At 30.6% G+C, this 69,620-nt stretch overlaps 2 protein-coding genes across 3 annotated transcripts; one reads left to right on the top strand and one right to left on the bottom strand.

The window, feature by feature from the left end:
- The first annotated feature begins 13,767 nt into the window (after positions 1–13,767).
- Positions 13,768–15,331, top strand: LOC115704097 (protein FANTASTIC FOUR 1). Its single transcript, XM_030631318.2, has one exon. It carries the CDS (start codon positions 14,142–14,144, stop codon positions 15,114–15,116), a length of 975 nt encoding a protein of 324 aa, XP_030487178.2. The 5' UTR covers positions 13,768–14,141; the 3' UTR covers positions 15,117–15,331.
- A 34,475-nt stretch (positions 15,332–49,806) lies between these two features.
- Positions 49,807–57,062, bottom strand: LOC115703596 (mitochondrial Rho GTPase 2). 2 transcript variants are annotated; one of them, XM_030630831.2, is made up of 14 exons: positions 56,717–57,062; positions 56,222–56,360; positions 55,970–56,119; positions 55,144–55,320; positions 54,805–55,056; positions 53,565–53,633; positions 53,395–53,450; positions 53,187–53,268; positions 52,004–52,215; positions 51,702–51,774; positions 51,343–51,455; positions 50,754–50,904; positions 50,394–50,580; positions 49,807–50,281 (listed from the first exon to the last, which is right to left on the bottom strand). In XM_030630831.2, exons 1-14 carry the CDS (start codon positions 56,926–56,928, stop codon positions 50,208–50,210), a joined length of 1,947 nt encoding a protein of 648 aa, XP_030486691.2. In that variant the 5' UTR covers positions 56,929–57,062; the 3' UTR covers positions 49,807–50,207. The 2 variants fall into 2 exon arrangements, with proteins under 2 accessions (XP_030486691.2, XP_030486697.2); XM_030630837.2 differs by having other exon boundaries at positions 51,343–51,452; positions 56,717–57,056.
- Between the last annotated feature and the right edge of the window lie 12,558 nt (positions 57,063–69,620).

Below are 69,620 nucleotides of genomic sequence, written 5' to 3' on the forward strand. Positions count from 1 at the left end.
GAGAATAAAATGATTTTTTTATTAAAATATGATAAAATATTTTATTTAAATTAACATAAACTTATAAAAAAATATTAAAGAAAAGTATTTAAATAAAGACAAAATAATTTATCTTTGTCGTGTCTTTATATATTTTTAGGTATATAATATATCTTTGTATACTAGCTACGTAAGAGAAACGTGCATTTGCATATTTGCTTAAATATTGCATTGTTATTATTACTACCTATAATAATTACTATAATCCAAGTAATAATAAAAAAATTATTATATATTCACGATAGAAAATTGCTATTTTTAGTGATAACTTTTTAGTCTTAACATAATTTTTTTGTGATTAATATGTGACTTTTAGTTACAACAAAATGTTACTTGTGATTAAAATATAGTATTTACAAGTTGTCACTAATTTAATTTTAGTCAAAATAAGTATTGTTACTAAAAATATATTTAGTCATAATAAATTATAATTTTTGTAATTAATACATTTAGTCACAACCTTTTAATTACAAATAATAATTTATAATTAATCACAAACCCACAAGTTTTGATGTGACTAAGTAAAATTTTTGTAGTGATCATTATATGTCATAAAGGTATGTTTAATATGTGTAAGTATAGTGTTTTCATAAATATAGTCTATTTCACACTTCCTCCCAAATGTACATATATATATTTATATAATAAAACTCCACTCACGTCTTCACAATATTCTCCTCGTTTCATCCACTAATTAAAGTATACATATATAGTTTTCGAATCAGCATGGAAAATTTACGTATATAATCAAATATATATGAATAATAACGACCATTAATATAGGTCCATGCAACTAGTAGTACGTACGCTCTTTAACGGGTCGGGTATTTATATTTATATCATGCAATTACTTAGTGGAGAAAAATTTGCAAGGAAAAAGAACAGGCAACAGAAAAATAAGAGATATATGGTTAGTCGTGGCTAATAATAATATAATTATAATAATAACAAAAAATATTTATAAAACAAGGATTGGTCTATATAGGTGTGTTAATTATTTCTTCACCGGCCTTAACAGTGATAATACTATATATCTCTATATATACAATGTGACATTGTAGCTTCACCAGCTATCATGTCCTGAGTGATTGGTATCTCACTATCTCCAATGAATGAATTAATATAAGAACATATATCGTATAGCCTGGAAAGAAGAAAAGAGCATATAATATTAGAGTACTCAAAAAGTAATATTCATTTCTCAAAATCTATATATTCCTCTTGGCGTTTTCTAATGCCTAACATGTCTAGTGCTCTATTTCCCACCACACCCTCATCACTATCCCCTAGCTAGTTTTGAACAAACCACATTATCTTTTACGTTTACTGGTCGAAACGTGTCACTACTTTGTTTTTGGGTTATTATTGTGAGAATATTATATGTATATATATATATATATGTCATTCTACAAAAGAAAAAGAAAAATCTATGCGAGTGCGCCTGGTACGTACGTACTACTGCTACATGTTGATTTTAATGAGAGCTTGTTGGTCATGATCCTACTAGAGATATGATCATGTATTTATATATAATATATTATAAGACTACTACTGATCATTGAGTGAACAATTAACACATATATATGAGGATCACGTTCTCTAGTAGACGTGTGGTACCACAACAGAACACTATTTTTTGTACTGAAAGCTTTTGAAAACGCGGAAACCAGTTTATTTATTTTACAAATGTACATGCATGATTAGTTTGTTCCATTTACATATATGGTAATCTCTAACGTCTTCGTCAATTCATAAACTATATATACCTTTGTGAATGAGCTAGTGGTTATTATTATCAATTCATGTTATCATAAGTAATTATAATATACACTATAATATTACACACATGTATATATATATATATCATATATATATGTACCGATCGAAATCCATGACAACTAGAAATTATTAGCTTTACCAAAATTATTATAGTCTCCAGCTTATCGTAACTTATAAGGTATCAAACAAAAAGATTTGTTTTTCAGTTTATATTTTATTCTACTGACTTATATAAATATATATATAATTGGACTTATTGTAATTATATGATATTAATTAGCTATGCATGAAAAGAAGAAACTTTGCTTCTAATAATTAAAGCCTTACACAACTTATAAAAGAGCAGGCAACATTAAAAGCGAGGGGCAGTTGCGCCCTCCTAAAAAAATTAAAAAAAAATATATACATTTTAAATTATTACAACATATATATTTGTAATAAAAGATATAATAAGTATAATATTAACTTTAGTGTAATTGTTAAACTACTTCACAAATTAGAGGATATATGTAAGAGTTCTAATCCCACCAATTTACTTTTGCCCCTCCTTACAAAAGAAAAAAAAATTACACTTTCCTCACTTTAAATCTTAAGTCCGCCACTTGCCTGAAAAAGGTGTTTCTTCATTACAGGGAGCCGCACGAAACAGGAAAGGAATTGGAGAGACAAAGACATGCATTCATAATTAATTTTTATATATAAATATTCACACGTCTTCTAATAAGTAATATCAAGTACATAGTGCTCTATTTTCCTATACCTGGTTAATAATAACTAGCTCTTAGATGTGTACAAATCATATATATAAATGAAAATTAATCAGAATTTCTTTTTTTTAAAAAAAAAAAAAATTGTGGGATCAATAATAGATGGAGACTTTAATTTTGGCACGACAATAAATTATAACATAATATTTAAAAATAAGTTGTTTTATAATAAAACTAAATTAATCACATTTTCTAAAAACTGTGGTACATTTATATATAAAAATAAAAAAAATTATAATTTATCCATAAATATATATATTGAAAAGACAAAGGAGGTTGTTAATTTAAAGCATGCATTACACACGAGAGTGAAATTAAACAAATTATTTGTACAGTTTGTGATTGGCACTGTGTAATTATTCAATATTTTTTTCTTTAAAAAAATTAATAAATAATTATAATATATGTTCACATTCTCATATAAAAAATTGAGTTATTATTTCTCTACATATATCATAATCTTTATATATCTAGCCTATAGTTTTAGATGTAGTTGATAATATATTTACACATGGTAATGTATATATATATTAGTCCACCATAAAAACGAGACCAATTTTGAAATAGAAGTAGTATACATCTGATATATACCTTGCAATAAATAAGTGCACATGTAATTTGTTGATTTGTTAAGACGTGACTGAGGAATTAGAGGGGTATATGGTTAGATCGATCCCACTCAGCTTTTTCACTTGACGTGGCACTGCACTGTTCACTTATGTAACGATTTTATCTTAAGCTTATATTAATAATATTTTAATTATTTTATTAAATTATGAGTTGACAATTAATTTTTTAGCTCATATAGTTAGTAGCCTTATATTTTTTAAAAGACTATTTTAATGGAACATTTATGTGATTAGTATAGCAATACCAATCTATGTTATTTTTCAATTATTTCTATATAGAGTGATCAAGTATATATATGTTTTCTATGCTATTTAATTACTCATAGGGTGGTTTCAAACATAGTATTAAATTATATTGTATTGTATTTTCTTATATTAAATTTAATTATATATTAAATTTTTATATAGTATTGTGTTAAATTTTAATTTATACTATATATTTAGCTGCCAATAAAAATTAATATCACATAAAATTTTACATAAAAATATTGCATAAAATACAATTTAATATAATATTATTTAATACAATACGGTGTAATACAACGTACCAAACGAACTCACAGTATTTTATATTGTATGTAATATGTATATATATAAATATATTCGAGCCTATTTGATACTTTATTAAGATATATATTTAACACCACCTCGATATAATATATAATGTTTTATAATTAGTTAGTAGTTTTTATATTAGTTATTAAATTAAAATATATAGGACCAAATATTAAAATGCAGCAATAATAATATAATATTTTAAGATGTGACTTAACATTTTTCTTATATATTTTTAACATTATGTGTATATAACAACCTAATAGCGCATAGATGTAATAATAGTTGTAATTTTTCATTTAAATGGCAACTATATATTAATTAAGATAGTGTGAATTTCAGATTCTCTCTCCACATTTTTTACGTTTCTTTGGGTATTTTTAAGAATCTTTAATGCATGAAAATGCAATGCAAGAAGTTCAATACGGCATGCATGCATCTGTTTTAGTATTATTTTGAAATCAAGGAACTAGAATTACATAAATATTGTTAGTGATATCAGTTTTCGTCTTTCATGCAGCATTAATTAATAATATAATAAAATTTTCAGCAAAAAAAATGTAATAATATAATAAATTGACCTATATACAAATAAAAAATATATAATAAATTGACGTCAACTACAACATTCGTGTATATATAAAAAGATATATATGTATTGGTTGATCTAAAGAAGAAAAAGAAAAAAGAAAAATAAAAAAAGCAAAGTAACATGGGCACTGCATTGGTGCCAAATTCCCATTACCTAATATTGCACTTTGTTTTTGGTTGTCAGCTAGCATCATGTGCATGATAAATACCTTATTATCAACCAAAACCCATTTGCTGACAAAAATAGGAATATAATAATTGTGGTTTCTGCACACTTACTAACCTGTGTTTCTCCTCTAAAAAATATCTTTCTTATTTTACTCATCTAATTTCAAGTATTTCTTTTCAAATTTGGATTTTAAATTAGTGATATTACGTAATTGGACCAATACTATTGTTACCCAATGAAGAAGAAATTAATCTATCTGGTCCTTTTATAAAAGGTACTTTTGGCTACCAATAAAATATCTTGAATATTTTAGGCAAACAAACATGTCCGTACAATTTAGATTTTTCTTGACCTTAAATAGGAAGAATATAACACTGCTAACGGGAGTTCATATGCTCTCAACAGGCCAGGGCTTGATACGTGACGCGACATTGTGTGATTTTAAATTAATATCAAATTTTATACTAAAGTTAAAATATTAAAACCCCTAAATGTAAGTGCTTAAATGATATATATTACACAAATAGTATAATTAGGGACCATGCATTATTACATAATAATTAATTTTTAATATTTAAAAGAATAAAGTTGTTCGTAAATTCACGAGTCATCCCTTGAGAAGGGCCATCATGATCTTAGTATTCTAGGCATAGAAACTAGAATTGAACATTTGGGTTGGATTATAGTTGCACTCACACAATCTGCCGGCACTACACTCACATCTCACTCAAAAAACAACTTAGACAACAAAAAATCTTACTTTTAGTCACAACAAAACTTGTGACTAAAAGTAAAAAAAATTATGACTAATTATAAATTATCATTCTTAAGTTGTGACTAAAAAGTCCGTGGCTAAAAGTATTAGTCAGAAAAATTACAATTTGTTGTGAATAAATGTATATTTTTAGTCACAATATACTTGTTGTATCTAAAACTATATCAGTGACAACTTGTAACTAAAGACTATCTTTTAGTTACAAATAATATTTTGTTGTGACTAAAAGTCACATTTAGTCACAAAAAAATATGTTGTGACTAAAAAGTTGTCACAAAAGTAGCAGTTTTTTTATAGTGTTAAGTGGCAGATTGGGTTACACCCACACTTTTCACGAGCCACGTTCAAGTTCTTTAAATTTAGAAACCTCCCTAAAAAGTTATAATCAACATAGTCTATGGCTCCAGTAAATAAAAGCCCCATTAGGCCTGATTGTGGGTCATTTTTGAAAGGTATTGAGGTCGGAGGGATCAGTGGATGCCAAAAGAAACATTTATAGTAAAACCACACAAAGAGAATTTCGAACACCCCCTGATGCATGTGTTCTACAGTGGCTTATCCCACCATCCTACCTAACGGTAAATGGAATTTTCAAAAAAGCATCAAAAAAGCAGGGATTCGTGCACCCACTATATTGATACATGCAATATAGTTCCTCGAAATAAAAAGATCTCCATAAGACTGTTTTAAGTAATGGAAACTTAGTTGTCTCCAGGAAGTATGTTCTCGGATAGCTAATTAACTTGTCTCTCCCGAGTCTCATGGAATGATAGTTGTTATCCAGAAGGGCGTTTCCGGATGACTATCATGTCCACTCCAGATGTAGTTTTCAAGAAAGCTAGTCCTTCTTTGAAAAGGAGTTTCAAATGGCTAGTTGTTCCTCCTAAAAGAGTTTTCTGGATAGTCGACTCTAACTGGCTCTTTTCCTATCCAGAAGCTCCTTTAGCATTCGCTTCAGTCTGTTGTCCAGGAAGCGTGTGTCTCATCCAGAAGCACCTCGTCTTGTGCTGACGTGGAGATTTTATTTTGAGAAGGTTGTTAAGTTTTTTATGACATAACTAACTTAACAACTTATCAGTTTCATCCACTGACCTTAGGATCTTTATCCTAAGCCTATATATACCACCAACACTTATCATTTCAAAAAAGGATAGATTGATGAATTTCAAGAAGAGACTTTGAGTTTGAGAGAGAAAGAGATTGAGAGGTACAGAGAAAAGAGAGAGATTGGATTTGAGTTTTTGTATTAATAATCTTTTGTAGATGATGAAGTTTCTTGGGCAAGAGTGTGAGAGTTGAAACACTTTGAGAGATCCAACAGAGAATCCTCTCGACTATATTGTACCTGTTCTTGCTCATCAATAAAGAGGATTTGATGGTGTTCCAGAACTGGAGTAGAGCCATAGATCACATCAATCTATCAGACTTGAACTAGTATATATCTTGGTGTTGATTTTATTATTTTACTGCTTTAATCGTTTCTAAATTTTTAATACTCTGTTCAATATCCTTGTTTTCTCCGTTCACTGCTTTGTGTTTGTTATTCTTATCATTGCTAACTCTTTAGTAATTAAATTTTAGTTGATTTAATTATGCACTTTAGTCTTAATTTTTCCACAAATTAGAGCTTGGTATTCGATCAAGAACGTAGAATCAAGATTATTTCTACGACAATTCTTGAAGAAACAATTTATGTCATCAATGGCAAGATTCAAATGGGAGAAGTTTGATGGAATTGGAGACTTTGCACTACGAAGAAAAAGTTTGAAAGGGATCCTATTGCATCAGAAGTTCTCCAAAGTTCTTGGAGATATGAGAAGTTAGTGGCTGAAAAGAAATTAGAAGAAAAAGTAACAATGGAGGAGGTGGCATATTATACGATCATCATGTATCTGTCAAACAATGTCCGAAGAAAACTCATCACAAAAAAGACGGAGAAAGGAGTTTGGAAAAAAGTTAGAAGAATTATACTTAAAACCATCAATTGTTAGCAAAGATTAATTTTCTGGAAAGGTTATACAGTTTTAGAATAATTTTTTTTATATTTCTTTAGATGATTATATTGACAGGTTTAATGTGATCATTATAGGATTAGCTAATATAAATCACGAGGTTAATGAAGAAAGCTAGACCATCATTTTATTGAGATTGGTCCCAATTGCATATCAAGAAGTCAAGGCTGCTATCAAGTATGGCAGAGACGTGATTGCAATAAAGGATGTTCTTGCCACACTTAATTCGAAGGATTTCAAATTACAATTGGAAAATGAATCCAAGAAAGAAGAAGTGTATCTAGCAAGAGGAAGATCACCCAATAAAGTAAGTTTGAAGAGTAAACGCCATCACTCTCAATCAAGTTCAAAGTCTAGAGAGAAGGAAACTCGAAAGTGGTACTTTTATGGAAGGTCCGGACACTTACAAAGATTTTGCAAGAAGTATAAGGAGCAACAAGGCTTCAACAAATCTCACAATGGAGATAGGAAGGACAACATGCAGCATCACCACAGGAAGGATTCAACTGCAATCGTGGAGGATAGTGATGATTGTTCAACAGATAGAGAATTATTCTTCATCTCGGAATCTTGAATGAACAGTGTGGATTCTTGACTCTAGATGCACTTATCACATGTGTCCAAGTTGAGAATAATTTTTTGATTATAGATCGATCAGTTGATGGAGGTAAAGTTCTAATGGGAAATGATCATTCATGTAGGGTCATTGGAATCGGAAAGGTTCCCATCATATAGTATGATGGCGGAAGGCACATTTTGGACTTAAGACAAAAAAATCATATCCCTGGTGCACTTGAAGATGAAGATTACGGATACAAGTCCATGCATAGAAGCATGAGGATCACCAAAAGTTTGCTGATAGTGATGAAAGGTGAAAATATCAATAGTTTATATATTCTCCAAGGAGAAATTATTTCAGCTGGAGAAGCAAGTTTGGTGAAACAGCTAGAATTAGATATGCAACTATAGCATCACAAGCTTGGGCATATGAGTGAACAAGGCCTCAAAGAACTGCACAAACAAGGTATAATTGAAAATTTAAATTCTTGTGCCTTACCATTTTGCGAAGCTTGTGTTTTAGGAAAATAACATAAGCTGAAATTCACTCCAGCAAGGCACACAACTAAGAAGATACTTGAATATGTGCATGCTGATCTTTAGGGGCCATACAAAGTGCCAACTCACTCCGGTAAGTAATATTTTCTTTCTATAGTTGATGATTATAGTAGGTATATTTAGACCTATTTGCTAGCAACTAAGAATGAGTGCGTGGAATAATTTAGAATTTGGAAAACTCAGTTGGAAAGCCAAACCGACCTTAAAGTTAAGAACCTTAGGACGGACAATGGGTTAGAGTTTATCACCTCTGAATTTGACAAGTTGTGTTAGGAGTTTGGGATCACTAGGCATAGAACTGTAGTGAAGATCCTAGAGAAAAATAGTGTTGCTAAATGGATGAACTGAACCTTGTTGAACAAAGTTAGATGTTTACAGTACAATTCTGAATTAGAGAAACTATTTTGGGAGAAGCTCTAGCAACTGCAACATACCTTACTAATAGAAGCCCAAAACAGGTTATAGGCTTGAAAACCCCTTATAAAATGTGGTATAACAGAACCCCAAACCTAACATATTTAAGAACCTTTGGATGTAGTGCATATGTACACCAATATATTGACAAACTGGAACCTAAATCAGTTAAGAGAACTTTCCTAGGTTATGCCTTAGGTACCAAGGGGTATAGAATCTACAATTCTAAGAAGGGTAGATCGAAGGTTGAGATTGCAAAAAATGTTGTTTTCAATGAGTTGGAATATCCTCAATTGACATCCAGGAAAGGTAGTGTATCTCCACGTGATGTAGGAAAAATAGGAAATAGGAACACTGCATGCATGGAAGTGGAATACGGAACGAAACATCTAGAAGAAGGTTCACTGTCGAAAGCTAATATGGAGCTGAAAGACAGTGCACATACGAAAGTTGATGCTGAGCTAGAAGATAACGAAGACAAAATAGAGTTTTTGGAAGTACTCGAATAGATAGGTCTAAAAGGTTATTAGTTGGCGAGTGATAGAACAAGAAGAGAGATTCACCCTCCAGCAAGGTTTGCGGAAGCAGATTTAATAGCATTTGCACTGGCAGCAGTACAACAAAATGAAATTGAAGAGCCTAGAAGCTACAGAGAGGAAATTTTAGGTGGAAACAAGTCAAAATAGCTTTAGGCCATGGATGAGGAGATGGATTCGCTCCGAAAGAACAAGACTTGGGTTGTTGTACCGAAGCTAGAGAATAAAAAGATTGTGAAGTGCAAATGGATTCTCAAGTTGAAAGAGGGAATCAATGAGAATGAAACAGTGTGGTTCAAAGCCAAGTTAGGGGCTAAGGGTTTTACTCAGGTGAAAGTAATTGACTATATACTGAAATCTTTTCACCTGTGGTAAAATAATAAATGATAAGATTGATGTTGTCCTTAGCAGCTCAAATAGTTTTTGAAGTTGAACAACCTGATGTTAAGACTGCTTTTCTGAATGAATTCTTGGAGGAAGAGATCTACATGAGGCAACCACCTGGGTTTCAAGTGGAAGGAAAAGGATTTGAGTTAGTTTGCAAGCTCAATAGGTCCTTATATGGTTTAAAACAGTCCCCAAGACAACAGAACAAAATATTTGATACTTATATGTAACAAATCGAGTTCAAACGATCAACATATGATTACTATTTATATTTCAAGAATCTCGGGTAATCTACAGCTGTGTTCTTATTGCTCTATGTGGATGACATGCTCATAATGAGAAAAGACCAATCATTGATCAAAAGTATCAAAGCTAAGCTCAAGAGAGAGTTGAGATGATAGAGCTTGGACCAGTTCAAAAGATACTTAACATTGAAGTTTCAAGGAACTAGAAGGGACCATCAGCTTGAAGAAGTCCGGGTACATCAAGAAAGTTATTCAGAAGTTCAACATGGAAGATGCAAAGAGTACATCCACTCTATTAAGGGGACAATTTATTTTTTCGAAGGAATAGTGTTCGAACAGTTTGAAGGAGAAAGAGGAAATGAAGGATGTACCATATGCTATGGTCTTAGGATATTTAATGTATGTGATGGTGAGCACTAGACCGGATATAGCTCACGCTCTAAGCATCCTAAGCCGATTCATGTCCAATATGAGCGTTGAACACTAGAAGGCCCTCAAATGGTTATTAAGATACTGAAAGGGTACTTAGATTATGGTCTGGCCTATGAGAAAGCAAAAGGACAATTGAAGTTAAAAGAGTTCGTGGATGCTGACTATGCCTCGAATAGAGAGACCAGAAAATTAACCACTTCTTACATTTTCTTCACAAACCAGAAATGTATATGCTGAAAAGCCCAATTACAGTCTGTGGTTACCCTTTCCATCATGAAAGTAGAATTTATGGCGACTACAAAAGCATTCAAGAAAGCGTTATGGCTTCGAGGAATTTAGTTTGAATTAAAGAAAATAAGAAGAGGAGTGACTGTGTACTCTGATATACAATCATCCATCCATCTTTGCAAAAATCCAATTTATTATGAAAAAAGCAAACATATAGACATAGGACTCTACTGGATTAGAGAAAAGATAAAAGAATGACTTGTTGATTTAGAGAAGGTCAGAACGGAAGATAATCCTACCAATGTTGGGACTAAGGTCTTAACAGTAAAAAAGTTCAAGCATTACTTGGACTTCATCAGTCTCAGAAGTTATTAAACTGAAATTTTTTGAATGCCAACCATGATGGCTGCATACTGTCTTCATCACCGTCATTATTTTTATTTAAAGTAACTAGGTGGAATTTGTGTTATAGTTTCTCCAAATGAAAAGATCTCCATAAGACTGTTCAAGTAATAGAAAGTTAGTTGTCTCCAAGAATTATGTTCCCAGATAGCTAACTTGTCCCTCCAGAAGAAGTCTCGTGGAATGATAGTTGTCATCCGGAAGCGCATACTTGGATGACTATCATGTCCACTCTAGGTGTAGTCTTCAGGAAAGCTAGTCCTTCCCTAGAAAGGAGTTTCGGATGGCTAGTTTTTCTTCCTGGAAGGATGTTCCGGTTAGTCGACTACAGCTGGCTATTTTCCTATCTAGAAGCTCCTTAGCATTCGCTTCAGTTTGTTAACTAGGAAGCATATGTCTCATCCGGAAGCACCTCATCTTGTACTGACATGGAGATTCTGTTTCGAGGAGGTTGTTAAGTTTATTATGGAGTAACTAACTTAACAACTTATCAGTTACAGCTACGGACCTTAGGATCTTTATCCTGAGCTTATATATACCACCAATACTTATCATTTCAAAAAATGTTGGATTGACGAGTTTCAAGAGGAGACTTTGAGTTTGAAAGAGAAAGATATTTAGAGATAGACAAAGAGAGGTACTTAAAAAATAGAGAGACTGGGTTTGGATTTTTGTATAAAGAATCTTCTGTAGATGAAAAAATTCTTGGGCAAGAGTGTGAGAGTTGAAACACTTTGAGAGATCCAACAAAGAATTCTTTCGATTGTATTGTACATGTTCTTTCTCAATCAATAAAGAGACTTTGGTGGTGTTCCAGAACTGGAGTAGAGTCATAATTCACATAGATTTATCGAACTTGAACCAATATATATCTTTGTGTTGATTTTATTGTTTACCGCTTTAATCGTTTTTGAATTTTTAATACTCTGTTCATCCATATTTTCTTTAATTACTGTTTTGTGTTTGTTATTTGTCATTACTTTGGTGACTAAATTTTAGTTGATTTAATATTTCTGTACTTTAGTCTTAATTTTCCAACAATACATAACTCACGCGCCTTTCCCAAGCAAATGACAGGTCATGGACTTTGTGTGTATTGGAGTGCGCATGTCCATTGAGTGGATTCTTGAGAAATTGGTCCATTTTAGTCTTGTATTCGTTTCCATTAAAGTGAGCTAAAGATTAAGAAATTCTACATTGAGCCCAGATTAGTACGACTCATCATCTGGTTCCCTATAAATTAAGGATCACACTGTAATTTATAAAAAGTATCTGAGTTAGGAAAAATTCTGCCAAATTGTATCTAAAACCTCTATTGCTGTAACTTTTTTGATTTAATTAATACAAGTGATTTGTGAATTAATTATGTCTTATTAACGGTCTAAACCATGTTAAGTCTGATATGTTTTTTTTAAATTTTTATTTAGCTCACGTATTCTCTTTTATAATGATCGTCATATTTTTTTAGCTGACAAATATTTCAGTAAACATTGTTATTTCTTTTTAATATTTTAAGCACAATTTTAGTTACTGAATTTATTAAAATTTTATTTAAATATTTTGAATAATGTCACATGTATTTATTAACTAGACATAAACAATACAGATAGAAAAATTCTAATTAATTTCTTTAACATTAGTTATTTGAGTTGTATAATTCATGAAAGAGTACATAATAAGCAATTTATGAGCACTGAAGGTAAAAAGGTTCCTTTCAAAAAAAAGAAGAAAGAAAGTAAAAAGGTTGGAAGAGAGAGCTCTTGCCTTAGAAGACATAAATGTTGGTCTTTTCCTATTCTTTGTCTATCTATGGCTTAATTAAGCATCCACCAATGAAGTACTCAATTTGGTCGGTTATATAAAAAATTTGGTTAACACAAATCACTTGAGTAGAACCTAAGAAGATTAATGGTCCTCTACTAAACTTTATGTCATCAAAGTTTATGGTGGAAAGCTTAGTACATCACTCGAAAGTATGATTATTAAATTGATTTATTAGCTTTTCCCTCAATAACTTTTAGCGAAATTGCTAAGATGTGTAGATAGTCAATAAATTATTACAATATAGCTTTCTCAAAAAATAAATAATATAACTCATTATTACAATAGTAGTAGAAGGGAGTTAGTTAATGGTTAATTATAATTAGTGAAGGATTTTAGAAATGGTTTTGCTCTTCTGCTTGTTGGTTGTTTATTCTGGGGCTGAGCCACTAGGTTTTGATCAGTCTTTTGACCCTTTTGAGATATAAATTTAAAAAAACACACACACACACACCATGAAAACGTTGGCGTTTTGGAGAAAGACAAGTCAAACAAAGCTATATTGCAATTTGCAAGTGAGTAAATATGAAAAGGAGTTGTCTGTATCTCTGGTCCCTTGGTTTGGTTTATCTTTTGGCAAGCGTATATGACTGGAGATGGTGTTAGGCATTTCTTACATCTAACCGCATGATTTAGCTCCTTTCAAATTTTAGAAAAATAAATTTTTACACTCTCTCTGACAAAAATCTTACAAACTACTTTTGCTATTTAATTTCTTTCCATATGTCCAAATAAAATAAATAAAAACCAGATCAGCAATTTGTTATTCCACACAATTAAAAGACAGTTTTCATCATTTTCAATCAAATATATTTTTTTTCTCTTTTCCCATAATTAAATTTATGTGGTAGAGTAAACTTTGTATAATTCAAGTGGGCATAAAAAATTTCTCCTATTCTTTTAGAAAAAAAAAACAATAAATAAATAATTCTCTATTTCTCTCTCCTTCCAATATTTTACTATAAATTCACAACCCTTCCTCCCTTCTCTTCATTCACACTTCATTGAACGAGTTTTTCTTAATTCACTCTTATTTTTTCGCCTAAACTCGTTATCCATCTTAAATTCACTATAACCAAAACTTGGAGTTTTCGTTACAAACCTTTGTCCTTAACCCCATTTGTATTAAACTTATTATTATCTCAAAAAGCTCCAAAAACTTTGATATCGTTTTCTCAATCCAATTCCAAAACTACCGGGATTACTCCCCTGTTTTTCCTCTGTTCTAAATTGTGGCAAGCAAAATGTCCACGAGTATTTGTCAAGGGCTACAATCATGCCTGGAGCCAGCTTCGGCCGAACCCAAAGTTTTGAGGCTAAAACTGGCCCTGCCAAAGCCCATCCTAGCCCCATCATCACCACCCAAACCCAACAATTCTGAAAGTACTTACCATAAACAAACAGATGGAAACGACAACAAAAACGTTGGCGCTAGTGGGTGGAACTTTCTCCAAGCTCTTTCAAATAATAATACCAAAAACGACACTAAAACAGATGAAAAGGTGTATGTTCATCCAATGGTTAAGCGCTCCTCTGCGATGCTCAATGCCAAGAGCTTGCAAATGTGCACGGAAGGCTTGGGGAGCGAGACTGGTAGCGACTCGGGCGACAGCAGTGGAGACGAAATGTCTTCGTCCCCATTGTCGTCTGCAAAGACAAAGAAATCTGGTGCTACACAGGCTGCGAAGAGGTATTGTAATCGAAGCTGTAGTAGTAGTTTCCCACCGCCATTGACCTCTGTGAGTGGCTCTTCTGGTCTTCAGGTTAGACCTCACAGAGAAGATGGACGCCTTGTTTTGAGAGCCGTCATTGTACCTTCTGTTCGGAGTTTTTTCCATGCTGAGCGAACTGACGGAAGGCTCACACTCCGATTGATGAGTAGTTCTGAGCCCGTGGAGGAGGAGAAGGAAGAAGATGAAGAAGAAGAAGAAGAAGGAGAAGAAGAAGAGGGAGAAGAAGAAGGAGAAAAAGGTATTGATGAGCTTGAAATTGAGACTGAAATTGAAGAAGAAGAAGAAAAGAACATTGATGAAGATAGTAAAACAGCTGATGATGATGATGATGAGTGTTTTTGGAGTGGAGAGATGGATGATCATGATAATTGTGATGATGAAATGGTTAATGAGAAGCTTTGCAGACCAATTAGTAGTAGGTGCAAAGAAGATGGTCGTGGGAAGAGAGTTTTGATGAATTGGGAGCCATTTTTGGTGGCTTCTTGAACAACTTCTCCCATTATTAATTATTAATCTTCTATAACAAAATTTACTATTAATTATTATTACCTAGCTTATATTATGAATAGGATTATTAGTGGTATTAATTAGAAGTTAGATTATGATGATAATATTATAATTAATAATTACTAATCTAGCTTTGGTTTGTGCTACTGTGTTATCTTTTTCTTAATATATATTAGGTCATTATAATTTGAAAATGTTTCCGTACCTTTGGAAATTTCGTAACATGCTAATGGTAGTTATTATCGTTACCCAACAAGTTCCTCACTCTTCTCTGTTATAGTGCATGGTTTTTGGTCTAATCATTCATTAACTCCATTTTGTTCCCAAAACACCCTTATAATTTTAACAACATGCAATATTAACTATATAATTTGGCAACATATGTAAAGTATAATAAAGAAGTTTTTTTTTTTAAAAAAAAAAAGTGAATTTTGAACAAAAATTTACAATTTTACTCTCATTTTTAACAAAAATATTGTCTTTTGTTAAAATAATAAAACAGAACAATTAAAACAACATTGAAACAACTAAAAAACAACCGTGAAAACTTAACACAATATACAGTATAAAACTTACACATTATTTTTAGAAAAAATTCCACCACTCAATAAAAAAGTTAAAATTTTTAATATGTAGTGTAAAAACCTTATAATAAACCACATTAATTCGCTATCTAATTATCTAACATGGTAGAACATTCCCACCAAATGCTCTAAATTTGGTATTTCTGTAAAATAGGGAACGCAAAATTTAAATTTATCCAAAATATATTATACAACATAGGCTTTAGTAGATTTCAATCACACACTAACATTTATGCAATTATTAAAATTTTATTATGGGATTAAGACTTATAAATATTAAATAGTAGAAATTACATAATTATATATGAAAAAATTATAACAATTTATTTTTTTATGGCATAAATAAATAATACCATGGGGTTGTGGGTTTTTTTTCTTATTTTTTTTTACGTTTATATGAGCTTTTTTATGCCATATTTTTGTAAAAAAAAAAAGAAGATAGAAATTCCATATTTGTAAAACAATAATAAGATCGGTTTTATAAAGTATTATGTGTAATGAAGTATTTTATTGTAGAACTAGTTTTATTTTTAATTTATGTTTTAGTATTTTAGGAACCGATTTCTTCTTTATTTTTTAATTGTAATCGGTTTGAGTTATTTTGTGTTACTTGTTTGTATTCATTATGTTATATAACTGGTTCTATTTTAGCTATAACTAATTCTATTTTAGTTATAACCGGTTTGAGTTATTTTGTTTTATTTATTTTTATTCATTATAACACTATTATAGAAACGGTTCTATTTTAATTATAACTGGTTTAAGTTATTTTGTATTATTTGTTTTTATTCATTATGTTACAGAACTAGTTATATTTCAATTATAACCGGTTTGAGTTATTTGTTTTTATTCATTATGTAATGAAACCAATTCTATTTTTATTTATATCTGAGACATCTATTTCTGGTGACTTTTCCAGTAACTTTTTTGGCGACGATGACTTTTCCAGCAATTTTTCCGGCAACAGTGACTTTTTCGATGACTTTTCCGGCGATAATAAATTTTTTGGTAACTTTTTCAGTATCTTTTCCAGTGTTAGTGACTTTTCCAGCGAAACTTAATATTACAAGTTTTGTTAAATTTATTTATTGTTTTTTCCTATATTTTAAATTTTTATTATTTTTTAATTTTTAATTTTTTTGCATTATTTATTTATGACATATAAAAGTAATCTACCATATTTTCCCATATTTATGATAAAATCCCTATTAAATATTATATATCTAAGACCAGGACCGATCTAAACATTGCGCAGCTTGAACTATTGCACAAGATCTCCATTTTTTAAGTTCTATTTTTTTTTTTGAAAGAAAAGGCATATATATTTTTTTAATTTTTCTATGGCACATACATAAATAAAAAAATTATAATTAAAAATTTAGAACATATCCTAAAAAAAAATTAGTAATATAATTGTGGTCTAATGCACACAATATTTTTTTACTTTTTTTTTTTTTTTAAAGGTCCAATTTTAAACTTTTGCTCATGCCCTCAAAAAGTTTGGGCCCACTTTGTCTAAGACAATACTATTCTAAACTAGTTTTATTAGTTTTTAATTCTGTTTTTATATATGTATATTAATGTATATTTAAAATCAACAAAATTTATTTAGAGAAAGAATATTTAAATGATGTAAATAAAAAATTTAGGAAATTAATAGATAGTGTAATATATACAACTTTGATGTATAAAAATAGAAAAGAATTAAAGATATTGCCAAGTGTATTTTGAAGGATAAAAAAAAGAGTGATGTTAGTATTTTATATATTATAATAGTACGTAATATGTTTTTATGCGAAATTCGATATCATATTAAATCAGGTGTGCAGTAATGCACCTTTCGTATTTTCAACATCTATCTAGTTTTCGTTTTATTAATTTTGTATGACATGGACAGTGTAATTATTTAACACGTCTTATAAATTTTAAGAAATTAAAAAATAATATATCCAAAATAAAGTTTAAATAGTATGTTAATTTACGAGATTTTTTTATAATGTATGAAATAGACTGTTTGAATTCTATTTTTGATGTTGTAAATTATTTTAAATTTTTTAAAATTATGCGAAATATTTTAAATAACTACATTGTATAATGTTATATAACAGAAAAATTAAGATTAAAAATATCTTGAGTAAAGGATGCATAAAATAAAGTAAGGCTATTCACAAAGTATCCGATTTGATCCCATCAATCTAATCTAATCCGCTAAATGCGGATATCCGCATTTGTGCATATAGGGTTGGATTGAGAAATTTGAAATCTACACAAGTGCAAATTAGATGTTGTTTGATCTTAAAAAATAATTAATCTAATCCAATCTACACTTCATTATATATATATTTTAAAAATATTATAATATACATAATATTAATATCAAAAAAATAACAAAATAAAACTTTCAATCTAAACCTAAAAGTTGTTTCTCTTTCTCTTACCAATGGTCAAGATTCAAACTCACACGCACATACAATACCACGAATTATTTCTCCTCTTATCTTCAATCTCACACCAAGTCTTCACCTTTTGACGATTTGCCCTCGTCGACCAAAGTTTATTTTCTTACTTGAGTTTTGCGGATTTCTTTCTGTCACTACTAAAAATTTAGGTTTTTTCGATAGTTCTAAATAATCAGCTAATGTATTGATGTTGGTCTCTATAACTGCTGCCTATTTGACCGTCACAAAACTTGGTAGAATAGGCAACAGTTAAAAATAGTTGGTGAAAAAATTTCTTAACGGTTTAAAACCGTCGGCAATAGTGTCACTATCCCGTTGGGAACACTAAAAAAAATAAAAAAAAATTCCAAATCTGATTGAGATAATCTCAGCTATACAACAAAACAACCACAATAATCTTAGTAACTTGAAAAAAAATAAGAGCTAAGAGACATTCCATTCCCATTTCAAAGTCGCATGAGAAAGAAAATCTTAAATCTGAGAGTTATAACTCATTTCGATCTCGAAGCCACACGACGAAGCGAAACCCACATATCTGAAAGTTAAGAGAGAGAGAAAGCACTTACAATGACGAGCATCTTCTAGTTGTGGCTCCGATGGTAGACAAGGGAGGAGTTGGGCGTGCGTGAGGGAATTGCCATGCAACAATGCCTAGCGGACTTAGGGCTTTGAGGAGAGAGAGAGAGAGAGAGAGAGAGAGAGAGAGAGAGAGAGAGAGAGAGAGAGAGAGAGAGAGAGAGAGAGAGAGAGAGAGAGAGAGAGAGAGAGAGTGAGAGAGGGGCGAACTTGAAGTTGGCTGTTGGGCACCGAAGAAGAGGAGCAGTGATAGAGAGAGGCATAATTGGAGTTGGGCCGTTGGTCGCCGAAGAAGAGGAGCACCAACTCCGGTCGAGAGAAAGAAAGAGAGAGGATTTTAGGGTTTCTCAAAATGAGATAGACCGCATATTTAAACTGCTGAGATGATGAAAATGTGGTTTATTGAACACAAGCATCGTCGATGGTTTAGTATCCCCGACGGTTTTAAATCATCTGGATGCCCTTTAAAATTCAGTTTCATTTTTTAGATTGTAACTCTTTAAAATTGTCGGGAAAAGTATAAGAGTTTAAAACCGTCGGGAATAGTCTACTATAGCCGTCATTTTAAATTCACTTAGTTTTATTAGCGATGTTCCTCAAAAATAAACGTTTTGAGGACTGACGAGAATAGTGATTTTTGTAATAATGTATTCAGCCTGTATATATTTATATGAAAGTTTACTTTCATTGTGTAGGATACTTAACCTTGTATTGTATATGAGAGTTTTACTATATCTTTGGGTTGTATTTATATATATGTATTTGGGTGACTATTCAATGGTTACATTTTTATTGTAACTATATGGTTATATTTTTCTTTAACCTATAATAGCAGGTTACTAATAGGTAGACTTTCCTTTTTTAGATTTAATTAATTATAATTAACTATTTTCTTAAAATAATTAATTAAATAGACATTCCTTTTTTAGAATTATTTAATTATAATTAACTATTTTCTTAAATATTTAACAAGACCTCTTTTAGCAATTAATATTTATATTTAAATCCTTACTTGAATTATTTTAATAATTAAGCCATTTAATTATAATATTTACAATAAAATTTATTTTTTTACAAAAATTAAACTTCTTTTGACACAAATTAAAATTCTCTTCTTATAATAAATTTTCAAATAATTAATTATTTTTAAATGATATTTAATTATTTTGTTACAATTATATGAACTAAGTATGAGGCCTCAAGCTAATTAATCGATAACAAGTGCAGCCATTTTTTTTCTAAAAAATCCTTCAACTTATTTCATTTTTTACTTTTTAAATATTTAAATAAAAAAATTAAATAATTAAGTGTAATAATTTAAAATTAAGATTACAAGAATAATAAAATTTAAATTATGAAATTATATGTGTATAATTTTAAATTATAAAAAGTTTTGCTATAAAATTTTAAATAATTTAAGTATAAAAAAATAAATTGCTAAAAGATCCTTATATAGTAATAAATTACAAAAAATAAATTAATAATTATAATTAATTTAATTTTAAAATATAATTAATCTTAATTAAAGTTTTATAAGGAAATAAATGGTTAGGTTACTTTCAGGTTACAAGTTATTTATTATTTATTTTTATTTAATTTCTAAATTAATCACAACCATTTAATAGTAATCCAATGGCTTAAAAAAATGTAACCATGATGGTTACAATAAAAATGTAACCATTGAAACCTCTTCCATATGTATTTATATATATAGATGTTTGACATGTATGTATATGGTCTGAGATAAAAAAAATCAAAGAAATATAATTACCTTAACATAAATGCCCAAAAATATTATTACTGTCTTTTTTAATGAAATATTAAATGTATTTTTTTAAAATATTAAATAATTTAATATTAAAAAAGTAATTGATTCAATCTCCATTATTGTAGATTGGATTTAAACTATTATGTGGATTAGATCGCATCTAAAATATGAAATCATCACTTAGTGCGGATTAAATGTTGTTCGACTAAAATAGTGCAGATTCAATCATACGAACAAAAAGTAAGGTGTCTATATATTTTTGAGATTTTTCTAAATTACAAGCAACTACCACCTAGAGTACAATTGGGGAGTTTAAAGTGTAGCCTGGTCCCATGGAGTGGCCTTTATTTAATGGGCTTGATCTCATGTTAGGACCATCTCTATTAAGAATGTAATATATAATACAGTTCAAAACTAATGGTCCAAATTTAATCTGCAACATCGCTGAAATTGAAAAAAGAAAACACAAAAGCATCATCACTCCACCGCCATGTGTACGGCACTGTTCTTCTGTCGAAAGATTTTGTTTAGAATATATTGCAATTTCAAGGATCAAAACCACCGACATATTCTTTCACATAATAAATATAGAGTCGCTTTCTAATCATGCCAAAATATAAGGGTGTGTTTCAGAAATTTTACTGAGTTTAAAATATAGTAAAATTTTAAAATACACCCTTTTAGGGATGTATTGTATTCTTATTTATTTAAGTATATGAAATAATATTTTAGTTAATTTTTTTTTATGATTATGTATATTATAATTATTTAAGACATCTTGTAAAATTTAAAAAAATTTAACACGCTTAAAATAAGGTTCAAACAGTGTATTGCACTATTTTATTTTATATGCATGTCAAATGAATTGTTTGGACACTACTTTTTATATTGTAAATTATTCTAAATTTTTCAAAATTTTGTAGAATATCTTAAATAACTATAACGTACATGAATATGAAAATACAATGGACTAAAAAAATTCTTCAACATATCGAAACACATAGAAAGTGTATTAGTGCATCACTTTTTAATGGAGTACATTGTAGAAATATCCTAATATATATATATTTATCTTATTAAATTTGACTATTTAATAAAAATTGTTAGTTTAACGATTTTCTTTCCATTAAAGTTAATGGTTAAAACTAACACCGTTAATAAAATTATATCTTTCAAGGGTTAATAATAGGGTTTTGTTTTTCTTTTTTTTTTACAAAAATACTGGATTTGAGTAAAAGTTTACAATTTTAATGTGACACGACAGAATTTACATTTATACTGCTCTCCCTTTCTTTTTCATTTATGCTGTAAACACAAAAAAACGAGGTCTCCATCTTCAACACCCACAAACAGAACCACCACGGAAACACTAGAATAGCCGAAAAACAACCATTAGTTCTGGCGAGATTGAGCAAAAATAGTAAAATCGATGTCAAATAAATAATCATGGCAAAACAACTGTAAAACAACAATAAAATAAATCAAACAGAACAAAAGGGAAAAAGGATTAAAGAAAACTAATTACAATCTTCTGCGCAGCTTCAACACCAGATGCAGGCGACTATATTTGCAAGTCTAGTCTTGAAAAATCAGAATAAAAAAACTAGTAAAACAAAACTAAAACACCACAAAAATAAATGTAAAACAGTGAAGCAAATATAACCACTTAAAAAAAATATAAAAGAATCACACACTTCAAAATCCTTTTGACAGTTAGCTGGTCAAATGTATTTATAGGGGAATCAAAATAAAAAAAAAAAACCACAAAAATAGTCATAGAGAAGGAAGAAGAAATGTATTTATAGCCTCTATCTTTCACACACACAGACAGAACCACCACAACAACACGACAACACTGATCAAAAAACAATCATTAATTATGGGGAGTTGGAGCAAGAACAGTGAAATCAATGTCAAATAAATACAACATGGAAAAACAACCGTAAAACAACACTAAAAACTAAAATAAATAAAAAACAAAAGAAAAAAATGATTAAAAAATTAAACATCTTCTGCACAACAATAACACCAGATGCATTAGAGGCTATTTGCAAACCCAGTCCTCAAAAATCAGAATAAAAAAAACCACACTTTTATCTTTTTCAAAAACGTGACTGAAAATTTAAAAAACTAAAGAAAAAAGATTAAGAAGAAGAACTGAACAAAAAATAAAAAAAAACTTATATGTTAATGGAGAGAGAGAGAGAGAGAGAGAGAGAGAGAGAGAGAGAGAGAGAGAGAGAGAGAGAGAGAGAGAGAGAGAACTTGAGGATGACGAGAGTGAAAAAAAAGATGTATCATCAAACACAAAGAAGACGAGGGGAGAGAGAAAGAGAAATGAGATAAAAATAAGCTTAACACACATGTATTGTAAGTTATATGAACTTTTCATCATCAATTTAAATTAAAAAAAAAAAAGAAAGACTATCACAAAAAATGACAAGACAAGACAATATAAGAGCAATCAAATCACACCTTTTAATTTTCTTAAAACAATCACATCTTTTACAAAACTTTAAAAATGATAAAATACATTATAATTACTTTAACCTGCCACGTTCTCTAAAATAAAATAATAAAATTTTTTATTCAAAATTATTATACACCGTAATAAATTGGGCAGTGAAAAAGTAAAGAAACAAGTATGAGAGTAAAATTGAAATAAAGTTAGAAAAAATAGTATGAGGTATAAATTTTTCTTAATAATAGGGGAGAAATTAGGGTTTCATGTTCCTAAATCTATAGGTATCGGAGGTTGTCTTTTTTTTTTTGGCCAGGCCTGCCGACCTTCCTTGGGCCTATGTGTGCTTGGTCAAGGTTGTATTTTGCTACTGTAATTTGTTTTTTTTTTGCTATTGTTATTAGTCTTATCTTTGTGACATGGTTTTGAGTATTTTAGTCTTGTCTGTATGACATAGTTTTGAGCATTTTCGTCTTTTCTCTATGACATGGTTTTGAGTGTTTTAGTCTTGTATGTGTGACATAATTTTGTTTTATTTTGTATTATTATTGGTTCTTCTTTGTTCTTTGATGGCTCGCCATCAAATCATTATTAGTGGTTGGGAATAACAAGTTCTTTATGACTGAAGGGGTTGTTAGTAGTGCAGAGTTATGTACCTTACACCATAGTTGAGTGCTCAAGCTACAAATTGGATGAACGTGCTGCAACAATTTCTACTGTTGTGTCTTCTAAGTGATAAATGAAATTCCTTAAAAAAAAAAAAAAGTGATGAATGAAATAGAATATAGGTGTTCTTAAGATTAATTGTGATGCTGCAATCTTTTTCATTTGATTTTATTTTAGTTTTTTGTCAAACGATCTTGGAATTAGGCGGCTGATTATTTGGCTCGTTTTTCTAATTCTAATCATGGTCGTGTCTCCAACGAGAAGATGTTCGATTGGAGTATAGGCTATTATTTTAAATGATTGCTGTTAATAAAATTCTATTATTTATTCTAAAAAAAATCTAACATTGTTAAATCAATTACTTAATTATTTTATTATTTTTTTTAAAAAAAAATAGTTTTAAACATTTAAATTTAATTTATGAGTATCAATAAAATTAGATATTTTTTTATATAAATTTTAATTTAAATTTAAATTAAACGTTAATTCAATTAAATAATCATACTTTATAAGAAATTTATTAGTTATATTATTTAAAATATCTAAACTTATTTAGTTATTTTATTATTTAATAAAATTAATTAGGTAAATTTAAAAATAAATTAAATTTATATTTAAAAAATATAATTGAATTGTATTAGATTTAATCTAATATTATTATTTAAATTAATAATTAAGTAATAGTAATTTTAATATAACTCTAACCAAACATGCATATGATATTACTAATTCTTAGTATATATATATTAATGTCGGTTATGTATTTTTATGGGGCTTTTGTCACTATTATAATTAGTGTTGAAACTTAATAAATATATATATATATTTCTTATATTTATTTAATAAAAATTATTAGTTGAACGATTTTTGTTCTGTTAAAATTAATGAATAAAACTAACACTATTAAATCAATTAATTAATTATATATTTATTAAAAACAAAATTAATTTTAAACATTTAAATTTAATTTAAAAGTATCAACAAAATTAGATAATTATTTTTAATGTAAATTTTAATTTAAATTTAAATTAGACGTTAATTCAATTAATTAATCAAACTTTATAATAAATTTATTAGTTACATTATTTAAAATATATAAATATATAAATTTATTTACTTATTTTATTATTTAATAAAATTAGTTAAATATATTTTTCATAAACAAATTTAAAATTAGATTAAATTTTAGGAGAATCATCTCATATACTATTTTTTAACTTTTTTTTATTTTCTTTTTTACGATTTGAGTTGCTCCAGTAGTTTTTATGTAAGTTGCTATGCAGATTTAGCTTGCTTTATTATTTACTATATGGATTGCTATGTAAATTTTTGTACAAATACAAAAAAAAATATAATAATAAACTATTTAAAAATATAAAAATAAAAAGACCCTTAAATTTTATATATTTAAAAATATAATTAAATTGTATTAAATATAAGTTTATTATTATTATTATTATTTAAATAATAATTAATTGTAATAGTAATTTTAATACAACTTAAGCAAACATCATATTACTAATAATATATATTTGGATATATTTTTATTAATTTTTTAACAATACTATAAATTACTCTGCAATGAAACATGACCACTAATAGAGACATCCAATACTTATATATACATATAATGTGGTCATCGAATTGAGACTAATTCTAATAACATCAAATATTTTTACTTTAACAATTTAGAAGTAACTGTGTAATTACTAGAGTGATAATTACACAACTTAGTAATTAAACTATATTTTAAATTGTATGGTATGTTTAGATATGAGGTGGTAAATACATATAAATTTCTAATATCTTGATTGGCAAAATAGTTAGTAATTACATGGTAAAATAATATTTTTTTAGTAGCTAATGTTTAATATGGAAAGTTTTTAGTAATTACACAGTGTAATTACATTCAATTCTCATGGGGGCTATGAGAATTAGAGAGTGTAATTAGAACCCCCTCAATTACTTCAAATTACACAGTTACAGTACTGTAATTACATGTCAGACAAACATGTCAAATTGTGTAATTACCTCCAATTACACACAAATCTAATTACATTATGGCTTTCCAAACGCACCCTAATATTATTCTCCTAATTATGATATCACGTTACCTTTTGTTTATTTAAACTATTTTTAAGCTGAGTTAATATTGATGAGTTAATACAAAAACATATTGATGAGTTAATATTGTTTAGCATATTGCAAATAAGTCATTATTTTGATATTTTTTGTTACTTTGTAATTATCTTTTTGTTATTTTATAGTTATTTTTATGTTGTCTGTTAAGTTATTTTAGAGTTGTTTTTTTTTTATTATTTCACTGAAATATAATATTTTATAATTTTGAAACTTTAACAAGGTATTTTTAAAAATTTAGTACAATAAAAATGTAAAAAAAAGTATATCAGTAAAAATATAAATATGATAAAAAAATTAAATATTTTTGTAAGATTTCCTTTTCTTAACCTTGACAAAAATCTACCAACCTTCATACTAACATAATTTAGGAGTATGAGGAACAATATTTTCAAAAATATATAATGATATATAGAATATGGCATCTAAAAATCATTTAATTTTGATATGATAATATACTATAAATGACTAAATAATAGTTTTTTTTAGTTGTAACTCTTTTTTTAGGATATAATTACTTCATATATTATTTTTAATTTTTTTTTTCAAATTTACGGTTTGGGTTGCTTCGGTAGTTTCTCTAGTGGTATCTATGTAGATTTTAGTTGCGATTTATGTTGTTCCGTTAGTTACTATAGAAATTTCTATGTTGAATTACGTAAAAATATGAAAAAAAAAACTTTTTTGAAGTGTAAAAATGAAAAAACCCTTATTATTATTATTTTTAATTTTTGATTGTATATAATTATAGGGAGCTTCTGAGGCTTCACTTTATTGTACATGTATTTTCTTTTATAATTTAAAAAATTATATTTTATTTATCTTTATTTGATGTTATATATTGTAGTTGTAATGGATATTTTGTCTGTTTTTAAAAAAATTTAAATACTTTACGATATCAAAAGTAAAGTTTAAAATAGTCTGTTACACACGTGTAAAATAAAACAGACATGCGTGCAGCAAAATTCATATACAACTAAATGTTTAAATTCTATTTTCAGCACTCTAAATTATTTCAAATTTTTTAAAAATATATATATGCCTACAATATCACATACAAAAATTAATTTATATTTTCTCTATATATAGAAATAAATAATGTCCCTACAATAAAAATAAAAATGATACTTTCACAAAAGAATTTCTTAAAATTTTAATCACAACAAAAAATTGTTGCCAAAAATTCCTTCTGCCAAAGTGAGTATTAGAGTTAGTTCCACATTGCTAATGTATTGAAATAAATTGTGATATATAAGATGAATGAGCTACTCCTCCCATTACCAATTGGTTTTGAGATGGAATAACCTCATCCATCTTATCCCAAAAATCCTAACATAGTATCAAAACCACTTGTGAGTCCAAATGCACTAAAGTGTTGCCCGTCTAAAAGAATACTTTTGCTCTCTCCTTTAACCTTCATTGTGTGCCAATTTTCAAAATCCATAAATTTGTACAATCACAAATTTCTTAATATCTTTTATTGTCAATTAATTTTGAGATAGATCTCTATTCATCTTATCCCAAAAATTCTATGAGGGTTAGGGTAAAAGACATTGCAAGTTGGAGGTGAAAAACGATCGTCCATGATGAGTAAAGATATCATGGTCATATGATCTCATCACTCATGTTCATCCATGTGCTCACTCTTCTCTCAATCTCCAATTCTTTATTTGCAACTTTTTTTTTTATATATAATTCTCGTTGTGCCCCCACAATCTATGCCAACGTTGGGTGAACCTCGAGGGTAAAATGGTCAATTTGAAGTTACTCTTATTGCATGTTGCAAGGGGATTAGTTGTGGTTAGTTTAATTACATGCGGGAAGAGAGGTGGGTGAGAGTTTAGTTACAAGTATTATACAATGCTGTAAAAAGAGAGACCATTGTGTAGTGGTTTGGATGGAATTTGTCAAAAAGTACGATGCATATTGCATCACTTGTCTCAGCATCGATCATGCGCCTTATGAAACCCTTCAATCGGATATATATATTTATTAGGGGTGTACATCAAACCGCTCAAACCGCCTGCACCGCAAAAAAAATGTGGTTTGAAATTCTTCGCGGTGCGGTTGCGGTTTGAATTTTTCCCAAACCGCGCAGTGCGGTGCGGTTTGCGGTTTTGAATTATTAAACCGCGATTCAAACCGCACCGCACCGCATCTTTTAAAATTTCAATTTTTATATTTATTTTATTAAGCCCATACATATGAGCCCAACCCAAGCCTATAAATCTTAGGGCAAAATCCATAACTCTTCACAAACCCTCTCTTCTTAGCAACAAACCCAAGCCCATACATGTGTATTAAAATTTGGAGTTGGAAGTTTGTGTTTGTTTTATTTTTAATCTGTTGATGTAAGTATGTTAGTTGTACATTTATATTGTTGTTGGAACTTAATTAGTTTCAAGTTTGTTATTTTGATTTAGGTGTGTTGTTGAAACTTTAAGAAGATTATTGACTTATTGTTGTCGTTATAACTTTTATTAGTCTCATGTTTGTTGTATTTTCTTAAGTATTTTGGAATAATTATATTAATGATAGTTTAATTATTTTATGATGATTTCAAAAAAAAAAAATTGTGATAGTTCAAACCGCAAAAACCGCACCGCACCGCATCATTTTTTGCGGTGCGGCTTTTGCGGTTTTTTAGTATCGCAGTGCGGGTGCGGTTTGGAAAATTGGAAAAACCGCATGTGCGGGTTGGTTTGAAAAAATGGTTAAAAACCGCACCACCCGCACCGCGAACACCCCTAATATTTATAGGGATATGATTTTATCCCGTTATTGTACTTTCACGGATTGTAATCCGTGATGTACGGCAGTCGTCAGATGAGAGAGTTATTTGATCTGATAGCTAAGATTGATCTAGGGGTAATTAAGGTTAAAAGTAAAAACGTACCCTGACACTCATTTAATGTACCTTGATACCCATCTAATGTACCACGGAATACATTCCGTGAAAGTACATCACGGGACAAAATCATATCACTATATTTATATATATTTAGAATAAAGAATTATGAGTAGTAAAATTACACAATTATTTCTATCGACCGCAACTTAGAGGGAATAATAAAATCTGACAAAATTAAGAGCCTATGATAGTATTATTTATGCAATTTGTTGCCCAAACATGGCCCGTAGACAATTTATTATTTGAGATACATTCTTCATATCTTCATGCGTCTTACACAATACATTATCCATGCTTACAAGCATGAAGTATTTGGCTTTGTTGTTGGATTAAATCCAAGTATTATATCTCTCCCAAGTATTTGGCTTTGTTGTTGGATTGAATTTTTAACTTAAAATTAATTATATATATTTTATTCAAAACTGTTTTTGAAAAAATAAATATCTCACAAAATTATATTATTTTGTCTTAATTATTAAAAAAATAATATTTTTTTTATTATTTAATATAAAATAATTAAGATAGTTATTAATCTGAATTTGAATTTCAAATTAATAATCTTAATATTTATTTTGAATTTAAAACTAAAAAAATATCCAAAATAACAATTATCGATATTAAATAATTAAATGATAAATTTATAGTGTATATACAGTATATATACACAATATATACACTATATAATATATATACCTAAATATATATACAATAGTGTTCGGGTGAAGGGACGGCCACCATGACCTTATCATGGTTGGCGGCTACAGTAGCCACCATGGCCACAATGGCCATGACCGGCCACTAAGAGGAGCAGCTCACGCAAAGAATAGGTCAAAGGACCCAAAACCTAAACGAGTTGTACGCAGTAGGTAGAGGAGGGGAAACGGCCAGACCTTTGGTGTTATATTCACGCTGGTAACAAGGGAGATCCAAAGACCTCATAACCCAATTGGGTTCCTTCTTCGGTCACTGCCAAAATTGGTCGCACGAGTCCGAGTGACCCGACCGGTCTATGCACTTGTGCATGGTTAGGGACTTACGTCCCTTTTGCATGCAATGCATGCATGATTTTCCTTGCGTGGGCACGGTACTCGAAGCCACTCAGGTGGCTATGCATGAGCGAGGAAAAATTCTTGAGCTCACATGCAAGTGATTTTGTCATGCATGGTTGGATTTCGAGTTTAGAAACTAAGCTCACATGCCATGAACAGTATATAGGTATATAATTTACAAAATTAAAATTACATAAAAAATTCTTATGCCCCATAATGGCTTACATTAATTTTTAGAAAAAAATAATAATGAAACCTACACCCAATTATACCATATAATTAACGATTGATCACTTCTCATACATTCACAATAATATAATCATCCATTCACATACATATATATATATGTAAATGCATAAAACCCACACACCATTTAATGTATATACATTCATAGAACTGCTCTCGATACCAATTGTTGGTTTTAATGGTACTAAATTAGGTACACTGAAGACGAATTTATATATCTGATTATCATTGTAACATAACTCAATGGATCTCTAGATATGTATACATTAAATTAAGATATAAAATATAAGATCAGAATATATACCTCTTGATGACTATCAGGGTATTCTCGAAAGTTCTCATATGTTGTATCCTTTGGTTGATTAAAAACTCACACCGTAGTCCTTCTAATTGATCCACCACACACAAGGAAAAGTGTATAATTTGTTCTTGATAAATTTTCAACCCATGAGCAAGAAAAATTTAAGAGAGAAAATAGTTTTCCTTTTCTCCCAATGAATTTTGAAAATTCTAGTGTGAAAAGCTTCTTCTAATTCCTCAAACCAGATTTCTATTTATAGTAGTTAAATCTCTATTAATTAAATCACATTTAATTATTTAAGTAAATATCTATAACCGAATTCGGTTATTGAGATTTCAGATGAGGGAATTTCTCAACTATTTGAAAGAATATCTTAACTACTTTTCAAATTTAAACATTTATCTAATTGAATTAATTAAATAATTAACCCAAAAATGCAAAACTAATAGGGACACCCTACTATAGGTCGGGCGGCAAGCGCCTACCTTGTCTCATTTAGGATAAGGATGGTGTCTTTTGTCCTGACAACTTTTGTCTCAATTCAAATATTGTCTTGGCAAATTTTATCTTAACAATTTTTGTCTTTTCCATATTTAATTAATTTGAAAAATTATTTATTTATTACAAAAATAAATAATTACTATTTTTCCAATTCATAATAAATTTTTTCGAACAACATTATACAACTCTTTATCTCTTCCCTTGATAATGTTTCAAGGCAGCGATTCGGGGACCATGTACCTATAATTTTGAGCTCCAATAAGCTAGATTATTTATTGAGTCTCATCAATCATAAAATATTTGTTTATTAATTCTATGATTACTCCACTATAAATATAGAATTGAACTCTTAGTAATTATAGAATTATATTTACTGAGTTTTACTTCAGTGTCTATTGATATAATCAATTCCATTGATTAGCCCTCCATGTGTTGGTTCGTAATTAGTTTTGGTCAAATTATTGCTTTACCCTTCTAATTATTTTTTTCTCCTTTAGTACCATTAATTCACTAGTGTAAGTATAATTTAGATCTCATCTAAATTTGTGCACAACTTTTCAATCAAAGAATTAATATTTAAAGGGAACCAACATTCGATCCGTTAGAAAAGTCAGGATTCTATAATTGTAGATCATGTTCCCAACCATTCACATTATTAAATTTTCAAAATAAAAATTGTAAGAATCATCTTTCTCTAAGAAGCTTTAACGAGTGAATCAAATAAACTAATAACATGAATAAGATTTCATGATTACTCAGGATTTAGACCGATGTATTATTGATCAATGTTATGATATGAATTAGGTCTTTATAGTAAACGACATGTTAGATAAAGACATCTTTATTCATATGGGTCCTTGTCATATATAATCTTTATTATATACACCATCTTCATTTAGATGTCATCATACATTAGTAATTCAAATTGAGATTACTTGCATCGAAGAACGGCATCAGTAAATCATACTAGTAACCATGCATTGATTAAAGATTTCATAACTTTAATAGGTTGATGTATGTTTTATTTATAGTTAAGTGATCTTAGTTCTCTATACAGCTACAAGTCACAACTTCATATATAAATAATGATTTTTCTGATATTTATATATAAATTATGCAATAATAAATATTAATAATTTAACATTGATGCATGTATCAAAATGTTTAACTCTTTATTAATAATCATAAATGTCTTTATAAGTTTTTTAGGACATAAATCCTAACACATACCAGTGACAATGACTCTAATATATTAACAAAGACTTTGCCTAAGGAGAAGCTTAAATCTTGTAGGCGAAAAGCAAGCTTAGTTGAGCCAACTAACTGAGGCAGAAGGGGGGCTTTGTTGGGTCCACTACATACACTACAAGAAATGTCACTTTTACCAGCACAGTTCGCTACTGCGCTACTTTTACCAGCGTATTTTGCAAACTGCACTGGCAAAGAGGTCAAAGTTTTACCAGCATACATTTGTAGTGGCTAAAATCTAACTTTTACCAGCGCATTTACGCGCTGGGAAAAGTCATTTTTGCCAGCACTTTTCATTTTATGCTGGCAAAAGTTCTAATACCAACATTGATTTGCCAACCCCCTTTTGCCAACACATCACAAATAAATTCTATTTTACCAGCATAATACCAACTTTTGCCAGCACAAAAATGTACTGGCAAAAGTGACATTTCTTGTAGTGATATTAGTGGGCTTGAACCAAATAAAAGGTAGCAGCACATTAGAAATGAGAAAAAAAAAAAAGAAATTAAGAGGAGTTGATTGTGGTGAATTGCAAGAAGTAGCAAAGAGAAAATGAAAGAAAAAGAAAGGGAAATAGAAGACAAAAACTAGAGAGAGAAAGTGGATTTTGCCACTTTGCATTGAAGATGCAAGTAGTTGATTCTCATTTATTTTAGCTTAAATTTTAGGTGGTAAATTCTTGCAAGATGCTTTACTAGTTCTGATTTGGCGATTGTTCTCTCTAAAGTGCTTTTCTACAATACTCATTTGGTGAGACCTAAACTTTTTCTTTGTGTATCTATCTTTTGAGATGATGATTGTATTGTTGATCCAAAATTATTAAATATCGATATTGTTGTGAGCCTCTAGTTATAGTAGCGAAGAACATTGTAATCTCATTATTGAACTTTGGTGATAGTGATGATTTGAGTGGACTACAGTTCCGTGATTTTTTCCCGTATTAAGTTTCCACGTAAAAATCTTAATGTCTCACTTTTATGCTTGATTTGTGTACTTTCTATTACTTGTGGTGCTTTAGATGTTGATATTTAATATTGTTTATTGTTGTGTTTGATAAGTATCTCATTTTTAACATACATATGAGAAAAATATTATTATTAATTACAATAAGTTTTTCCAACACTCCACTACACTTCTAAAAATTCTAACGATAGGAAGCATGGGTATAATTTTCACTTTTAATTTTTTATGAATCAGAAAGTTGTATTGCTCCACAAAACGATTTATACAATCTACTAGCGCCTCAAAGAGGCCTGAAAAACTTTACATCATTTGCTTTGTATTAGCTACAAATAATTACAATTGATTAAACCATTCATTATTTACTTGGGTTGTTCTTTTTGGCAAAACACAAGATATTCTAGTTTTAATCATTGTCTTCAATTGTTTCTCTACAGTAGTCGGGTCTGCCTTTGAATTATTCCACAAAGTTTCATTTCTAGCTTCTCAAATCAGGTACACCAAACTAGCAATAGCAGCTAAAAATATATTTTTCTTGAGTAGGCTTTTCTTTGATCTTTCAATCCACCTCAAGATAACTTGTAGATTCTAGTTCAACCACATCTTGATTAATTGTAAACACTGCTGAGAGAAATATTTTACAATTAATTGAGTATATTGTATGAGTATATTTACATAAGATTATAAATAATTTATATATAATATAATTTAAATTATACTTAATATTGTAAGTTTTTCAAATTTTTTTCCTTTGAAAACTAATAAAATATCCCTGTTATATATAAATTGATAAATTATAATTGAGGCCATTGTTTGTTTTTTTTTTTTTTTGAATGAAATTCATCTTTATTCAAATTTGAACTTCAGCTACCAACATAGGTAGCAAAACAGTTGGGTCATCCCCAAACTGAAATTACAATCAGGATAAGAACTAGAAGCTCTAGCAAAAGTATGAGCAACTGAGTTCGCTGATCGTTTAACAAAATAAACAGAAACATTACACATAGTAGCTAGCAAATTCTTACAATCCTTAATAACTAAGCCAAAAAGAGAAATCATATCCGTTGAACTGCGTAAAGCTTGCACCACCACGAGGCTATCGGTTTCCATTGTTTGTTTTCGACACCAGTACGTAATAAAGTTGGTACTGCAACTGCAACTTTATTACGTACATTCATAGAAATGGATTTGACACCACAACTGCATAATGCATGCTATATCTATATATATACTATATACCATTACTATTAATAGGTTTAAGTACGTTAAGGCACTACAAGAAAAATTAAAATTACCGGCGGAATCATTACCGGCGGAGCTTGCCCGCCTCTAATAATAAGAGTATTACCGGCGGAGTACGTATTTCAATGGTAATATTTACTAAAAATAATAAAATTAATTCAATATTAGTATTACCGGCGGGCTTTTTATTATTACCGGCGGAAAGCCCGCTGCTAATTGAATGTGCGGGAAAATTCCCGCTTTTTTAATTTGAATTAGTATTACCGGCGGATTATTAGCAGCGGGGGTCCGCCGGTAATACATTATTTTATTATTTTTATACTTATTACCGGCGGAAACAATTAATACCGGCGGAGCCCCACCGGTAATATTAAAATTGCTTTGTCTTTATTCTGGCTCATTACTGGCCCAATGGGCTTCCTTATTACTGTGTATATATATACACTTCTTTGTACAAAACCCTACAGATAACATTTAATTTTTCAATATAGCCTTTTCGGCTGAATATAATACAAGTAAGAGAAATGTTTTCTCTAATATAGTATCAGTGATAAACTCCATAAAACCCTAGCCGCCCCTTCACCATTACCACTTCCCTATCTTCTCCATTTCATCTCATGGCTCCAAGAACCAGAAATTCCACCATTGCCGCCGCCTCTATCAGTGAAGCTCCTTCCATTCCGCTGCTCTCCGAACGTCCACCATGGCCAAGATCCTTCGTCGACAGCCGCCACCAACTCCGATGTTGCTCCGCCTCCTCATGAAGACTCCATCTCAGATCCGCATGGTGCTTCTCCATTCATGTTCGATCCGGTAATAATATTATATATATAAATGGAAAAATTAATGCATAAATTAATCCGTTGCTAGCTCCTTTTATTCATTTTTTTTTCTCATTTCCTTATTTTTTGAGATTTATCTCATAATATTTTTTTTTCTTGTGTTATTTTTATTCTAATGGCAGATTTTTTTTTTGTTATTCTTTTATTTTCTTTGCAGGTTAAGCATTGCTTGGGGTTGTGTGTCTTGCGTCGTTCGGTTCACATCTGGGCATTTGGGTTACGGTGTTCTCTTCTGGATGAGAGCGGGTTTAGAGTTTCATGGTTGGGCTTGGTCGGGCTCACAGAGGCAACGCATCTCACCGGGGTGGATTCAATTTCTTCTTAGATTTAATTTTTCAATATATTTTTTCTGATTTTGGTTTTGATTTTTTTTGTAAAGATTTTAGTTTTGGTTAATCGTTATCTATGTAAATATATATATATATATTCATTTATTTTTATTTATTCATTATCTTTGTATATTGTATGTAGTTTTTTTTTAGATAAAATGTATATTGTATGTAGTTAAATAGGGATTGATTGTAATAGTATATTGATGTTTGAGTATAAGTTAATATTTTGATTTGAATATATCTTCTCTCTTAGCATTTTTTTTAATGTTTGGATTTGAATATCTTTTTCCTTAGCATTTTTTTTTTTAATAACTTCTCTCTTATTAATATAGAAAAGATAAATTAATTTAAGGTTTATTTATATTATTGAAAAAACGTTTTAGTTAATTCAAAAAACAGGTTTCAATTCTTTAGAAAACAATAAAAGAAATAAAAATTTAAAATATAAAATTTATAACAGTAATAAATATACCAGCGGGACCCGCCGCTATTAATCCGCTGCTATTAATAATTAATTAGCGGCGGGGTGTCAGTCCGCTGGTATTAATGATGAATAGCGACCCTTTATTACCAGCGGAGTATTACCGGCGGACCCCGCCGGTAATAACTTTTACCAGCGGAATCTCATATCTTTACCAGCGGACTGTTCCGCCCCTAATAATAGTATTTGTTGTAGTGAGGTGTCTTCATATAACTGGTTCTGAGCCAGTTTTTTTATTAAATGTTCTGCAATATATGTATCAGATTCTACATATTGATTAGAAGTACTATGAAGTCTGTAACTCTGTACTAAAAAAAAAGTACTATGAAGTTACTCTATATATAGGAAATACTATTACTAGATTAATAGGCTACGTACGATTTGGTGTCTTCATATAATTGGTTCTGAGCCAGTTATTCTCCTATTGTTTTAAAAACAAATGTCACACAATATCATTTTGTAAGAAAAAAAAGTTACACAATATCTATTATCAGATTGTACAAAAAGAAATATAAGCATGTGTCCTTAAAAATTCCACAAGCACCATTTCTAAAGAAAAAGGGTCTATACATGCACTCATCATATAAAGAGCAATCCTAACAATATCTCTACTCTATCTTTTAAAATACTTTATTAAAACTCTATTTTTTCTATTTTACCTTACATATTTATATATCACATCATACATCAATTGCTTTATATTTTTCTCTATATCATTTAAATATTATATTTTTACATCATACATCAATCCGCACTTGTGCAGATTAGATTGAATTGGAAAATTCAAAATTTGTACTTGTACAGATTGAATATTGATTGACGTGTAAAAGTAACCGATTCAATCCAATTTACACATATTTATAAAAAAATTAAAAAATTATCTATACAAATAACATTTTAATGTAAGGAAAATATTAATTTCAAAGTCTAATACATATAATACAATTATATTTTAAAATTTAATAAATCAATTGTATATTCTATTCTTATATATAATTTTTTTCTACATACAATTCAAAATAAGATTAAATGTTTCTTTATACATACAATTTTTTTTCTTCCTTTGAATTTATTATTTACTATTTTATTTATTTTAATATGTTGTTGGAGACATAAAATAACTATAATTTTTTTTTTTATTTTGTTGCTAGTTATGTAAAAAAAATATTATTTTTCATAAATATTAAATAATTTAATATTAAAAAATAACCAATAATCTGCACTTTTGCAGATTGGATTGGATTGGATTTGGATTGAATCCAAAAAAATAAAATCCGCACTTAGTGCTGACCGGATGCAGCCTAGGATGCACTATGAGCAAAATAATGCGGATTGGATTGGATGAACACCCCTAATCTCAATAGTTCAAGAAAAAATTTTAATAGCCAAAAAAATTCAAGAAGTATGATTAATTACTATATATATGTCAAAATTTAGGGGACAAAAATCCTAAATAATTATATTTTTTAAATTCAGTGTATAGTGCAATTATAACATACATTTTGTTTGTCTTCTAGAAATTTTAAAAAATTAAAATTAAAAAATTTATTTCATAATAATCAATCATAAGCCTATAAAATAAAACATAAGCATACAACTTATTATTATTTGAATTCTGTTTTTAGTATTATATATTAATTATAATTTTTCGAAAGTAAATAAAATATCTATTAAAATTATAATGTAACTATCATATCACTACAAAAAAAAAATTACTTTTAGTCACAACAAAAATTGTGACTAAAAGTAAAAAAGTTGTGACTAATTATAAATTATCATCATTTCTATATATGTTGTGACTAAAAGATCCGTGGCTAAAAGTATTAGTCACAAAAATTATAATTTGTTGTGACTAAATGCATTTTTAGTCACAATAAATATTGTGACTAAAACTAAATTAGCGACAACTTGTAGCTAAATACTATGTTTTAGTCACAAGTAAATTTTTGCTGTGACCAAAAGTCACATTTAGTCACAAAAAATTTATGTTGTCAGTAAAAAATTGTCACTAAAAGTAACAATTTTTTATAGTGTATAAAAAAATTAATTTACAATTTCTTCATAAATACTAAATTTTTTCTTACAATAAGAGCAAAAAGGATGATCAAATCAATGAATTTTTTTAAATGTATATGGTAGACTTATGAAGAAGTAAGGGAGGTCAGTTGACTCCGTCAATTTTTTTGTGTGTGCATGGTTATAATACATCACTTTTTTTGTATGTGGTGAACAGAATCACACATGATTAATAATGTAGTAAACCACAATTGGCGGTAGAACCTCTTCGAACTAGGATAGCTCATTATCTAACCGAAGGGCATGTTTCGCCAAACCATGAGCTATAGAAATCTTATCGTGAGCCACATGGGACAAAACTGCCCCCAGAAATTTAGCCAATAAAAATATATTGTCTTCAATTAGAGCCCCAACACATTGAAAAAATATACCTTTCCATTGTTAATACATCTTTTTTTTTAATTTACACAATTTAAGCATTATTATAAAAGTTTTCAAAAAATTGTGAATAGTTTATACTGTAGAATTTAAATTTTAAAACAACTTCTTCCATTTGGGTAAAAACATAAAAAATAAAAAAAAAAATAGAACAAAAAAAAGCAAGAGAATAACAAATTGCTTAAACTTAATTTTCGGGACTATAAAATATTAAAAAAAAAATTAGAAAGTACAAGAGTTTTACTATAACTACAATCCAATATCAAAAAAGTAATTATGATTAAGATGCGTAAATTATTCTAATTTAGAAGTATATTTATACTATTATACATGTTATTTGTGTTTCACGTAAGAGACATATGAATTTCAAGTATTAGCTTAAAACTTATTAGTGGATCCAAATAATATAAATTGGTCCAAGCCCAAATTCCATTCTGCACCTTCCAGGAGAACAACAAGGTAATTCACTTAGGTGAGGTTATGCCAAGCCTAGTCAGCATCCGAATGGCCTATCTCCGTGTATCTGGAAAAAGTTCTCAACGTGTATCTAGAAGATTATTATAGTTTCCTATTTTTTGTCAAATTGCACAAGATCATGAATTACTTCCCCCAAAATCTCAAACAGAGAATAATATTTTGCTAAAAAGGGAAACTGAATAATTAGAAATCACGTAATTAATATGTCATTAATTACTCATGAATATAGGACACGTACGGTATGAACAATTAGTCTCGTGATAAAGCCTCTATGTCAGCATACACAAGTTACCTCATGGGCTAGCTAGGCTTCACCAGATAAAGCTCAAAATCAATGTGTTATTTGTAAACTCCTCATTAGAAAAAACATGGTAACTAGTATGATATCTATAATACTATAAATACTCACTGAATTATTCATGCAAAGGGTTTAAAATTTTTGACTTATATACTTGCTCAGGCAAAGAATAAAGTGCTCATGCTTATTGTAATCTCAACTGTATTTTTAGCTAATCTCATAATAATATTGACTCATGAATTAAAGCTCGTTAATACTCCAACCACGTAAAAATTTTGAGTGTTTTCTTTATATATATCTTTTCGAATTATATCTTCTTTAACTCTTATATTTATAATTAGTTTTTTTTTAAAAAAAAAATGGGTAAATAATACCGTACACTTCTTAGATATATAAAAATTTGGTAAAGTAGTAAATTTATAATTTTTTTTCTTTAAGATGTGAAGGTTTTCAATAATACCTTTCATGTATCTATTTAAATTTTATTTTTTAAAAAAATAAATTAAAGTGTCAAAGATTCAAATATTGACCTTTGAGGAGTAATATTGAGAAGAAATCTTCCACTATAGTAAAGGTTTCGTTTCATACATTAAAAACAAGTTACATAATTTTATATAAAATTTGTTCCACTAATAAAATTTTGTAGGTCCTCCATTGTATATATAAACATGTTGGCAATTACGTGTGTTAAAGAGGACCACGTACGTACACCTATAAATATATATGTAAATAGAAGAAAACAAGAAAAGAGCAATATAATAATTATAGGGCCAATGATCATCTTTGATACTCGGTCTCATCGTGCCAACACAAAAAGATTTTGTGTGCATTTCCCACCAATACAAATTAAAATGTAATGCCTGTGGTTGCTCTCTCTCCTTTCCTACGTGGTCAATCAACTTCATTGCTCTCCACATCTATCCAATATCATAATATTCATTGCTATGAAGCAACAATAATAGTATTCTTTTTTTTTTTAGGGAACTGGTTAAGGTTAGTTAACAATTTTCTTTATAAGTTATTTTTTAAAAAAAAAATTATGAGATTGATACTTAATTATATCAATAATAATATAACATCGAGAAGTATATTAAACACCAATAATATTTTTTAGTAATTTTAATAGAAAAATACTAAAGGGCATCAGTGGTGCCTAGCACCTTCCTACGTGTCAATATCGCTATTGGTCCAACTAAGTATCAGGTCCCATATAATTTAATATAATAGCTTTTAGAGAGTATCGCTAACCAATCGTAATGTGACATATCGAGAAGGTGCTAGGCACTACTGGTGCCTAATAATAGCAATGCTCATTTTAATATTACTGCTTTTTCTTTCTTTTCTTTTAAATATAATTTGCAGAAATATTATAGAGAGACCTTAAAGGCATTAGTTATGTGTAGTATTTTGATATTATATTATTATTGGTACAATTAAGTATTGTGTCTTATATAATTTAAGATAATAATTTTTAAGAATATCGCTAACCAATCGTAAGACGTCACCTCAAGAGTACTAAATACCACTAGTGTCCAATAACAATGTTCTATAATTTACTTTACTCTTGACTTTGTCTATTCTTGTTGGACGTTCATGTCATCAACCTAATCCATAAATATTTTCTCTTTCCATAAATCCACTTCACTCTATGGATATATTGTAGTGTATTTCCACGTCCATCAATGCCACGACTCATATACATGGAAAGTAGTACTATATATTTAATTATAATGAAACTATTGGTCTACATATAATACAAGAGTCTGAAACAATTATTCTCCATTCTATTTTCTTTTATTTATAAGGAATATTAAGAGAAAATACAAATTTATATTATATATTGGTAGGATTTTATGAAGGTACGTATGCCTGAAAAGTGAAAAATCATATGTGGTAGAGGTAGCAGGACTAATTAAGGACAATATATATTTAGGATTGAAAGCAAATAAAGACCATTACTTATAGCTAACCACAGTACGGGCCCATAAGTTGGTGGCTCTTACCTGAGCTATCACCACCAAGGTCCATTTGGCCTTTCTGTGCTTATCTTTCTATAATATATATAGTCAGCTTAATAGTATTCTCTCTCTCTTTTATTTTTTTACTCTTTATTTTTTTTCATCCAAATATTGTTATAATTTTTGTTAAGACAGATAAAGAGTTAGAGATAGCTATCATCTTTTAATTATTTTAGTTATCAAGGCATAGAATTAATTGCCTCCAAAATTTTTGAAGATGGTCAATTTCGTTTATACCAAAGAATTATACAACATAGATGCTAATTACAATCTACTATTACAACTTCTTAGTCAACCTCTACGTTTAAAATCACATGCCGAAATATTTTTTTTCAACTGTTTTTTCATATCGGTATTCGTTATAGTTATAGTATCATCCCTGTAAATTTTTAAAAATTTTGAATAGTAAATTACTTGCCAAATAATAGGTTAAGTTTGTATGTAATTTATTATAAATTTCATAGTGAAATTGTAGTCGATCGAGGCATTTTTTTTTTATATATATATAAAAAATTTCATACAAAGTTCAAGATATTCAAAGATAGTTAAATATCCTTCTTGTATCAAAAATTTTATTTTTGCTTATGCCTCTATTAACAATATTTTGAGCTATTTTCAAAAATATGAGAAAAATTATTAAGTTATGATAAATATGGCATAAAAAGTAAATGCCACTAAGTATGGCATTATCTAACCAATTAAACTAAAAATATAGTTTTTTTTATAAAACATTAGGCTTACGAGCAAGTACAGTACGACATGAATCCAAGCACAGCACAAAAATATTAGGCTTACGAGCAGTGTCGGGCCTACCCTTTAAAAATATTGACACGATACGGCACGACCCATATTTTTTTGTGGCACAGCACGACACAACTCCTTTTTTGAAAAGTACAAATAAATATGGGTCGGACCAGCACGACACGCACGAACTTACAACACTAGTTAACAAATTGTAAACATGGGCTGTTTTGGATATTTTTATATCAAGAAAACTCGGGAAGAAAACTATAAACCTAAACCCCTTGAAATAGGGCCCAACACCTAGGTTGACCTGGTGCTAGACCTAGCGCCAAAGTTGACAATCAACCTAGTGCGCTGGTTTCGGTCATTCAAATGCCAAATCTATTCCACCATATTGAATATGGAATGGTTAAAAATAGGATAGGAGACCCCGTCCTCAAGTTCAAGAGCCTTGGAAGTAACAACACGACAACTCGAGAGCTCAGAAACAGGGTACCTAGGGCCCAAGTTGTCAAATGGCTTGGGGCGTTGGGTTATGCTTATCCGATTTTGATTCTTGTTTCAACCATCTGTCTAGTTTTTTACAATAGCTGAGATCCATGAAGTTAGAGATGTAAAGTTCACAACTTCCTATTTCTCATTTTTTACATGGGAAACTCACTCGAAAATGAGGAGTTTTGAGTCTCTCATTTCTACAGAACAACAACATCTTCGAGAACTGGTGACCAGCTTTGCCAAAACATAAAAACTGATTAAGTGATGTCAAAATACCACTTAGGCATCTTAAAGTTCATTACTTGGACATTTTTCCACTTACCAGTGCCCAGGTTGACGTCATATGTCAACCTGGGCGTTGGGAGGTCAACTTGGGCGCTGGATATCAACCTGGGTACTAGGTTATGAATTGTTTTTAGTAAAACAGCCATAACTCATTTGATTTGATTGACACAATTCAACTTTTGTTTCAAAGATAATTCAATGCTTAATCAAGTCGTGTCTCACACTTCAACTGCAATTTTAAAGCTATTGACCTCAAATTTTACCCTAAGAGAGTTATGAAAATAAGCTATGGGTTACTCGTAGCGGGTTTCGCTGGGCTCCGAAAAATGACTATCACCTTGAGAAGCTAATTTTCACCATTAGATCATCATCTACGGTCAAAAACATCTAAGTTGTATTTTTCTCCTATTTTTGTGGGCCTTATTCGCCTATAAAAGGAGAGCTCCCTTAGTTTATTTTTTACATTCAGAAAACTACCCACAAGGTCAGAGCTTATCTCTCTAGTTTCTCTCTCTAGGAATTGGAGCTTTGACACATAGCCTATTTTTGTAATACCATCTCGTGAGAAATAAATACTCGAATTAGACGTAGCTCTATTACTGTCCAATACAGAGAGTGAACTATTATAAATTGTTGTGTCTCTCTTTAATTTTACTTAACAACGTACTATTTCATTCTCGCCAATCTAGCGAGCAGGTGTGGCTTAGAAGTCTAGTCCAGATTTGTGAGTAAATATTTTGGTACTTTCATTGAGAGCCACAGCTCAAGAAAGTTACTAGCAAGATGGTTGCAACATGCTCTACAAGTGTTGATAGAGAAATCCCAACAACTGGCCAAATAATTAGGGGCATGCCAATTGATGGAGTTGGAACTAAAGCCACTCATGCGCCCCAGGTGCCAAGAGCAGACCTCAAAATCGGCTCCACAACTCGTCCTCTAAGGCCATAAAACACTCAAGGGACAGGCACCAACATCCAAATCCCACCTGGGGAGCCTCACGTGGAGATTGATGATCCTAAGGAAGCTGATCCTCGGGTTACCCAGCTCAGCCAAACTATGGCTAACTTACAACAACAGCTGGGAGACTCTCTAGAAAATCAACATGAATAGTTTTATCACTAGTTCGTGGAAAACTAGAGGAACATTGAAAGCCAATTAGTTGAGCAGGAATAGCGATGAGCTAACCTATCTCAGCAGATTAAAAGATATATTGAGATTGAGAGAGATAGAGTTAAAAATAGTAGTTACGGCTCGGGCTGGGCTGACGCGCGAAGGGCAGAGAGCAGGGCCTCGAGTGGACGACAAACGGCTAGCCTTTGGGCTTCGAGTGGAGGGGATTTCGATTAGGATTGAGTTATCTTAGAGAGAGAGAGAGAAGGAAAGAAAAATGAGAGAGAGAAAAGAATCGGGTTGGGATTTTTTGGGTCGTCGGGTTTGATTCAGAGGGTGGTTTGGCCTAGGGGTGGTCGGAGAACGATTGAGCTATGGCTGTGCAATAATGAACAGAGGGAGAGAGTGGGAGATGTGGTTGAGATAGGGAATTAGGGTTTCTAGTTTTTAGTTCCTAATTTTAAATTATTTTTAATTTTTTAATTTTTTAATTTTTTTTAAATAATTATTTACGTGGACTAATAAAATTGTGTCATGTACATTGTGTCCACATAGATAACACACTGGGTATACGTGGATATTCCAACATGACACTTAAAATCAAAAAATAGATGAAAATATTAAACTGCTAACAAAGAACATAAATTTTAGGGGTTTTGCCATCAAAATTTTAATTTTAAGGATTAAATACTAGTGAAATGAAAGTTTTAGGAATTTTACCGGCAATTAACCCAATCAAATATAAAATGCATCAATCCAACAAAATTATCATCCATAATATATTTTTTATTAAAAAAATGATGCAACCAATTAACATAATTACTAATAAATATACATGTGTGATATAAATAAATATATATTATACATAAATAATCATTAAAAATTTGTAAAAGTAGCAAATATTATGTGTTTTTTCTTTTTGTTTTATATATGAAGAGATAAAAATTATTAAATTAAATAATAATAATAATAAATCTAACTCAATTTGTATCTTTTAAGATATATAAAATTAATTTAAATTTAAATTTGTATCATATTTAAATTTAAATTCTATCATGTTGTCTTATTAAAAAAAATCTATCATTCCTTTTAAAAAAATTAAAAATTAATTTCTATCATAACTTTTAATTTAAATTTTTTGTAACAATGTTAGTTTTAACTAAAAAAATGTTAATTGATAATTTTGTTAGATAATTACACTTTATATATAATGATAAAGATAATAAAGATAATAACGAAAATAATTATAAAGATAAGGATATATATCATTTCGGACCTTGTGTTTTGTCAAAATTATTAATTGGACCCTCTATTTTGTTAAATGATAAAATAGATCCTGTATTTTTTAAAATTGTACAAATAAGACTCTTAACTGATTTTTTGTCAAAATAAAACTTAATAATAATCCGATCTAAAGATATTTTGACAAAACTGATTAAATTTTCTCTATTTGTTCGTGTTAAAAATTGTCTTAAAGTTAATTATATTAAAAAATAAAATTATTGAAAATTGAGCTCATGGTCTTATTTTTACTATTTTGAAAAGTATAGAGTCCATTTTGTCATTTAACAAAACAGATGGTCTAATTAATAGTTTTTGCAAAATACAGGGTCCAAAATGACATTTACCCTAAAGATAAATATGTTTAATCCTCTCTTTTATAATATAAGATCAAGATTTGCCTAATTTCGTGTAGAGGTGTTCGCGATGCGGGTGGTGTGGTTTTTGACTATTTTTTCAAACCAACCTACACACGCGGGTTTTTTAATTTCCCAAACTGTACCTGCACCGCAAAACTAAAAAACCGGAGAAACCACACCGTAAAAAATGGTGCGATGCGGTGCGATTTTTGCATTTTTGCAGTTTGGACTATCACCAATAATTAAACTATCACAAATACAACAAAGCTTGAGCAATACTTGTCAAAATTACCATAAAGCTTGAAAATAAATAAAAAAAATTAAGTTTTAATAATACAATAATTAGTGGACTTTAGATTGGACATTCACATATTGGTCCTAAATAAATATAAAAATTTGTATTTTTATAATGTGTGGTACGGTGCGATTTGAACCGCATATTAACAATTCAAAACCGCAAACATTCACATATTGACTTAAATAAATATAAAAATTTGTATTTTTATAATTGTGCGGTACGGTGGGATTTGAACGGCATATTAACAATTCAAAACCGCAAACTGTATTTAAGAAAAATTCAAATCGTAACCGCACCACAAAGAATTTCAAACCGCATTTTTTTTTTGCAGTGAAGACGGTTTGAGCGGTTTGATCAACACCTCTAATTTCGAGTGTCTCATACATATATTTGAAATCTATCAATGATTGATGAAAGTGAGTAATCTCCGAAACAAGTTCTTTTATTTTTAGGCAATCACATATAATATTATAGCTGTTAAGTTCAAAAGTTATTAACAAATCTACTTTTCAAGATTATAGAGTTTGCAATGAGCCAGAGTCAAAATATATTAAGAGCCAGAGATCTCTCTCGTGAATCATAAACAGTACTCACTCTCATGGAAACCTCATCTTTATAGATAGTGCACTGACACAATTGTAATTTTATTCTTTTAGAAGATATTGACTGACTCTGTTAATTATTTCATGCTTTTTGAACAGTTTCCTTCGAGCAAAGGGGGTCAAAAACCTACCGTTGTCTCAATATTATTACTTGGTAGCTAGCTTATGAAAGAGAAAAAAATAAAGATGAGGCGGCTTAACCGCAATGACCCATAAAGAAGTTATTGGCAATAATAACTATTATGATACGAGATCTTTTAGCTCTATCCCACTTCCACAATCACAACCATTCTCATCAATTGCTGCACTTTTCAAGATATGTGGAAAAATTTAAGATCCTCGTTCGATTTTGTCCTGATTATCAACTGTGAAAATCCTGGACTCAGTGTTTTATGTCCCGAAGTAGGACAAAAAACCAAGAACAAAAATTAAACATGACTTACTCCTTTTACAATTATTAATAACATATGTTCAGTATGTATGTCATCATGGATAAGATATATATCTAATAAATTATTATATGGAAAATATAAATTGGTATTTTATTTACAAAATATATTTTTGTGTAGACAATATTTATACAGTATCTTTTATGTGATTTTAATTATCAAAATACTTCTTACACTATCACTTACACAATCAGACGATAGTTGCAGGGTGGTTGTCGGGTGGTTGGTCGAAGGTTGCATGAGACGAAGGTTGTTGGGGGTGGTTGGCTGAAGGTTGCATCAGACGAACGTTTCAATCAGACGAAATAACTGTTAGCAAAATGTTTATGCAATTGTAATGTAACTATTATGAAACATTAAAAATCAGTTTAGTGTTTCTACATATCTAACTCTATCTACATGTCTCTTTATGATTTAATATGAATAAATTCACCAATAAAAATTTAGAAAACAACGAAAATACACCAGAATAAACATTTTATTATAGTATTGATGTAATTCTTTTTAGATTATACTTTAGTTGGATTGTTTGGGAACTCTAGTTCAATTTTTTGAGATATGCATTTTATATGGATCTGAAAATTGAAGTCAGACATTAGTTTTATACAAATTAAACTAGATTTTTGGTTGAATTTTAGTTTCGTAGTAGTTTTTCTACTTTTTTTCATGAATTCGAAACAACTTCTATTTTGATTGATTCTGGTCGTCTTCTCAGGTGAAGTTGCCAAAATTAATAGTGGTTTTCTTTCTAGTATTTTCGTTTCGATTGCGTTGAGTTGTTGCGTGGTGCACAACAGTTGCTAAAAAAGAGTAATGACAAATAATAATTTATTATTTTTTAATATATTTGATTGGTTCCCATTTAATAATAATTTTTTATCATGTAAAACTGCCTCAATGTATGCATTTGTTATATTATATTGCTAATTATAATGATATTTTATAATCAGTTAATAGTTTAATAGTTTTAAGGTCCTAGGTTCGAACTTATAACCTATCCCTTTTTCAAGGTTTTAGTATTTACATATATATATATACTTGTGTTCACAGCAAGAATAAATTTTGTTGAGACAAAGCGAAATAGCACAAACTTTGTTATTTGAGCAACTTTTGATTGAAATGGAAATGAAGCTATTTTTGGTTGGACAAAAATTTGAATCAAGTAAACAAATAGGTTGACAATAAGGTGTGGTGAATGGCAATTCCCTAATAACAAGGCCCATTGCTTCCTCACCCACTCACCTCAAACCTATATGCGAACTTGTGTTGTAAATGTAATACTATATAATATATATACCCATCTCATCGTACCATATATAAAATTACTCATTTTTTCAATGAAACAACAAGGAGAGTGTGTATTCATGTGGACAAGATTCGTTGCAATCACCACAATTCTTCAGGAATGCCATAATAGAAATACGTTTTTCAATCAACAGAATCTAAGAAAGCCATTAAATATGCATTAAATTAGGGCTTTTTCTTTCGGTGAGATTGACCTCATGATCAACATTTCTTGTCCCCAAGCACGTGAAAGCCAACAAAAGTACTAAAAATGTGTCACTACTACATAACTTCATTACAAATTAGATTATATTATTACTTATGAGGCTATATATATTTCATAATTAATATGCCTTTTAATTATTAGTCACTTCTTAAGTTGAAGAGTTTTTTTTCAGAGTTTTTGTATTCTCAATAAGCATATGGCTAGTTTCATATTTATTATTATTTTTAAGAGTATTGGTAATGGGTATTAGTGGTGTTTAATATTTTTTATAGGTGGCGTTTCAAGTACTACAAAAAAAAAAAAAGGCTTATCTCGGCAGCCCTATCTCGGAAGGCTCGCGTGAGTGTATCGAGATAGGCATAAATTTTTTTTAAAAAAATTCTGAGCATAGCAATAATGGCAGGCCAATATAGGTCCGCCGTTATTGCTATTTTTTAAAACTTAAAATTTGAGCAATCTCAGCGAGCTCGCGTGTGCGTGTCGAGATAGGCCTGAATTTTTGTTTAAAAAAAAATTATGAGCATAGCAATAACGGCGGGCCTATATAGGTCCGCCGTTATTGCTATTTTTTAAAACTTAAAATTTGACCAATCTCGACGAGCTAATATAGGCCCGCCGTTATTGGTCCAGTCCATTTTTATCGTGGTTACCAATAACGACGGACCTATATTGGCCCGCCGAGATTGGTCAAAAAATAGCCCAGTCCGCCCCTTAACCTTCCTTTCATCTTCTTTCCATTGACCAATTTCTAACCAGCCCTAGTTTCTTCCCCAATTCGAAAATGGCAACCATTTTTCCCTAATGCAAAAATTGATTTTCTCTTCTTCTATTTCATCACAACCACTCCAAAAAGAAAATGTGACCTTGAATATATACTATTGCTTCCTTTTTTTTTTTTTTGTTGATATTCTTATCCTAATAGTTTTTAATTTATTTTACTTTAAAAAGTTAGTAAAATAATGAGATGCATAATGTTAGCTTGTATTTGAATGTTTTAGATTGAAATATGTTTGGGTAAGCTTCATACAACATAATGGAAGCTTGAGAATTCATTGGAGCTTCATTTTATTTTAGTGAGTTTTGATTTTTTTTCTTTATTTTTTTTTTTTTGGCCCAAAATGGTATTTTTTTGGCCAAAGAGTCTTATACTGAGCTTTTTTATGCAGCATTAACAAGAAGCCTTAATGGTATTTGAATAAATTGCAATCTATGCATTTTTAAAAAAGAAATGTTTAGTATTTTGATTATTGAAAATAATTTTCTTCATATTAAAAAAAATTAATAAGTACAACCATTTTTTTAGAATCAAGTTTTAAATAAAAATAAACCTAATTTACTTTAATTAATCAATTTTAATAAGCATTTATTAGAAATATGATATTTATCACTGAGCCAAATTTGTAGCAGCATTGCATTAGCATTTGAATTTTAAGTTACGCTAAAATATAATCTTCTTTTAATAATTTAGAACGGATGCTCTAATAGTCGGTATATAAGTAAATATAATATGTGTAGAGATATACTCTAGAAACTGGAGTTGGCATTCTAATGAAATTCCAAATGTCAGAATCACTATACTAAAATATACATGCGAGTGTCAAGACTAGTAAGAAAGAATCAACAGATTCGGCTTTAAAGCCCAAGCCTACATTGTATGGGTTGACCAGTAGCAAGTCTACAAGTTTTCTTATCAAAAAATTACTGTGGAGTTGGAAATAATTTTTAATATTGCAGGAAAATCATACCCTAAAAACCAGGTTGCGAGAATTAAACATAGAAATTACATTTCAAAATTTCCCCAATAGATAATTTCACATAAGTTTATATATATATATAAATGTATTTTCTAAAAGGGTGACTCAAAAGACAAACCAACCACTCATTTATAGTTGTAGCAGCTGCTAGAGGACAACTCCTAGTCCTAACTCGAAGTATTTTTCCTTGCTGCATATACACGATAAATTGCAAGTCCAAAAACAGCAGCAGCAGCACCAACTGCAAAAAATTGTAGCATAAAGTAGTGAAGTATCAGCTCATAAATAATATTGTAATGGGAGTTTGTTGGAAAGTGCACCTACTCCAAACAGATTCTGAGAAATATACATACCCGACATACACATGAGAGAACGGCTAATAAGCTGTTGGTGGTACTTGCGGTTCCTCCCATTCTCAGTTTCAGGAATGTTTAAGTGAGGTTTCTCAGCTACATCTACAATTCTAGTGAATATGTTATTCAAAAATCCTGACTTCACGCTCACAGAAATAGGAGCTTCTATTCCCAATTCTCGACATATCTAGAACAGAAAAGTTAAATTTGCAAATTATCAGGATTGAATTATCCTCAAAATGAAAATTACTGAGGTCCAATTTAAATATTGATTTGTGGAATAATAAATTATAAATATTCTTATGCAAGTATATGTCAGATGAGAAGGGTAATTTTAGCAACCCATGAGAAGTTGTATACCTTCATTGAATCTTGAATCGCCATTGGATATGGATCTAGGTCATCCTTAGCAGCGATAAGAAGGCATGGCACACCATAGCCACTTTCTTCTCCTTGCCTAGCAACCTCCACAAGCAGTTCTTGCGATTTTTTTGATGAATATTCATCTGAACTGAAGCAAGAATAATAAAGTCACGCCATGACATTGGCAAAAGCCAAACAGATAAAGGAGCTTACAATCTACAATCAACAAGAACAATTTTTCAGCACAAAACAAAAACACTACTTTTTAAGATTCCTCCAAATACTGAACCAACTTGAGAAAACCATGGTATATAGCTGGTCAATTTCCACAAGAAAACTAACACATGACATCAGAAGAACCCATTATCCAACTGATATCAGTAGCTTTACAATCAAAACCTGCCTACACATACATATAAATGTCTTTCTGGTGTAAACTTGGCAAGCACAAGTAGAGACAAGAAAGAGCTGTAGGACAGAAAACTTCCAGTTGTGTGATCAAGCTAGTCAATTAATAAAGTAAAAGCAATGACCCATAACACAAAACTAATATGAGCATTTAATTATGTAATTGCATCAAAGTTACCTGTCATATACAAAGACAGCCACATCACAAGGTGCGAGAAATTCTTTGTTTGTCAGAAATTTTTTAACTCCATCTTCAGGTATCTCTCTTAATATGAGTGTCTTATTCCCCTGCTGCAACATTATATCCTAAACATGATCATTACACATACTCATCTAAATGATACCAAGACGAAGAACAGAATTATATATGCAATGTGCTATGTCAAAGTAAATATTGATTGTCCTTCACCTGGACATATGTCAAGTAAATTTTTTCTCAACATCAGACAATTTTGCTAGTCCATGGAAAGATCAGCGGAAATAGATTTTTATTAAATCCAACCATTTACTAGGGACAGGGTTGCTGATAGTACATACCCCAACTCGGTTTACAACATTTACTGCAAAACGCTCACTGGTAGGTGCAGTAATATGACTCTTTGAGAAAGGCCTGTAAATGATCAAAAAAAAAAAATTAACATTCTAAAAGGAAACAAAAGCGTAAATTTTCTACTAGGAAAACAAAAAAGAGGATTGATGATAAATCATAAAACTTCACATGTAAAGTCAAATTGGACAGCATAGGCCTGGGTATGGGAAAATTTTAAACAGGAGAAACCACTGAAAATAATTTCTGCCAAGCATGGTTTGACTATAGCAACCTGCTAAAGAGGCAATACCTTTCCAATAGTGAATTCAAAATAGTAGACTTGCCAGCACTTTTCGGACCAAAAACAAAGCATTGGAAAACATTTCTTTCTGTGCTTTGCACTTTACGATCTTTTATTCTTCTTCTATTAACATGGAGCACGGAAGCTGGATCACCACTGTATCCAATGTACATCAGATTAGCCAAACTACGCACTGGATCTAGTAGTGTCATAAGGGCCCACTGCAATCACATGATCATGTATAATTACAAAAGACTTCGTACAATAAAGTTATTTTCCTTTTTGAGAGATGTATCATCAGAAAATGGAAAGGAAAACCAATAAAGGAATATAGATATATGATATATCTTATGTACACAAAAATGTCAGGAAGAATATAAAAACAAATCATTTAGCTTCACAAGAATGTCCCAACACCCATCACCCAACTCCTCCCAACCCAAACATTTCATCTTATAAATAATATTATGATTCAATTTCTCCAGATAGCATAGCACTACAATAAAAACGTAAAATTGCCTGAGCTGTAAATGACTCGTGGCTAGTGACGGACCCAGAAATTTTACTTTGTGGGGGCTTATTTATTATTAAAAAATATTTATACATATATTATAATTACTCTTACTAAATTCATTTAATTTCGTGGGGACTTTTTTATTATTTTGGTCTATAATTATCAAATTAAAAATAATTAAATTTAATTTTTAAAAGACAATATTTTTATATAGCCCCCATAATAACTTAACTGGGTCCGTCCCTGCTCGTGGCTAATTATATTTACTACAAAGTGTATACATGTCAACATCTAACTTTTAGGCATAGATTATACAGATACCACTAGTTTTTCGCCAAAACTACAAAAATAGTTACACATACACCCCGCTTGGGGGTAGGAAATTTTATTTTTTTTTAAAAAAAAATAAATAAAGTTCCCAATTAAATGAAAATAGGACAAAGGTGAAATTTTTGTTAAATTTGACTATTTATAGGGGGTTGTGTATTAATAATGGTTTAGAGATATTACTATAATTTTGACATAGAATGTGCTGTTTCATCATGGTTTTCCTAAGTTTGTTTGGGGATGGAAATCATGGAATGATAATCATATAAGAAACACAATAAATATGAAAAAGGCAAAACCAGTTATGCTGTGCGAAGTATGAGAATGAATAGGCTATATAGGCATACAGACCTCAGACAGAAACCCATTAAGAGATAAATTACCCAGAGCGGTTCTCTCTGCAGCATCCTCGTAAGGAGCTTCGTTCCAAGGCCTGAAATTTAAAATTTGAAAATATTAAGACAGCACTACTCAATAAAATTTTAAGAAAACACAATAAACATTCACAAAATGTAAGCACAACATTTACTAAGAAAGAAAACCTAATAGCTCAAGTCACCTGTCTGGAGCAGTACAAAATAACTCATCTAGTTCAGAAGGTTTTAGATTTCCATCCTGAATGTTGCCAAAGCACATATATAAAAATCTACATTAGATGCATGTCAACATTCACAGCATTAAACTAACACACAAGTACAAAATAAGAATTTTCCATGAATTAAAACATACATTATCAGTATCAAATAATCGGAAGATCCCCTTCAGAAACTCCACTGCTTCACTTGTTAGTTCCATGGTCTACAAAAAAATATATTAAGAAATCTTTTTAGAAAAGCCAAAGAGAGAAAAATACTAATAATAATAATAATAATAATAATAATAATAATAATATTGATGATTTATTAAAAAAAATGATATTGATGACGAAAAGATAAAAAGATTATACTTTCACTTGCCATTTCTTAGAATTGTGAAAGAACAACAAAAGAGATCATTACATAGTTTTATGAATCACTCTTATTAGAAGATTTCCAGTCAATTTAGAACAAAACTTGGAATTTTGAGAGACCAGTGATGATCTCATGCTCAGCATAGTAAAACAAAAACAGTTTTAAATTGCTAACACTTGTCCCACACATACTCCTGGAATATCAACTTCATGACAATGATAACATGACTAGTGGTGCCAGTTTGCTCAATACTTATTTTCATAAGTTGCTGGAATGAGTACCATAAAACTTAGCCCACACACTGATCTAAAATCAAAACTTTCCTGTAATCTCCTTTCAGTTATCAAATTTGCTCGAAATCTCATTTGTGTTCTACAATTTACAGCTTTTGTTTGTAATTTCAGGATTTAAGTTCAAAGAGGATTGGTAATACTAGGTAACATGGGGGAGTTCATTACTGGACGTCTATGTGACTGAACAAGCTCAAACCACTTGCAGTACATCTTTTTCTACGTCTAGAGAAATTCAGGAAAAAAAATAGTTTCAAGTACATACTTGAAATTAGTTCCCCAACTTTTTTCATAATAAAGACCATTTTCAATGTGAAATTTGTCAACTTGCAGAACATCAATACTTATTTTTTCATCAGAACATAGGTCTACATCCTTTGAGTTGATTCATAGTGATTTATGGGGTCCATCTCATATTCAAAACCAAAAGCCTAAGTTACAAATTGAACTTATTATATTCACTTATGACTGTAATCAAGCATGCTGGGTTCTTTCAAAAGACAGATTTGGTGTTCAGCATACATTTAGAAATTTCCACTTTATCATCCAAACTAAAATATAATGCATAAATCATGTATCTAAAATAAAGGATTAATAGTCCTAATCAGATATTCTAAAAATTAGCATGTATCTCTTCAATTATTCATTGAATTTCATAGTATTATCATTGTATTTCTATCTTATATTTGGCTACAAATATAATAATCAAATGTAGTGTGAGACAATAACCTGATCAGGAGCATGTTTAGAAGGAACAGGAAGAATATCATCTCTGAGTTTCAAATCATCATCGTATCCAAACTTCCTCAGGACAGCCCAAGTTGTCTCAAGACGCCCTTTTTCTATAAAAAGAGCATGAAGAAAAAGGAAACCAGTAAGAGTAAGACCAAGTTGATTGACTCCGCCTGGTTGTTTTTCTTGAACAACCCTTTTAACACCCACAATCTCAGCAGGTTGTAAAGGGGCGTTAAAGCATTTAATCTGCACAATATTTAGGTAAATAAATAAATGTAAAACTCAGAAAAATTAATAAGACACTATGAAACCATCATGGAAAAGAGAAGAAACCTGAAATTCATTCAGCTCTGCATCACTAAGGGCACCATCCATGTCATGATCACAGAGGATAAATATCCTTCTCAGTGCACTAATGCATCGAGGCTGCAAAGTTTGTTTTTCTTGATCGAACAAGGGGGTTGTTGGATGAAGCACTGCTCTTTGAGCATAATAGAAAACTTCAGGGACCTAAAATTAAGCAAGTATAATTCTTAAAGCCATCAGCCACCTGACTTTATAACTAGGAAATTGAGAGTAAGCACTAAACAATGTTAAGAACTTGTAAACTATCTCATTGAAACCCTTTGATATTTACATCAGCATCATAAATTCATTTATAAATAGTTATAGTTATAGTTTATAAACATTAAAAGACAAGGGATTCGAGTATTATTGAGGTACCCTTTACTCTACCAAGTTTTGTTTCCCTTGGTCAAAATTAAACTCTTGCTCCACTGTAAAAGAAAAAGTAAATGGAATAAAACAATTCTCCATCTTATTTTGTATTTCTTCATCAAAAAAGAGACTGTGAGACCACGTAATGCACTGTTGTGACTAAACAAAGTTCACATTCCGATTTCTTAATGGCTAAAGGTTACACTTACATAAATTACCAAGAAAAGGGTAAAAACCACACTCACTAGACCAAATAAAAATCACAATGAAACAGGTTCGTGCATTCTACAATACATTTTTGGAGCCAGCTCAACACACTAATCAAATGTGCATCATTTATTGGCACCCATATTTAAGAGAGAAAGTGAGAGAGATCCAGCCACACACACACACACATAGTATATAAAAAAATAAAGGTTCGGTTTCTTCATTTCATCTATACCTGAATCAAAGTAGCTGCAGAGCATTCTATGCAGGTTTCAATTTCCCTGAATTCTTGCATGATTGGTGACATGAGCTGCTCTATGCTTATTGGTTCACGCTCATCTCGCAAATCCAGCTTGCAACCTACTACAATAACTGGTACCTTAACCTAACCATTTTGTAAGATTAGATAAATAAATAACTAGTTTATCTTCTAATAGAGTTTTTTTTGGTAAAACCAGCTCATTATAAAAGAATAAGAGTTACAGACCTCCAATTGGCGAAGTTCAGGAAGCCAGTAATTACAAAGCCGAGTGAGAGTCATTGGTTGATCACAAGCATATGTTAACACCACAGCATCAGCTCGCTTCAATTCCTCATTGCGCTTAGTTCTACTCTCCAAGTCCAAACTAGTATTACATTAAGTACAGAGTAATATTAAAACAAAATGATTTGAAATTTCTAACGTCGGTTTTGAAAATTCAGGCAAAATCATAGTATTGTACATGAATAACCGAAGCTACTTATGGTAAATTTCGAATCAAGCTGGATCGCATATCAAAAAGAAAGACGAAGTTCGAACAAGATAACTTCAGGGTTCAGCCATGAATTTACAGACATTATTGAGTGAAATCAATACAATGGAAAATAATAGAGATTATATTCCTGAAATAATCTAAAAATAGATAGATTATTCCTGGAGTAATATATATTAATATATATATATCTGTGTGTGTGTGTGTGCATCTATATTATGTATACGGACCTGGAAGAGGTATCGATGATGGTGAGGGGAACAAAATCGGGAAAGAAATCGGCTGGAAGGCGTGTTGGGGAAAGTACAGAAGGCACGTTATCGGAGAATGATTCGGTAGCGGCCGCGACGATCAAGCTCGATTTACCGGTTCCGCGATCACCGGCAACGACGACTCGGATGCCGTTTCGTCGACTGGAGCTAAAATTCCCACCACCCGACATTGGATTGAAGAACAGGTAATTTGGTCGGACCAACGTGCCTGGTGAAACTTTGGGTAAGATTTTTTAAAAATAAATAAATAAACACTCTTACAAGAATTGTCAAAAGAAAATTGATACAATGTGGTTACCCGCTCAACTATTTTTTTTTTTTTTTTGGCAAAGTTAAGAGTATGTTTGGTATTGTTTTCTGTTTTTTGTTTTCAAAAAATTATTTGTAGAAATGAGAACAAAAAATAGTTTTTAAAGTTTTTAAAAATAAGTCATGTTTGGTTAGTATTTTTTAAAAACAATATTGACCAAAAGTGAATTGATTTTTATAACAGAAAACAACATTTTGTTGTTTTCAAAATTCTTATTTTTTGTAATTTTGTTTTCTGAAAACTGTTTTTAAAAAACAATGCTAAACAAGCCAAATTATTTTCAAAAAACAGTTTTCTATTTTTTAAAACAAAAAACAGTTTTTTAGTTATGATGTCAAACATGCACTAACCCACTCAACTAATTTATAGTTTTTATCTAAAGAAAACTATTTTACAGTTTTTTTTTAATGAGAGAAATATCTTATTGTCATAAATTAATTAATACTGTCAGTCACTTTCAACAAAGAGTATATAGGTGGAGAAATAAATTTCAACCGAACATAATTTTCATCCAATTTGAAAACATATTGAGCCAAACCGTAACTATATTGACACAACGTTTGACATGAGTAACAACAACTCTAGAAAAAAAAATAAAAGACTTAAAATATCTACAATTAAATCTTTAAAAAAAAAGAAAGTACAGAAAGATGTTTTTTTAAAGCATTTGAAACCATCAAAGCGTCCGCCTCTATTTGTTTAATCGGCAATTACAATTGGAGGATGCAAATCAAACTATGGAAGATGGCCTTTGCCTCTACTTCGTGTGATGCAAAATTTCCAACAATAAGCTTCGAAAGAGTAGCCACAACACAACCAGTTGCATCCCTGACTACTATTGTGGACATTGTATTGAGTCATATATAAAAACGTAAGTTGCTCCACTTATCACAAATTGGTTGTAAGATGGAACCCCATGATTCTCAACACAGACAATAGCACCAACTCCAGTTATATTCTTAGTTAGCATCCAAAGCAGCATCGACGTTCAATATATTTATTCCCAGAACTGGCAGCTGCCATGGAACTTGCACTAGTGTTAGTGGCAGTCATGGATTTTGAAATGGTGCTGGTGGTGAGAGGTTTGGAGTGGCACTAACAGCAGGATAAAATTTAACTATGGCATTCTAGAAATTCTCCAAATAAGTTACTACAAAGTTTGTAAGTTGATTAGTTGGTTTAGCAACACCTCCATGAATAACCCGGTTTCTCTTAGTCCAAATAGGCCAAAGCATGCAAATGATCTTCTCCATTTCTGACTTTGTGTAAATAGTTGAGAGGTGAATAAGATAGTCACCTTTGCTCATAGAACATGATTGATTCCAGTCAAAAATCTGACAAGCAACACCCCAAACAGATCGAGCATACCTACAACCAAACATAGCATGCCCGACGGACTCCCAAGCTCAATGACAAATGGAGTAAGCATGATGACAAGTCAATGTTGAACAACTCCCAAATCAGGATGAGGTTATTGTTCCTGAAGAACAAATTCAACACCCTCAAGAACAAGAGTCATTAAGGAGGTCCATAAGAGAGAGAAGAAATGATATTTCGGATGATTATTTTGTACTTCTTCAAGAGCATGAGGATGAAATAAGAATGATGGAAGATGATCCAATCAACTTACATTAGGCCATGAAAAGTTCTAACTCTCAAAAGTAGATTGATACCATGAATGAAGAGAATAAGTTTATTCAAGACAATAAGATTTGGGAAGTTGTCCCATTACCAGAAGGTGTAAAACCAATTGGTTGTAAGTGGATACTTAAAACCAAGAAGGATGAATATGGTAATGTGGTGAGATTTAAGGCACGTCTTGTAGAAAAAGACTATACTCAAAAACAAGGCATTGATTATACAGAGACTTTCTCTCCGGTTTCATCGAAAGACTCTTTTAGGATAATATTGGTACTTGTTGATCATTTTGACCTTGAGTTACATCAGATGGATGTTAAAACAACGTTTCTCAATGGTGACATTGATGAGACAATTTATATGGAGCAACCAGAAAACTTTGTGGTTGGTGACCCAAAGAATATGGTTTGTAAATTAAAGAAATCTATTTATGGACTTAAAGCAAGCTTCTCGTCAATGGTATCACAAGTTTCATCAAGTAATTATCTCATTTGGTTTTGAGATGAATATTATTGATGATTGTGTATATCACAAGTTCAGTGGGAGTAAATACATATTGCTGGCTCTATATGTCGATGACATATTGCTTGCCACTAATGATATAGGCTTATTACACGAAACTAAGAGATTTTTATCTAAGCAATTTGAGATGAAAGATCTTGGTGATGCCTCTTTTGTTTTAGGAATTCAAATATGCTGAGATCGTTCTCGGGGTATTCTTAGATTATCACAAAAGAACTATATCGGTAAAGTACTCAAAAGGTTTGGCATGCAAGATTGTAGACCAGGTGATACCCCTGTTGCTAAAGGAGATAAATTCAGTCTTAGTCAATGCCCTAAAAGTAGCCTTAAAATTCAGAAAATTTAAAAGATATTCCCTATGCATCAGTTGTAGGGAGTCTAATGCATCTTCAGGTATGTACACGTCCAGATATTGCGTACATTGTTGGGATGTTAGGCAGATATTTAAGCAACCCTGATATGGACCATTGGATAGCAGCCAAGAGGGCTATGAGGCATCTTCAGAGAACAAAAGATTGCATGCTCACATACAGGAAGTCAGATCATTTGGAGGTCATAGGGTATTCTGATTCTGATTTTGCTGGATGCCAAGATAGCAGAAGGTCTACATTAGGCTACATTTTTCTATTAGCTGGAGGAGCTATATCCTGGAAAAGTATCAAACAAACACTTATAGCTTCTTCCACTATGGCAGTAGAATTTGTAGCATGTTATGAGGCATCAAATCAGGGAATATGGCTGAGAAACTTTGTCACTAGGCTGCGTATTTTGGAGAATGTAGAAAGACCACTCAAGATATTTTGTGACGATAAATCAGTAGTGCTATATTTCAATAACAATAGGAGCTCATCCAAGTCAAACTATATTTACATAAAGTTCTTAGTTGTGAAAGAAAGAGTGCAGAGTGGACAGATATCCATAGAGCACATTGGGACAAACTTTATGATAGCGGATCCGCTCACAAAAAGATTACCACCCAAGGTCTTTCATGGGAACATTGCCCATATGAGTGTAGTATTGCTTGAGGATATCATGATTTAGTGGGAGTTTGTATTTTCTTTGCTTTATGTTTGTTTAAGATTTTCTGATCAGAAATAAAGTTTTCACTTTATTCACTCTGTTTTATTATGTTTAAGTCTGACCTCACTTTGGTTTGAGGAGGACCAGTTGGAAATAGGCATGTTCGGTTCACATTGCATGTAATTTCCACGCTACACATCCATGATTGATCTATCTCATTTGGCTATATTTGTATATGTGATTATTGATGGATTTAGTCATGATTGATATGACGAAAATTGTTTTGATCCTATATGGGTACAGTTGATGGACGAGATTGTTGTGAATACATTTACATAATAGCAAAATTTTGAGCTCATAAAGTTATACATTTATTGTGTAACATATGTTGCCCAAGTGGAAGATTGTTGGATTCACTACTACAAATATCAGAATTCGCGACGATCCTAAAAACGATTTCTTTCGGGGACCGTCGCTAAAAAACTTAAGTAACTATTTAAAACCGTTGGGAAAATTTAGTATTCCTGATGGTTTAAAATCGTAGTAAACAAAATAGGCGATGTTTTTTAATAAAATGAGATTTTTCAATGGACCCTTATAGGCGACGGTTTAAAATCGTCGCCTATAAGGGTCCAATAAAAAATCGTCACCTACTTCTCGCCACATTTCCCACGTGACCACATGCTTTTTTTTTTTTTTTTTTTTTTCCTATTTTCCACATGCCCTCCTATTTCTTCTCCATTTCCCACACCCTAAAATGAAAATCTTAACTCTCCAAAACCCCACCCATGCCTCCGCACCATCGCCCTCCTCTCTCGTTGTCTTCATCCCTCTCTCGATCTCCCTTTCTTCTCGTCTCTCTCGTCCATCGATCTCCACCCAACCCTCCTCCCGTCGGTCTACCTCTACTCTCTGTCGCATATGTCAAACCACCACCACCACCTCCCGTCGGTGTCCCTCTCATCTTCGTCTCATACATCGAACCACCACCACCTCCCGTTCGTCTCCCTCTCTCTCTTTCTCTCTCTCCAAGCTCGGTATAAATATATTTATTTATTTATATACTTTTTTATTTATTATATATATTTATGTTGTTATTGTATAAATTTAATGTGTTTTAAAGTTAGTTGTTATTGTAACAAAATTACTTAGTTGTTTTATTTTAATTTAGGTAAAATTATAAAACTAATGCATGAAAAAAAATGGGGAAAAATACAGGGTATAGGCGACGGTTTTACCGTCACCTATAACACGGTATAGGCGACGGTTTTAAACCGTGCCCTATACTATAGGTGACTATTTAAAACCGTCGCCAATAGTATAGGGCACAGTTATAAACCGTCGCCTATACCCAGCTATAGACAATGGTTTTAAACCGTCGGGAAACCCACATTAGTGATGGTTTTGAACTGTCGCCTATTCTCCCCGTTTAACGACAGTCGTATAGGCGACGGTTATAGAAACCGACGGGAATACTTTAAACGACTGTTTAAAAACGTCGGGAAAACTCATTTTTGTAGTAGTGATTAAAATCCTATGTGGGCACATATGTATAATGTATATGCTATTATAAAATGTGATACAAAATTAAGTGATCAATTTTATTATGGGTATCAAAAAAGTATTAAATTGTCATGAAAATAATGTGTAGATACCATAAGTTAATTTATAATTTGTTGATGGGCCAAATTATAAATACCCAAAACTCATTCTAAGATGAGTCTATAAATAAGTAGTGGTCCCCTAGAAACACTAGTTTTCTGTATTCTCTCATTCCACTTCAAAGAAAATACTTTAAAAAAATATTCTTGGAAGATCAAACCTTCTCTGCAATCTCCAGCAATAGCTTCAAGTTAGTACTTCCGCTCATCTTTTATCATCTTCTTATTTTTTAATTTAGTAAAAATTATATAGATTTATAATTTAAGATTTTTTATATTAAAGTAATTTTAGAATTTTTGAGTGTTTTATAAATCCTAACCTATCAAAATATTTATTTACTTCCATACGCACGGATAAATTAATAAAATGATTTTATAATTCATATAAAAAAATATTCTAAGATACCATCCTCAAAGAAGCTTCCAATCTTTCATTGTAAGTTATTTAGTACTCAATGGCGTGCTTCCGTCTTCTGGTGGCCACCTGTCATTCTCTCGAATCTGTTATGGCTAACTTCTGGTGGGGTGTCAATGATAATAACCGCCCCAAAACTCACTGGCAAAGTTGGAAAAAACTCTGTCGATCCAAAAAGGAAGGTGGCTTAGGCTTCCGTTCCCTGATCCATTTCAACCAAGCCTTACTCGCTAAGCAAGCCTGGCGAATCCTCAAACAGCCAAACTCAACGGTGTCAAAAATTTTGTCAGCTAGGTATTTTCCTCACTCATCCTTTCTGGATAGCTCGACTGGGCACTCTCCCTCCTTTGTATGGCGTAGCATTTGCTGGGGAAAAGAGTTGTTGCACAAAGGTTTAATTTCAAAAATTGGTAATGGGCAGAACACTTTCACGACTCGCGATCATTGGATCCCGGGTCTCCGTCAGGTTCCCACCCTCTCCCCTGTCCCTAACAAAGTTGCCTCGTTCATTTTGCCTTCATCATCTTGGGACTTAATTAGCTTGCAATGATGCTTTCCGCCTTATGTGGTTGAGCAGATCCTCTCCATTCCCCTTCCCCTCAGCCCCTGCCCCGATGAGTACATTTGGGAATATTCTCAATCTGGTATCTATTCTGCCAAATCGGGTTACCATATCAGCCTATCTTCCTCACCCCCTCCGGATATCCCCTCCTCCTCTTCTCCCTCTCCTTGGTGGAAAAATCTGTGGCATCTTTCCCTTCCTGCCAAGGTAAAATATTTTGCTTTCCGAGCCACAAACTCTACCCTTCCCACAGCCAAAAACCTAGCTCATAGGAAAATCATTCCTTCCTCGGGTTGTGACCGTTGTGGAGGAACGGAAGAATCGGTCTCTCATGCATTGTTTTACTGTCGGAGCATTATAAGAGTCTGGATAGGTACGCAATTTTATCCTTACATTTTTGCTAATTCTTCAGAAATATTATTTCATGATGTCGCTGATATGATTTACACATCTCTAACCAAAAAAGATGTAGAGATTTTTCTTTGTACTGCTTGGCTTGTCTGGTTTAACAGGAACAAAGCTCTAAAGGATCAAGCTCACGACCCAGATCATGCAATTCTCAGCTTGGCTCAAAGCTACCTAGAAGACTACCATTCCTCCCAGCGGATCCCCACATCGTCCCCCCGCCCTAGCCAGATGTCAACTCCTACTTCTTGGTCTCCCCCAGCTGCGGGTCTTCTCAAGCTAAATGTGGATGCAGCAGTCTCACAAGCCAACGGGAAAGCGGGCTTCGGCGGTATCATTAGAAACAGCGATGGTCTGGTAGTTGCTGCCATAGCCCAACCTCACTCAGGAGGAGGTTCGGCCCCAACCCTGGAAGCAAAATCCCTCCTCACCGTGCTTCAGTGGTGTATCAACGAGCACTTTTTAGTCCATGAGGTGGAAACAGATTGCAAAGCCATTACTGATGCTCTGTCTAGCCATAAAGAAGATATTTCGGTTTTTGGTGACATTATTAGACAAATCAAGAATACTTTATCTCAGTTCCCTGCTGCTCGGCTCTCCCATATCAATCGCGAGGCTAACACACTGGCTGATAAGCTAGCTCACCGGGCTCTAGGGTTAGATGAAGTAGCCATTTGGATTGGAGATGACCCCTGTAATCTCATTGATTTTCTGTCTTTCTAGCGGGCTCCATTTCTTTCAAAAAAAAAAAAAAAAAAAGTTATTTAGTGGCATATCTTGTAAATAAGTGACATGACTAATTAACTTATTATAGTGATTGGAAGAACATGAAGAGCTCAACATCATCATCATTATCACTGTTAAAAAATATATATAATCAAACTGCAAAGTATTTAGAAATTAAGATTTAAAATGAAATTGGTGTGAACTGGTGTAAAGAAATTGTTGAACCCCAAAGTAGAAAAATGTATATACAATCATTTCAAGTCCAATCATCTATATTGAGCCCATTTTATCCATTATGAAGTTAGTTTCGTAAATTAATACAATAAGACACTAATGAACACACTTAATAATCAAATCAGGTAAAACATTCAGTAACGAAATATATACCAAGCTTCAAAGTACAGTGTAAGACATAGCAAACTACAAAATATTAAAACGCACTAAATCCAATTCAACTAGATTTTTTTAAAGGGAATTCCCACTAGATTCTTCTATATTAAATCATAGTATCTCAAATACAAATTATTAGTTGGCCTAAATTGGCTTATTACATTTGAAACCACTCTACCATTTCCCACAACATACCTGCATTAAGGGGAAAAAAATTGTTATTATCAGACAAACTTTATTGGTTAGGGATGGGGTGTTGACCTACTATATATAATTTGGTTGGAGTAGTGTAGACCTTTACACTTTTCAACTTAGCTACACAAATATAAATACATAGAAGTACATTAATTATTAAATAATGAATATATCCATATGGTTAAGGATTAGTTGTGAGTTTTAGGAGATTTAGTACTTGCCATCTGTACGGGTGTCTATCAGATAGGTGACCAAAGAAAAAGAGGCACCAATTTCTTTAAATAAAAAAAAAAATAAAGCTTATGAAATCAAAATCTCAAAATCAATCACCTCTCTTAAAATAGCAAAAGTGTCCACTTAATTTAAAGTTATTTTTTTAAAAAAAATAAAATGTGGGACCGCCATTTTCCAAAACCATGCATTACATTTCATTGAAGCCGGTGAGTAATGAGAGATTTGGTACGGTAGTTAAGAAGAAATGGCTTCGATGTATTAATCAAATCAAACTACTATGTATGTATAGTTTAGAATCATCCGTTGTGCGGTTGATTTTTCACAATTGCATGGTACAATACAATTTACGGTTTGATTTTTTTTTTTTAAAGAAAGGAATGGTAATTTATTAAATTAAAAGAAATACTTATGAATTTAGGACAATCAATCTAAATACAAACTCTCATCGAACTAGTAATAGACAAGCATCCGTCCAAATTTACGGTTTGAAATTTCATAAATACGATTTTATTTAAACCACGTCGCACCCACCTGTATTGAACTATTTTTTTTTTTAAAATATAATTTATACTTTTCATTTGAATTTGAATTTGGTTTTGTTTCTTTATAAATATGGGTTAGTTTAGGCATAACATTTATTAACTATGTACTTAGAAAAGTAAGTATTTTTTATACTAATTAGTACTTTATGTATCTTATTTTTTTTTTGTTTTGTTTGAACAATTTTAGTTATGATTTTTATCTATAAATTATATGATGCAATTTTATTATAATATTTACTTATTAAATTAGTTAGTGATTAACGTAAACTGCCAACACCGTACCGCACTACATTTTTGTGATGTAATTTGTGTTGTTTCGAGGTTAATGTGGTGTGGAGGTGCGATTTGGATAATTGCTCACACTGCATATGTGGTGCAGTTCAAAAAATTGGCTAAGAGCCGCACCACCTACACCTCTGAATTTAGTCGCTTAAAATCCTTCAAATAATTATATTGATGTATCTCTTTTGTATTTTAATATTTAGATAGTATTAATTATATTTTCTTTATATGACATTGTACATTGTAAATATTTAAGACATCTTATAAAATTATAAAAACTTCAAAATAAATTTTTGTGCCAAAACCAAAATTTAAATAATCTGTTGTGTAAATGTTTCTTTTATTTTATACGCATATAAAATAAAATTATTTGAATTCTATTTTATGTATTTTGAATTAAAAAATGTACTCGGATGCTTATTTAAATATTAAAATTACAAAGGTATTTAAATACGCCTATTTTTAAGATTTGAACTATAAAGTTACAAAAAAAAAAAAGTTTGTTAATATATGGGAAGTGATGAAGAAGTTCTTTTCTAAATAATAATGGAGCTAGTATAAGGGCGTTATGGGTATAGCAACTGCAATAAACACAAGAGGGAGCGGAAAGATTTACCGAATCCAACCCAACTCAATCCATGAATTTGCATCATTTGTTTATACTAAATGACTAAAATAGACTTGTTTAGCCTCTTACCACAAAATTCAAGTTTGGTAGATTTGGCGACGATCTACAAAATATGTACTAAAATTACATTACTTGTATTTTAAAGGCAAACATTTTTTAAAACTATATTTTTTTTTTTCCTTTTGGATACCGGTCAGGAAATCTTTTCTGGTCAATTTGTGTGTATATATTTAAGGGTATATGCCATTTGACCATATGTTTTGCAAAAATTATTAAATGAACTTTTTATTTTGTTAAATAACAAAATAGATTATGTATTTTCTAAAACTATACAAATAGGACCATGAACTGATTTGTTGTCAAAATAAAACTTAATAATAATATGATTTAGAGATACTATAAAAAAAATTAGTTACATTTTCTGTATTTGTTCGTGTTAGAAATTGTCTTAAAGTTGGTTATATTAAAAAAATAAAATTGTTGAAAATTGAGCTCAAAATCCTATTTTTACTATTTTGAAAAATATAAGGTCAATTTTGTCATTTAACAAAATAGAGGATCCAATTGGTAAATTTTACAAAACACATGATCTAAAATAATATCTACCCTATGTTTAGTTCCACTTTTTGCCATGTAATTGATTTATATATTCTTCTATTCTATCATTTAACTTAGTTTTTTTATTCAAAAAATACTAATTAATTAAATAAAAATAATAATCGAAGCATTAAAAAAAAGACTTTAACAATATCTACGATTCTATGTATGTATGCCAAAATACAATAATTGTATAGGTGAAAATTTATACTACGGCATCTGTCCTTAATAGGGTGGGAATTTTCTATCTTGATGGTTAATAAGGTAGTAGTGAGGGACAATTTCAATACTCGAAGCGGGGATAGGACAAGAGCGAGAATAATACTATCCATAGGACAGGGACAATTTATAAAATTGTAATTTTTTTTTTCAGTTTCGTTAGTACAGTTTCAGTTTTAAGTTTATTAGAAGAACACTTAGAAGTAACTGATACTACATGTTTATATCTAGAGCCAATGATCTAGAATTTATGTCTTATATGTGCCCTGTTTAACACAATAACAGAGTCTGTATTGACAAAATTAGAAAAAAATTACAATTTTACATAGAATGGGTACTTATGCCGCTAAAAATAAATATTGAGTTCATGTCACTTACAAACTTGAAATTTTGGGTACTTATGTCACTATTTACCCATATATACATATATACAATTTTTTTATTCTTAATGTATATATAGTATATATATCATTGATAATTAAAATTATTTTAATTATCATCTATAATTAAAGTTATATATCATATGTTTAAATTATGAAGATTTAATGACGATAGTGAACTGATGATGATTGTACAAGTATAAATATATTTTCTTCTCGATTCTTAATTTTATCTTTATTTATTTTCTAATTTGTTGGGAGACTTGAGAGCATCTCTAATGGAGATGTTATGAAAGATGCTTAATGACACAAATATATTTTTAAAATCTTTTGATTGATGCTTACCATTGGAATGAAAAAAAAAGCCACAAAAGAATGTTATGCCATAACATTCTTTATATCTTCTCTTTCTTATTTTATTTTTATTATTTTATCATAAAGTAGGAAAATTTATTTATTTAATATATATATTATGTTATATTATTTATAATAATATAATATATAAATTAAATATGTGTAATAAACTAATAATATGTAACATATGACTACATTAGTTGTCATCTTTTTGTAACATTTGGGGAGTTGTTACTATGAGTAACCTCCACCATTATCACCAACATTAAGAGTGTAAAAGATGTTACACACCTTTATTTGAAATTCTTAATGCTATAGGAGTTATGGTGTGTGTAAGAGTTACATTTGAGTCCATAACATCTATAGGGGTTATGAGTTTGAATTTCAAATGGTGATATCCTAAACACTATATAAAGAGGTCTAAAGTGCTCATTTTGAAGAGGAAGTTTTCTATCAAAGAAGCACATTGCTAGATAACCCTAAGGCTTGATAATTCCTAAAGCTATTTCCTAGAGAGTTCCCTTAGTGCTTAGAGATAGGGGGAAATAAGCTTTTGGACAAAGGTGTAATACCTTGTTCAAGTCATGGTGATCCCCACTAATCTACACTCAAGGTTGTGAGTGAGTGTTTATATATATATTATTCTCTTATTATATATATACATATTTTATATTGCATTTGTTATTATCTTCTTCTACATTTCTTATATATAATATATATAGTGTATATATATTGTATATTATGTTGTTGTAACATTTATTTAATCTCTTTGTTGGTCCTTGTATTGTATTACAATAGAGTTGTAATATTTTGATTTTCTTCCATTGTAATAAAATCTCTAACATATTAAATAATAATATAATATTATGTTTATCAATAGATTATTTTAGAACAAAAAATACCAAAAATGAAGTGGAAGAAAGAAAATAAAATAATATATTTTTAAGTGATATGAAGGTTTTTGACACTCTTAAAAAATACTATTATTGGAGATGGTCTGAGAGTTATGAGACTATGATAATATACTTGAGTTATTAATTTGTTGTTGTTTTTTTTTAAAATTTTGAGACAAATTTATTTTTTGTCTTCTATTGGGTTATGTTGTTTTTTTTAACTTTGAGCAAAATTTATTTTTAACTTCTCTCTGAATTATGAATATATAATAAATATTTGTGAGAATATTAGTTTAAGTTAAATTTTAAAAAAAATTCAATTATTTTAATTTTTTTTTTCATTTTGCTTTATTAATATAGGGATGGCAATTATACCCGCGGGTACCCGCCCCTAATGGGCCGGGTACGGGGTTGATTTTCGGGGGCGGGGGCGGGTATGGGCTTAAAGATTCATACCCGAGTCGGAAACGGAGCGGGACAGGGGAATAGATACCCGCCCCGAACCCGCCCCAATATGATATAAGTATATATTTAAATTTTAAAATAATAACTACTACAATTAAAATAACTTCATGCTTTAGGCTTTTTATTGATTATACTCTTTTTTTTTACTATACACACTATTTCACTTAAGTTTATTGTTTTACTAAGTTTTTATGATTATTTTTTTTAATTCTCTTTAAGACATTATTTTTTTTTCAAAAATATATATGTAATGGTTGGGAATCCTTCCCTCGTCGGGTAATACCTGCCCCGCCCTCGTTTTAATTTAAACGGGTATTGGGGCGGGTATGGGGTGAATTTAAGAAGCGGGTATGGGGTGGGGGAGCAATCCCCGCACCCGCTCCGCCCCGCCCCGTTTACATTCCTAATGGATACCGAATGTGTT

This window comes from Cannabis sativa, chromosome X, assembly GCF_029168945.1.
Source record: "Cannabis sativa cultivar Pink pepper isolate KNU-18-1 chromosome X, ASM2916894v1, whole genome shotgun sequence".
In the NCBI taxonomy this organism is placed as follows: domain Eukaryota; kingdom Viridiplantae; phylum Streptophyta; class Magnoliopsida; order Rosales; family Cannabaceae; genus Cannabis; species Cannabis sativa.

Excerpts from the sequence above, each read along its gene's own strand:
- LOC115703596 (XM_030630831.2), bottom strand. The coding sequence starts at position 56,928 with ATGTCGGGTGGTGGGAATTTTAGCTCCAGTCGACGAAACGGCATCCGA. Across the intron at positions 55,057-55,143 it reads CAGAGCTGAATGAATTTCAG|ATTAAATGCTTTAACGCCCC; the intron begins GTTTCTTCTCTT and ends AATATTGTGCAG. Across the intron at positions 50,905-51,342 it reads GCTGTCTTTGTATATGACAG|TTCAGATGAATATTCATCAA; the intron begins GTAACTTTGATG and ends TTCTTGCTTCAG.
- LOC115704097 (XM_030631318.2), top strand. The coding sequence starts at position 14,142 with ATGTCCACGAGTATTTGTCAAGGGCTACAATCATGCCTGGAGCCAGCT.